At 36.5% G+C, this 72,089-nt stretch overlaps 2 protein-coding genes and 1 long non-coding RNA gene across 3 annotated transcripts in view; 1 reads left to right on the top strand and 2 right to left on the bottom strand.

The window, feature by feature from the left end:
• Positions 1 to 8,002, top strand: part of LOC129273481 (nucleolar protein 56-like) — a 12,226-nt gene extending 4,224 nt beyond the window's left edge. The window contains exons 6-9 of the mRNA XM_054910522.2: positions 466 to 566; positions 1,320 to 1,468; positions 4,057 to 4,178; positions 6,039 to 8,002. Of these exons, the coding sequence (XP_054766497.2) occupies positions 466 to 566; positions 1,320 to 1,468; positions 4,057 to 4,178; positions 6,039 to 6,434 (768 nt within the window). The 3' untranslated portion in view covers positions 6,435 to 8,002. The remainder of the gene's footprint in view (positions 1 to 465; positions 567 to 1,319; positions 1,469 to 4,056; positions 4,179 to 6,038) is intronic.
• A 23,259-nt stretch (positions 8,003 to 31,261) lies between these two features.
• Positions 31,262 to 42,201, bottom strand: LOC129273268 (polycomb group RING finger protein 3-like). Its single transcript, XM_064107860.1, has 6 exons — positions 42,170 to 42,201; positions 40,883 to 40,938; positions 38,385 to 38,450; positions 32,600 to 32,799; positions 31,906 to 31,986; positions 31,262 to 31,291 (listed from the first exon to the last, which is right to left on the bottom strand). Exons 1-6 carry the CDS (start codon positions 42,199 to 42,201, stop codon positions 31,262 to 31,264), a joined length of 465 nt encoding a protein of 154 aa, XP_063963930.1.
• Positions 42,202 to 53,382: 11,181 nt separating this feature from the next.
• LOC135156128 (uncharacterized) lies at positions 53,383 to 62,515 on the bottom strand. Its single transcript, XR_010295272.1, has 2 exons — positions 62,409 to 62,515; positions 53,383 to 53,424 (listed from the first exon to the last, which is right to left on the bottom strand). It is a non-coding gene; the product is annotated as an uncharacterized LOC135156128 (long non-coding RNA).
• Between the last annotated feature and the right edge of the window lie 9,574 nt (positions 62,516 to 72,089).

Raw genomic sequence — 72,089 nt, 5'->3', positions numbered from 1 at the left:
ATCTAAAGATTGCTTCTACTTTATTAGGCAAATATTTGATGTATGGAAGGTTGGTTCTATGTCATTCGCTCCCCTCTTAATTTCACACACTAATCGAATGACCAACTTCAACCCTGGGTTTAACACTATACCCTACCCTAAACCTAACATAAAACCCTATTGCAACCCTAACCCTAACCCTACATCTTAGACAAAATAAAGCCCAGAGCAATTGTCGCCAGAGCAAATGTCGTGCAACTGGAAGGTCAACCTATGCAAGTTATCTGTATCTTATTTGGTACCAGGTTTGTACGAAGTTGCATATTCTGTTACCATTAGCTGGAATAGGATCATTGTTAGAAATAAGTCACAATTCATAAAGATCAAATTTTCACCATCATCATTGTTGTATCACTATCTATATTTGTCATTGTTAAAATCAGATCAAGTGTATAATAAGTGTATTTGTGTCTTTTTTTCCTGTAGGTTGGGGCTCGTCTAATTTCCCATGCTGGTAGTCTGACCAATCTAGCCAAGTACCCAGCTTCAACTGTACAGATTCTTGGAGCCGAGAAGGCACTCTTCAGGTAACCATCAATCGCACCACAACAAAAACCCTTTCCTATATTATAGTATCTCGTACCCTTTTGTGTCATGATCAGCCCCAACTTTTCAAAAAAAATTCCAGGAGATGCAAGAATGAAGTTCTCACTCCCCAAACCAATGGAATCGACTCTGACAGGCAAATGAAAAGGTTGTTATTGACTTGAAGAATGGGGAAAATTTTACATGCAAAATAAAAAATAAGGTCATCAAATTTTTTCATAGATAGGGTGATTGAGGTATTTGATGGTTTGAGATCGAAAAGTATTAGATTTTTATGCAGGTGTCATGTCATGCCTTGGAAGATAACACCTTTTCAAATAATTTCAATGAAGCTAACAGGGAAGATGGATCTGTTGACTATTAATTTCCTTGAACTGTCATTCTGTTGGTAAGAGTTACAAAAATTAAATGAAATAAGACTGAAACCTGAGGCTTTGAGGTGAAATAGATAAAAGTAAAAGAAGTTAGCTAGTTAAATAATACAGCCTTTTAATAAAGGAGTCAGGATGAGTATGGACAGGATTGTATATGAGCAAGTATGATCTTGGATTGTTACCATTATCATGTATTTTATATGATTTCAGAGTTTAAAATGAATACTACGGTACTTGTAGATAGGGTTTTTCTTTTCAGGAAGTTTTTTAAATCTTTATTTTAGCAGAAGGTTGTTATACAGTGGTAACATTCTTTATCAGTATTTTGTAATGAAGTTTTTGTTTCTTTTCTCTTTCCAGAGCTCTGAAGACCCGTGGCAACACCCCCAAGTATGGTCTCATCTTCCATTCTACATTCATTGGCAGGGCGGGGCAGAAGAACAAAGGTCGCATCTCTCGCTACCTTGCCAACAAGTGCTCCATGGCCTCGAGAATAGACTGTTTCTCAGGTATGCTCACAAGCTAATGATGCAAATTGTCAATGATTTTCCCAAAATGATCGTTCTTAAAGGGGAAGTTCACCCTGAAGAAAACTTTGTTGTTAAAATAGCAGAAAAAATAGTAAAAAATATTGGTGAAGGTTTGAGGAAAATCCGTTAAAGAGTAAGAAAGTTATTAGAGTTCAAAGTTTTGGATTTGTGACGTCATAAACGAGCAGCTGCCCCATGTGTTATGTAATATAAAATGCATGAATTTCAAATTTTGTATGGTTCCTGATGACTTAATTTTGTTTTCTATTCATGATCGGGTGTGAAATGATTTGTCTATTGATATACAAAAGGTACAGTGAAAACCATTTTCAATTTTCTGAGAAAATGACATTTCATCGATTTTTTACCATTCGCTATGTAGGAATGCTGCTCGTATATGATGTCACAAATAAAATAATTGAAATTCTAATAACTTTTTAATTATTTGATGAATTTTTCTCAAACCTTCGGCAATATTTTTTGTTATTTTTTCTGCTATTTTTACAATAAAATTTTTGTCAGGGTGAACTTCCCCTTTAATGTAGGAATCCTAGTAATTGAGTTTGGAATCTCGTGTCCGAATGCTTCCCAGGGAGTCGAAAAAGTGCATAAATTGTGTGCTTGCAAGCTTTGCTTACTTGCTTAAGGCGGCTTCTACCGGGATCTCACATGGGTCCTCCACACATCCTTGTCCCCCATCAAGGTCGCCAGCTCGCTGGTGCTTGTCACTCCCGTGTCCCTCTTCAGCACGTCCACGTAGGTCGTGTGTGGGCCTTCCTCTACCTCTTGTTCCGTGGGTTGGTTCCCATAGTAAGAGCTTCTGCGTGCTCAGCTCCGGGTGTCGGAAACAGTGGCCGGCTAGATGGAGCCTCTGGGCAGCAATGTCGTCCGCTACTTTGGGGAGATCACCGTAGAGTTGCTCATTGGGGTTGTGAGAGCTCCAGTGAATCTTCATAACTTTCCGCAGCATGCATGTGTAGGTGCCATTGAGTGCCTTCTCCATGGACACAGTTAGAGCCCAGCACTCGCATCCATAGAGCAGGATGGCCTTAACTGTAGAAACAAAGAACCACTTATTGAGACCTGGGTCATACTTGACTTTCATATCCTGTCCATGCCATTGAGGGTTTTCCAGGCGAGCTCGAGCAAGCCTGAATCAACTGACCTGGGTAATAGCGATCAGATATGTCGTTACAGCAGCACTGAGGGAAAATATAGCTTCGGAGGGGAGTTGAAATTTAATTTATAAAACAGATAGACCAATCAATATAATTCATATATTACATATTTTATGTAGATTCACCATGAGTCTTCATGATGTGGCTTTATGATAAACTCAAAATACATGCTGCAGCCCAGGGCCCTGTCTTACAAAGAGTTACGATTGATCCAATCAATTATAACTCTGGAAATCCATCAGTGTCATAATTTTTTCATCAGGAAATTTGCACAGTGTCCTTTGTAAACAAAGAGAAGCACAATGAATTTTTAAGAAAAGAATAAATGCATGATTATACATCATAGTTGGAAAATATTTTGAACAAACATGAATGATATATGTTGACGTTGCTGGCCGTCCATAGTTGTGATTGATCGGATCAATCGCATTTCTTTGTAAAAATTTCTTTGTAAGACGGGGCCCTGATCCATCTTATGTGATTTATGTCATAATTAAATAATGCAGCAAGTGCATGCTTTGTGAAATAGACGTGTACACACTAGCGCGTACACCAAGTAAACTACCTGATTGTCCAACTTATGAGCAGCGAGTGACGTCATCTTAGTAAATACAACGCTGCAGTTTACAATACAACACAATTATATTCACTAAGTGGATTTCAAAACCTAGAATATTACAAATGTGATCCTTGTAGAATTGGTCACATAGTGGTGTATTGACTTATCACTAAGTCTACATAACCTATGTAATATATGTATTTATTAACCAAAGAGAGATGTAGATGATAAGTCTTGATTAACTCCATCAAGGCACCTAGCAAGCAAGCAAGGCAACCCAAAATCAAAAAAGAAAATCAAATTTCTACCACATATACAAAATATTTGCATCACATTTCACCAGCCATGTGCAAGTCTGAAACAGATGAAAGCAAACCAGAGTTCAGAAAACAGGTCAGGTAAGTTCCATTGTATGCGCTACCATATCTGGTTTACCTTCATTTAGTCTAATGCCATTCTGTCCATCAACATTTCATCTAACAACCATTTGGTCCAATCATCAATTCGTCTAATCACCATTTCATCTCATAACCAATTGGTCTAATATCCATTTCAATTTTAGTCATTTTGCACAATTATCACTTAATCCAATTAGACCAAATGGTATATGGACTAAATGGCTATTAGACCAACTGATCATTAGACGAAATGGTGAGTGGTCGAATTAGTAATTAGACCATGTGGATACTGGATAGTGGACGAACTGATGTCAGACCAAATGATAGTAGACGAGTTGGCAATTTGACGAAATGGCATTAAACGAATTGGAAATACACCATATTTGCTTGGCTGATTAGTTATTTTTCATTCCTCATTCTTTCTCTTTGCAGACATACCCAATTCTGTATTTGGTGAGAAATTAAAGGACCAAGTGGAAGAGAGGCTGTCATTCTACGAGACTGGAACAGCTCCACGGAAGAACATTGATGTCATGCAGGAAGCTCTCTCTCAAGTGAGTTTGGTTTAATATAGATCAATATTTTTTAAGGGTAAGAAATAATATACAGGTAACTCTGCCATATTTGAATATTTTAGGACCACATAAACTGTTGACTTTGGAGAATTTTGCCGTACAGAAAGTTAATAATACATTTTTGGCATAATCTAGTAAAAAGGTTGCTTCCACTTAGGCAATTATTTTGCTTATGGTCATCTTATCCAGAGTTACCTGTACTTTTGTTAAATCACATCAAAGCTGAAAACTAGTTTTTGATTGGAGGCAAAAGTACTGCTTTTCTGATGGCAACATGTCAAGTATAACTTTATGGGAAAGTCCACCCCAACAAAAACTCTATTTAAATGAAAGGAGAATAATTGATCGAATGACAGTTCTGACATAATTGTCAAAGCAAACTTCCTGTGACATATATGTATACTGGCCTTGCTCGCTCGACTGCTCACAATCTAGGCCTAGGTGAACCTCCCTTATATACCTGTGTAGGGTATAGTTTGTTTTTCTCTTGGTTAGTAAAAGTTGATCACGTTATTTCAGGCTTGTCATCAGACTGAATATTGATTAGTTATTTAATTGGGATATAACCCTTGACCTGTCAGGCCCTATTCTTCATGCTTACATGCATATCAGATTCTTGTCAGTCAGAAAGCTTGTATGGTGAATTGAATACCCTTTTACTTGGTCCACTAGAAAGAACCAAAATTGGGATAACTCTTTAGGTTATTTATCACAGGTGGAATACCCATTTACAAGGTCCACTAAAGAAACGTCCATAAATTGAAATAGTTGAGTAGGCTAGTTTTTTCATGTGACCTGTTACATTTACATCACTATGGATGAAAGTTGTATATGTACACCAGTGTACTGACAAGGGCTGAGTCATTACAGATTTTTTTTTCAAATCAAATAGGTCAAAGAAAACATTCAGTTATGATTTCCATGTTGATTTATCCAATAAGACATTAATGAATTGGAATGGTGACATTCACACATGGGGTATTTTGACATTTTAATGCATTATTCAGGTCAGCTAAACCTGAATATGTTTATCAAAAATATCAGGTATTGGTTATATGTATGAGTATAGTTACTTCTAATCAATTAAATTAGCCTGTGTGAGATGGTTTGCTTATCATGACTATCGACCATTATGTGAGTAAACTTTTAGGTCATTGGATAATGGCTAGATCCAGTCATATATTATTAGATCAAATTTCAGGCCTGAGCCCGAACTGGGCTTGTCACTTTGTGTCATAAGTGAAAATAGAGGAAAATATTTTGATGCCCCAACTTTGGAAACCATATTGTCTGGGTTCAGAAACCTTTTGATTCAATATCATATTTTTTCTTGTCTCGCCCACATAGCAGAGTGACATTGAATCCTTCAAGGTTAATTTTTAATTTTTGATATGTCATAATAACTTGTATGTATGGACCTATTTAATGAAACTTGACATAAGGGTAATCAAGTAGTTGCAAGTTAACATGATCAAGGTCAATGAACTAAGTAGAATGCCCATTATTTTTCTGACTTAATTGAATACCAACTCTGTAACAAAACAACCTGCAAGACCAGAGTCAGACACAGCATCCTTATCGTAGTGGTGCTAGTTGCAGGGTTCAATTTTGCTTTACAACTTTGAAAAGCATATTGGTCATAAGAGAAAAGCTCTCAACTAAGTAATGTACAGTCGTATGTAAAAATATGCTATACAACAGACTTTATGCATAGCAGTCTTTCAAAAATGTGGAGCAAATTGCGATGCGATACCAGGAAAATTATTCCCTGCAGTTGTGAAACTTACCTTTTGCATTTGATCCTATTATCATTAAATGATATGTTTCCTTTCATGACAGGTCAAAGAAGTTGAGGCAGAATTGGCACGCAAGAAGAAGAAAGAGAAAAAGAAGAAGAGGAAAGCGTCAGAGGTTCAAGAACCACCTCCTGAAGAAGAGGAGGAGGTTGAAGAGGAACAACCAAAAAAGAAGAAGAAAAAGACGAAGGTCGAAGCTGAGCCAGAGCCAGAACAAATGGAGACAGAAACACCCAAAAAGAAGAAGAAAAAGAAGGAGCAAGCAGAGGAAGAGGCGGAGGAGGAAAAAGAAGAGGTGGAAGATACCCCAAAGAAGAAGAAGAAAAAGAAGAGTCTTGGCGGAGAGGAACAGATTGTGAATGTAGAACCTGAAGAGGATGAGGTGACAGAGACAGTTGTCAAAAAGAAGAAAAAGAAGAAGAAGAGTCTTCCAGAATAACTTCACGTTTCAATTCATTAGTCTGTACGCTATTGCATTTTACTTTTTAAGATTTGACAGAGAGTACTCAAGCGCTTGATATCATATATATGTATATTATAAACTTACTTCTTGTAATTCTGACCCCCAACGAATGTTTAATTTGAAACAAGCTTTTAATTTTGCCCTTCTTCTCTCCTTAAAAGATTGGTTACTAGCTGCAAGTGTCCTCATGGGGTACCAAAATCAATGATAGTAATTTGATTTCATCTGCAGCTCCTTGTAATGGGATATCCCCTTATTATTGGCAGGTAATATTGATTTATTTGGGGCTTTGCATTTATTATTCAGTTGCTTGAAAGTGGATCAATTTGATGTTCAATCTGAGTTCATCAAATATTTTCATCTTTAATGTACATTTCCTATATGTCCCCATTGTATGATTTGTAGCATCATGTTTTTCTAATCATTATATTGTTATGTTTTTAAGGGTCTGTTTTCCTCTTTTATTTTGTGACCTTTTCTTATATGATGTAAATAGATCAAATATTTTTGTCGACACAAAGATTGATTAACCCTTTACTACTAAACTGATTGAGATAAATTATGGCAGTCTAATTCATTGTAGCAGATAATTTAATGAAAGGAATTCTGATGTTCTTTTTCATAATTATGCACATGTATTGAGTGCATACTTATTTTAATACTTGATCGCATGAGCTTGGGGCAGCTTCATAAACAGATAAGTGACAAAGCTGCCCTTATAAGGGGAATGAAACCCTTGGAGCAAGTTAGCTTGTGTGAATGCAGAAAAAATCAAATAGGATCAGAAATAAGAAATGTCATGATCACAAATGTTATGCAGATCCTCCATTTGCAATGTTAGCCAGATCTGTGATGTCACACCTGTACAACAACCCCCTTTAGCCTAAAACATCTTATTTTTGTGCTTGTTTTCATAAGATGACAAACAATTCATCTATGATATGTTGGTTCATCTCTCTTACAGGCTCCTATAAATAAGAACATCTAAACTTGTGATAGACTAAAGTGAAATATGTACGAATGTAATTGGGAAGTTGTATGTGTATGACATTACAGCTTTTGGTTGCATTGCCATTGAGAGGATCTGCACAGCACGAGTGATCTCAATGGTAAAATCGTCCTCAAATTTTCATTGATTTTTCTCTATATCAACTAAACTTCTTTCATTCTCCTTTAAAATTGTTTAGTTCTGTGTGTGTTGCGATACAACACATGACCGCACTACGTATATTATTTTACATCAATCTTGATTGGTCATTTCTACTCTTTCTCACCATCTCCAGCTCACATTGTCTCTCAGAATGTTCTGTTCCATGTAACTGTTTTGTTGGTTCTTTCTTGATTGGCAACGGGTTTGCTCTGGTCATCATCAGGACGACTCTTGAACTAGTCACATGATTTTTTACCAATGACCAAGTCGATCTTGTCCAAGCTGATGATCAGAGCTACTAATCAAGAATGATTATACCATGAGTGGTGTAGACCATAAACATACCTATTATGTTCAGTCTGTATATACCAGGAATAAAACATACCAAGACCAAGATGTAATAGTATTTTTACTGTTTATTATCTCCTACCATTCCTTCACGCACATAAACATAGTGCCCACAAATGAAACACTATCCCATAACATAAGAATAATTTCATTAATTGGAAACGGAATCAAACAAATGCCTTAAAGATAAGAGAATCATATCCAATTCATCTCTTATGCAAAGTGGAAACTTGGTATACAAAGATATTTGTAAATTCACATATAGCTGTTCATAACTGACAGTTTTCTGAATGGGATAACTTTAAAGGCATGATAAAAAAAAACCAAATTCAGGAGGACATTAACTCTCTATACTGTTCCTATATTGTTTAAGCCTCACACACAAAAAAAAATGGTTTGGGGGTTTAAACAACATTTCAAATAATTTCTGATTTTAAAACAATGCCTAATAATTAAAAATAAAGATGGAAGGGCTAAAATTTGGCCTGAAAATGACAGATATTTTCAGAATTAAACATGTATTGAAATCTCTTGCAGTTGCTTGAACCATGGACCTACTAGGTCCATGCTTGAACAGTACCCAATAGCTTGCTATCATAGATTTGAAGATTACAATACACATTTCTTTTAATGCCCCACAAAATGTCATTTTCTGTTAGTATACCCTGATTGCAAATGTGGGTACAGCTTGATAAAACGGCTCTAAAATCTTTGGATACTAAGATTCCACTTTTTTGTCATCCTAAAAAGACAGAAAGGCAATTCAAATATTCAACATAAATCTCTGACCTTGGCCAAGACAATGTTACATAAATGACCAATATTAGCACAATTCAATTCATACATTTCATGGATGACGTCATAAACTTTGCAAGACAAATAAAGAGACATGCTAAAATGTGGTTGGTACAAATTTCAATATCACACAAAAAACAGACAAATATGTATCAAAATCATTTTTTGTAAATGGCAGAAAGGTAATTTAAATAATTAATATAAAAGATTTCATATTGTTGATCATTTCTACAACAAAGCAAAGAGTAGTGTACATTATAAAACCCAAGTATGTCTGTCTCTTGAGTGATACAAAAGTAGAAACAAAAAGCAACTATGCTTCAGTTACACTATACAATAGTAAATTATTACATCTTGCGATTTAATTAATTGGGGTTAGTTTAAAGATAGTTATCTACATGTACATGTAAGTGAATAACATTCACATTCATATAATCAAGTAAAGAATTGGAAAAGACCCATGTAGTTTTGGATGGTTTTTACTAAAACTTAAGTTAAACTGCATTTCCTTACATATTAATGGGTGTGTTTCAGTATACAATTATTTCTAGAGAGAAAAAAAAAGATGTGTGGAAAAAATAATTAGGACAAACAGCAGAATTTCAACCAAATATTAATTACTACTATTTTTTTTTCCAACTACATGTACATGTACATGTAGAACTGTGCCATCCAAACAAACCTTCCCTTGTTGCATTTTGAGCTGAATGCTATTTTATGAAAAAGTCTTCCCATCCATACTTTTGTCTTTCACATCTACAGTATAAAGGGTCACATTTAAGCATACTGCCTCACCCTTTTTTCAGCCCCCCCCCCCCAAAAAAAAGTACTAGATTAGAGTTTTAAAAAAAATGTATGCTGGAATAAGCATACCGTCCATAAACATGAAATTAAAAGAAAAAAATATAACACTTGTACAAAACATAGCTTCGATGCTTTACACGGCACAATCCGCATAACTTTTGTCTAAGGAGATGAGTGTACAGGGAATGAAAACAAGTAGTTAATTACATGAAGAAATAAAATGATAGTGAGGAAAGTTTAGCACCACTGTCAAAGATTGCTGAATATACAACATGAAATGAAATCATACCTACAACAAGTGTAAGTCATAACATGGAGCTATTAATAGCTCCATGGTCATAAGTACACAGAACACTTTCACTTGTTCTGATATTACATATCACATTACGAATAAGAATGCAAATGGAAATCCAATCTTCATACAACCTACTACGCATAACCCGAGACCTGGGGCTCGTAACACAAAGTATAGTAATCATCGTAGAACATTTTACAATTGATTGCATTGAATAGTACAATGTACCATTAATTGCGAAAATTAAGCATACGATTAATCGCTAACCTTGTGTTACGGGACCCTGGTCCCAATGATATAAAAGATACATTTGAATGTAACTGGAATTTTGTGGCAAAGCATGCAGTTGTGCTCCTAAGTTAGTTAACCCCACCACAAAATGCACTTTTTCGTGCCGAGTATTGAATGTAGACGACTCTAAAAAAATTTAGCGATAGAATGTAATATTCTATCGCCTGACTTCACAATTAAATATCTGAAACATGGAACACATTAAATATCATTTTCTGATGGGGCTCACTAGCTTTTGAGCACCACTGTATACTCAACAAATGTAAAAATCAATTGTATCTCTTTACTTGTTACAACCCATTGGCCTAGACCCTGCAACTAACAGATGCAATAAATTGTACAATTAATCATACACTATTTATTGTACATGTATCTATTTAGTGTAAAGCCCTGGGCCCTGTCTTACAAAGAGTTACAATTGATCCGATCAATCGCAATTATGGACGGCCAGCAACGCCAACACCTATTATGCATGTTTGTTCAAAATAATTTCTAGCTATGTGTATTCATGCACTCACTGTTTTCTTGAAAATTCACTGCGCTTCTCTGCATACAATTACATTGTGCAAATTTTTTGTAGAAAAAAATTATGACACTGATGGATTTCCAGAGTTATGATTGATCGGATCAATTGTAATTCTTTGTAAGATGGGGCCCTGATGCAAACTGACTTGTAAGGGTGTGCAGAGAACAAAAGAAAAGCAAAATGCCAAGAAAGTGATAACCAATATTCAATGCAGGTCCTATTACATGTACTGTTGATTTAGTTTTTCATTTCATAATGACAAACTGAAACTGAAAAACAATTTTTCAGAGACAATTTTCAACAATCGGTAGAGGTATCCAACATGCAGACACACATTTATGTGTATATGTTCCAAAGACATTCAACTGCTTATCTTGTACCTAAAATAGACACAAGTCACATAAGAATCAGGACATTGTCTACATGTTCTGAATTGTTTGAACTTCATATGTGCAAGCCAGATTGAAAATTCTAGTAGAATAGAGAAGTGGAGGTTAATATTCCCATGTTTCAAGTGTATTGCCGAGATCCATCAACTCATGAAAATCCCAAACAGAGTATGTTCTGTTGTGAAAAGTAACATTTCTAGGCACAAAACCGACGATAGGGGGGAGGTTCACACACCTAAGAAACATGATTTAAAAATCATATTTTTTATAATGTATCATACTGGTAAACTTAAATTAAATTCATTATATCCTTCTAATCCACATATATATCATCCTCATTCGTCTTTCTTCAGACAATATTCAAAGATAACATTTCAATAATGTAGACCTTATCATGCCCCTTTGTCAGGGTACATTTCCCTGTTCAGGGATTGATGTATCTCCTCCGCATCCTAGTATGAATATATTACTTCAGTTTCAATTACATTCCCGATGATCAAGACAGACTAAATTGAACTCATTTCATGCTACCAGTATTTCCAATTGGATTATTTTTCATGATTTTTTTTTCATCTCTTTGTCTTGGTTTCATATCACCATTTTTCTCCAATTTCACATACATATTTTCTTTGCTCTTTTTGTATGTAGATGATCAATACTTTGCTTATCTAGGCCGACATTACTCACTTGATACAATTTCAAATTTAATATTTTTTTGCTCTCTTTTTTAAATGAATATTTTACTTCCTGCTATGACATTACTCACTTGATCCAATTTCAAATGTATATTTTTTTGCTCTTTTTTTAATGATCAATATTTTGCTTCCTATTATGACATTACTTGCTTGATCCAATTTCATATAAATGTTCCTTTGCTATCTTTTTTTTTATTTTTATTTTAATAATCAAAGTTTTGATTTCTTACCAATTTCAAATCAATATTTGTTTTTCATTTTTTCACATGATCAAAATTTTGCTTTGTTGCCCAAACGGTGTCATCATCCACTAATTTCAAATGAATTTGCTTGGATCCAGATATTAGTTTATTGATCAATTCATAAAATTATACTTGATAAATACAAGTAGAAAACAGATGAAGAGGTAGACTAAAGAAATTTTGATAGAAAGAAGCAGAAGAAAGACAGATGGATTAACAAATTTATGGATGGATAGAAAGAAAGATAATTAGATGGAAAGAAACAGAAAAGTGGCAGGCGTATGGAGAGAAAAATACAAAAAGTCTGACAAATTATTGATAGATTTAAAGATTCATGCATACATAAATAGAAAGATATGATATATAAAATATATTGATATATAAATGGAAATATTATCAAAGAGAAAGAGAGAAAAATTAAAATGGATCAAAGCAAATCTTCTTTTTTCCTTCATCCACTTAATCACCTAACCTAAACAGTATACAGTTTGTGTTCATATCAAACTCTAAAATTTGCCATAAAAAAGTTGTATCAGGCTTGTTCAGACAAAAAAGACAAATCCTTGTGACAAGCACAAGAAGCCCCTGCTTCATTCCTCATATTCAGCTTCGGTATCACAATCCACCCCACTGATGTTAATATGAATATGCATTCAAAAGTTAAAGTGAGAAGCATGTATACGGATCACATTATACTTGTGAGTAAAAACTCTTGACAATTCACACTCATGAAGCGTTTGACTGGTCCACAGCTTTGGCATTTTATCCCCCCCCCCCCTCCATCTTCTGAGGGAGGAAGGGGGGGCTGTTACCTCACATCCAGTGACTATGTACACTGATGTACACTAGATTGTTGCAGGTGTCATGCAAGCTCAAACAAGTCTTTAACTCTTTTTTTTCTTCAAACACATGTATACCACTAACAAGACATGAAAGGTCAAGATCCCATATCATCACTTTTCCATAATGATCCACAACAAATCACCAATTCATATAATATGTCTGCTGCAGGGGTGCGAGAGTTCAGATTTTTATCTGATTTCAGATTTTTTTCGTTTTGATTTTCAGCTTAATTTCAGCTTATTTTTGGCTTTCCTCTGTACAAAAAGTATAGGAGCTCTTTCTATTTCAGACTTTTTCTACAAGTTTTAGCTTTTTTCAGATCTTTTTATTTGTGACCACTCACACCCCTGCTGCTGTACAATACACCACCATTGCAGACCGATTGCGCAATTACCAGTTCTTTTCTTCTCATCAAGATATACATACATACAAACATGTACATTACATATAAGTCAATTATGATAAATACCTTAATACATGTATGTAGTCTGTACAATACAATTTCATTATGTCCATGATATTTCAAGTCTGATCATTCTCTTTCAACATGATTATTATACCAATTCTTTCTTCATCATACCTTACTTATGAATGAAATTATGTTCTAAATTATGACACATGATTTTATAAAGAAGCACTTTTATGCAACTCGTCCATTTAAACATAATAAAGTAGGTGGAGAATTCTACATATTTCCAAAACAGATTAAGTTTGTTATTTAAATTTTATTGAATTATGACCAAACATTTGCAAACATCAATAACTCTATACATGTATGTCGTCCGATTTCTTTCAAACTTTCACTGATCCATTTTTCTTTTTTTTCTGTTTGCATGAAATTATTCTATTACTAAGATTGGAATCCCCTTATACATGTAATCTAATATCAAATATGATATCCATCATTAATCTTCAATTTGTCAGTAACCATTAATCACTTTACGAGGTTGATTGATTTAACATGATCCTAATACCTAATAAATAACCATTATTATGGATACAAATATTGTAGATTTTTATTTTCAGGGATACTTGAAGAAAATTCCCTGTTCCCTATCAGAAGTATTTGATGTATAAAAAAAAACTCGTCAAATCCTGCAATGATAAGGAAGTCTTGATCTCAAGAATATGACAAGCTGAGAAGAAATAAGAGGATGGTGCAAGTAATTGCTAGAACATAAACAATATCTCTATTATAAGCCGTTGGGAGGAAGTATCATTTACAATGTAAATACTTGAGGGAAACAATTTGGATTACCCCCAAAGATCATGATAAGATGGCATGAAATAATACAAAAGCAAGATGAACTCTTCTCAAACTATTACAGCTTTAGGGGGATTGATTTTAAAGTTGTCTTTCCATTGCAATTACATCTTAATGCATGACAAATATTACCTTTGTCAATATTTTCCATTTTCTAGAAACCCTCACCAGACTACTGATACCAATTGAGCATCATACAGTGACATTTTAGAGTCTTACAAGTAGTTATGAACTTTTGGGAGATTAGTACAAAATGGCAAAAAAACATAAAAATATCCATTATGTATTAACATTTTATATAGAGGAAGTAAAACAGAGGACACGCCACTGAATTTGGTAGAGGTGGATATCCTCAAGCATATTACTATTAAAGGAGTGGCAGTGAGCTGGCATTTGGGAAGTGGATGCGGGTGGATGGATCTGCTTATCAACCAGTATGAACCAGTTTCAACCCGGGGGGGGGGGGGGGGGGGAGGGGATCACTCAGTATAATGTATGATACGTATGTGCCGCGGTTGAGACCCCCATTTTCAGCCTAAATTTCCATTTCAGAGCATCACCAATTTAGAAAGCCATAGAAATTACAATTTTTTTTCCCATTCAGAAGACCCTCAAATTTTTGTTTTTTAGGCCGGTGCCCACTCGTCAGCGCAGCACAGTAGCAAATTGCCATTGACTGCGTTAAATGACAGCGAAAGCTCTGCAGAGCGATTCAGAGGCCGCTGATTGGTTCATCGAGCAGAAACGTCATGACCAATTTCATGCAACGCTCCAAAACTTAGAATTTATGCCATTCCAGAGCATTGTATTTCAAGCAATCACTGATACTAGAGCAGTTCCGGAGACCCTCATTTTAAGACCAAAGTTTAGTTCAAGAGCCCCCGATTTTTGGTGCAGCACAAAGGTATCATTTCATAATTAAAGTACCCCCACCCCCCGGGCTTTCAACCGATTTCAACTGAATTTAAATGGTTAGCAGTTAAAAGTACACATAGTAGGCCTACATGTACATAAATGTTTCACCTTGGCTATGCAGGCAAGTCAATTTTTTAAAAGTTCCTGAGGTTAAGATTGTGCTGTGAAGGCACCGCCTCCTGGGAAAGGAGCATCTACGCTTTGCTTTTGCTGTGCAGGTGAAAAAGTTTGTAAAATGATGCATTAGTTTGAAAAGAATCTGCATCCATTATTATTGGTGGACATATTTATCTCATAACATAAAGCATAACACCAGATTACTAGATAACTATACAAACAAAAATGTTTTGGGAGTAAGATCAAAATGAAGTTCTCTGTTAATGTGTTGCAGCATCAAGGAATCAAAAACAGGAACATCAATTTGGAATGAGAAGGTAGTTGTTTGGGAACCAAGAATTGTCTTTGTTAGTCAGACTTACAAGGGTTCTTCATCAAAGTGCTCCAAGATTGCAAGACTCCTGGTTCTCTGTAATTCTCTGAAGATCATGAATGGGGCGAATGCTGCTGGATACTGAACAAACTATGTTGCAGATTACACAGGAATCTAATACAGGTCGCAGGACTGGATATCAAGTACAGGCTGCGCAGCTTTCCTCACACAGAAACATAAATCAGTCAAACGGCATGACAAGTCTGGCTCTTCAGTAGTCGGCAAAGGGAAGAGGAATCCTTGGGTCCGGGGAAGCAACATGATAATCACATAAAAAACACAGGGTCCTCCGACAACCAATGTTCGGAGCGTGACCATCTCCAACACCTTCCGTAATCCAATTAATATATTCATATATACATATACACACAAGATGGCAGGTTTTCGGCTATTTGATAGTTGTATTCTCAAGATTTCATAAAAATAGTCATTGTTCATCCTCTCAGGATAGTCCATCATGTCCATTATCCTAATCTGAAAGAAGTCCATAGTGCATTTGTCTTTCCAATCCCAAATTGGTCTAGTTCTTGCAGCAATTGAGTCTCGTCTTTGGGAAAGACAATGGCTTGCTGTCATACATGAAGCTCTTGTCTTGATCTATACTGCAGCATTAATGGAAAACTCTGTAAATAGATGAGAAAAGATAGGGGGAAGAGTGAGAATCAATCATAAGAGACAAAAATGGTATACTGTTTTATTTTCTATGATTGGTGTTCGACCACCAGCTGGTCAAGTATCTATCCCCCCTCTATTTAGCTCTCCCAATGCATTCAATGTGTTTCAAATGCTGCTAGAATGTTGTGAGAATACTTGAATGCATTCAGGATCCCGTAACACAGAGGTTTGCGATTAATTGTTAATTTGAAAGAAACTTTCTGATCGGTTCCTGGTCAGTCTACTGAGCAAAATGTGCATGCAACACTGATCTTAATAGGCCATTTCATTTAGCAATTAATCGCAAACCTTTGTGTTACGGGGCCCAGAATGTACTGCACACACCATTCAATATTCTTTCCACTTTGAATGTACAGTACCTTGAAAATTGGGTACCTGACCAAAACATTCGAGACGGAATTGGCACAAATATTCTGCATGCACTCAGAATGCAATCAGATTTTTAGAAAGTCCCTCAAAATTCCAAGAACGTAGCACTAATTTTCAATCTGACTCCATTGAAGCACATTTTGCCTGTAGAGAGACGCATGTTTGATGAGTTACCTGGTCAATTTACCATATAAAACTTAACTTTGGTGAATTATAATAACCCTCCCCCTCTTCAATTTTCCTGATTTTTTTTTTTCATTCCAACTGATTCTGCTCTCCAGATTCGTGCTGATCCAGAATAAGAGTGGAGCCTTACAAGAAGTGTAAAGCATCCCTTTGATTCCCAATTGATATAATTCAATATTTATTCTTTTGTTTCCAAAAGTAATAAAATCAGGTTTAACAGTCACTTTTTTCCTCAATTCATAAAAAATGTCCACTCTTTATTCATATTTTCCCCTGACAAAAGCATTTATCTTTCCAGTCAATCATACTTTTGCAATGGTCATTAAAACCATGTTTGAATTGTTTCAACACTCAGTTAAAGATGATGATTTGAAGTTTTGATTCGCTTTGAATAATATTTATACAATTATAGAAGGCTGTTGTACTGCTCTATGGCTACACTGTCAACTGAACGTATAAATGCCAACCAAGGATTTTTTTCTGCCTAAAACTGGTCACTTTTACATAAATTTACATTCAATTCAAACCTATTCGAGGCAATGTCAACTCTCTCTCTCACATCACTATCATCATTTCATAAAGATTCCACCTTGAATGGGAGAGAGAATCACTTCAAATTATAAACATCAGGTATTCATTCTGCCTGTGATAGAATTCACAGAAAGAATCAATCTGGGTCGGCTTTTGTGATTAAAAAATCTGATGTTGGCGGGAAATCAAGTCTGATAGAAGATGACAGAGTTTAAAAAGTGGATTTAACCATATTCATAGCAGTATAATGTATCTTTATATAAAGACATTGCCTATTGGATTTGGATGGTCTCTGCACAAAAGCCCATGGGAATGACAGATTTCACCAGACAAGGGGTTATCATGGGAAATTATTCACTTCAATCTTTCTCTTTCAATTTTCTCATTGCGATTTCTTTCAAGATTCCCTTGAATATTTAAGATTATCTGTTATCAACATTTTATTATATGTCTGCCCCCATCCCCCCCCCCCTTGACCTTTCTAAAGGCAATTCATATTTTCTTCCTCCACAATTTTGCCTTCTTCTATCTTTCCTATCAGTCTTTTTCACTCAGCCTTTAGAAGTTGACTGAAAAGAGTAAATTTCCTTTATTCCCTAATACTCTATTTTTCAAAATTTTCCTCTCTTCATATTGATTCACACATCCCATATATCGTCCATGATTTTATGACCTGGCTCAAAACCTCGGCTGGACTTCAAAACATGATTTCGAGAAAATCACGTTCAAAGTTTGGATGTTTTTCAGACGCTCGCACTTTGAAAGAAACAAGATCAGTTATTTATACTAATCTTTTGTAATATACTATAATTTTTCGGCAATTCGTATTCATTCTTTCAATATTTTAAAATGAAGCTGCTAACTTTTACTCAAATCAGGGGGATTTAGCCAGTTTGTAAAATCATGCGCAGCATGCGCACTGTTTTTTTAGCGGCACAAACCCTGTGCAAACCATGGTTTGAGCCAGTTCGTAAAATCATTCATGCGATGCACATTTTTTTTAGAGGCACAAACCCCATATGCGCAGTATTTAGGTCAGGTCTTTGACCTTGGCGCACCATTCCAGAGACTTTATAGTATACAAAAAATGGTTTGAGTCAGTTTGTAAAATCAAAGTAGGGGGTTGAGCCGGTTTGTAAAAAAATTAAATATGCTCTTATTCTTTAAATGATACAAATTTTAATCTGAAATTTGGCAAAAAAGTAGAGTGAATCATGAGCTTTCAGAATATGCAAAATATTAAATTTCGAAAATTTGACAGAAAATTAGGTTTGAGCCGCTTCGTAAAATCACTGACGATGTATATCACTGCTTATTCCTTGTAAATCTATATTCTTCCCCTCCCCCATCCTTCCTCTATACAACACCCACTCAGTCTCTTCACACACCATTTACACACCAATCTTGAATGATTTAATAAAAAAACTGTTAAGCCCCCATCACACTTATTAGGAATCAGCAGGAATCAAGCAGAATCAGGGGGAATGAATAAAGATAAAAAAATCTAGAAAAATTATGGGTTGGGGTCCGAATTCACCAAACTGGAGTTCTAATAAGGTAAATATACCAGGAAACTCATCATACACTAGTCACACTAGTCACACTAGAGTCGAAATGAGCCTCAATGGAGTCAGGTTTAAAATTTGTGCTGCGTTCTTGGATATTCGAGGGGCATTCTAAAAATTCTGACTGTTTTATATTTGCATTCGGAATATTCGGGCCAGTTCTTATGGGCACTAAAAACGTTTAGGTCATGTTCAAAATTTTTGAGGTGCGTTCGAAGTGGAAAGAATAGCGAACGGTGTTCAAAGTACATTCTTAGTGCATTCTGAATGCATTCTATGTATTTTAATTTTTTTCTATAACTTGACCAGTTTGTGGTCGAACAATAGTCATTTAATTCCAGCTGATTCTGCTTGATTCGGAATAAGTGTGATGGGGGCTTTAAAGATATGCAGAGTTTATTGCTGCATGTGCTATGGTCACAAATTTCCTGTATATACTTTACCTAAACCCTGCCCAATAATGTTCTATACTAGATTCCTTAGTGAGTTCATTTCAGAGTAATGCTATGACCCCAATTTATCAAAATTACAGATAAATACTGTTTTTGTTCTTTTATTTGTTTCTGATTAAGAGCATTTACCGGTAGCATCATTGTTTGCAATTGATTATGTCATTTGCCCTTTTACTTGCTGAAACACGAGTTTGGGTTGGCATTTGATTCAGAAACATAAACCTATTTACAGTTACAGGAACGCTTTAATAAGACCTTACAAGAGATTTTGGGAGGTTGGTTCAAATTATCAAAAAATAGCCTGTTGACATTTTCTTCTCCAAAAATCTGACAAGTTAAAAGAAAAAAAAAAAGAAATTGTGAAAAGAAAAAAAAACTCTTTTAACCATTTTTTTTTTATAACTAGGGTCACCCTGGCTATGGTATACCATTTGCTATGGTATACCAGTAGCCATACCGTTTTAGAATCAAATTGTTGTGTCTGAACACATCTCCACATGTCTGCTGTCAGCCTGCTATGTTTGTTTATAAAATCTATAACGTAAGTCTATATATTAAACTAATCAAGAGAAATACAGTTCACTCCCACTTTCAATAAACATTGAAACTCAATGCAATAGTATTAAATTACACCATATCTGTATACATGTAGTATAAAAATATAGAAATTTCTAAAACTTTCCCCAAAAGTGAAACTGAGAATGCATATTAATTAGATCTGAAAATCTGAATTTTGAATACTGTGCAAGGATCTGTATATAGTTTCAGAAAAACATGATTTTCAATGTTTCACAAGAGTTAAATTTTTCTGGTATCTAAATGTTTATACTTTATACGTACACAATCTATTCATTCATATATGTTTTGTGAAAAATTACAAATATGCCTACAATTGTTTTGAAACTATCCATCATTTAGTTTTCTTTTACAGGTTGGTGCAATCAATTAAGACTGTAAAAACGTAATAACCAAACAGAATGGCTATCAAAATACCAGTATTTATATCTATCAAATTGTCCGGTCCAATTCAAACCCTAATCTCAACCTGACTCACATGACCTGTATTCTAGTATAATCCAAATGAGGTCGACATCGCAGATACAATTCATAATTAGATTTCAACATACCCTGGATGGCAATACGGTTTCACATTTCAGAGATGAAACCCCAGCCAATTCTTTAATTTCACAAATATTGGAATGATGAATAATGCCATTTTTGTAAGAAGACCTCACAGAGAGAGAAGAAATTTCACAACTCGGGATCAAGTTACCCGTTTCAAGCATTCCTAACTTATTCCCCCAATCTTATTTGATTTGATGGGCAACTGGCTAGCGGTGGTGTTGGAATTGCACTACTTGTACTCATGAGGTTAATCAAATGAGATGAATTAGAAAACATTGTACGCAGGAGTCTCATTTTCTGGTAACATGATTCAAATAATGGAGAAGTTTAGAGATCTATAAATCATAGATCTTTCTGTGCAAACTTGGATGCTTACTAAGAACCAAATTTTGTAAATTATCCCATTTATACAACCATTACGTTTTCAGTACACACTTGATAAGATGTCCATATTACTATTTTTTGTTTTGTTTTTCATTTTAAAATTGGGTAGCAGTATATATGCAAATGCTTGGCATGACATGGTTTTATTAAAGCAGGAGTGTAGAGTAAATCACTTACCACCATAATTACTTTCATATACGATATTGTCAGATAAATTGTGATGGAAAAAAGCATTTGCTTGAAGGATGATGATGGTCAGGCCTACTGAAGGGGGTGGGTTTCTATGGGGGAGGGGTGATATTCTCTGCTTCATTTCAAATCAACTTGAATTGTTTTGAAGCTCATGGTAATTTTCAGCATTTTTGGGGGTCAAACTGCCTTCTACCCTTGGGAATTGTAAACTGGTAATATGGTTTACAAATCATCCAAACATCACCTATTAGTCCCTTTGTCAACAACAAGGTCTAGTAAACAGACTAGCTGACATCTCTGATAAGGGTGCCCCTGGGTGCTAAACGAAGCAATGGGGTTCAGCGATACTATTACATCAGTCGCTTGTCATCCCTCTCGCTCCTGACGACCTGGTAAGCTCTACTCTTTCACAACTAATGCTTCCTAAAACCTGTTCCAGTGATCTACCTTGAAAATTCATCCTAGCTATTCAATACCCATCTATAGATAATCCAATGGGAATCGCCAAATTAACAGGTTTAGAGTCAAGGATAATGACAATTCACTGTTTAATGGGCTATTACCATCTATCATCCATTGTCATGAATGTATTTGGAATCTTTGAAATCTAATGCCCCCCCCCCCCCCCCCACAAACCTTTCATCATCTCTCCCTTGAAAACTCACCTTGGTTTTCATCACAACTGGCATCATCTTTTTGATCTTGAATCAAGGATAAACGTGACGAGAAAATTCCTATCTCCCATCATTACATCCATACAATATGTAATTCCCTGACAACTAATGCCCTTCTACTCCTGAAACATCACTCTGTATTAGTCTCTTCATCATACATTAGGGTCGAATCACCAAATTGTCAGGATTTTAATCAAGGATAATGAACCCTTTCCCATCATCACGTTCATGAATTCTTGGATTTAGAAAATTTCTATTCTTTGACACCTACTATATAAGTAATGCCTCCTAAATCTTTTTGATGATGTCCATCCGTGACAAAAATGTTTTGAGCTCTCTAGCAATGATTCTTGTACAAAATGAGTACAACTTTACAATTTCAAACAGAAAAGATGTCATATTACAAAATAATGAAATATATTGTCAGGAATAAGATAACATTTTTATTCAGGTGACTTTTATCAAAAGCAAACCTTGATTATCCAATCCCAAATATCTACAATCATCAGGATTAACAAGAGTAACCCCGAAGCAAATGAAGAGGAAAGAGAGCATTTTAGTAAAGTGCCATGAAGTTGATGTTTGAGAACGATCCAAACATGTTTTCTTTTAAAGCCTGGCTTCTGCGCTTGAGCTTGCCTCACAACCCCTGGGGTCATGCAAAATACTCTATCGGGAAATCCTACTCTGTCCAGACCGGGGTAAATATGCTCGCCTAACAAAAACATTTGGCCTGGGTGTTCTCAACTAAACTATTCACCACATAATTTAGCAAAGCGATTTTGTAGCCAAGTGCTCTGAACCTGACCTGAAAGTGTGCCTGATATTTTTAGTAGTGTATGGCTTTTGACAATTTAAACTTAGGGCATGTTTATGCTTCCACTTTCAGGCCAGAATCAGCGTTTTCATAGATGATTAGTCCAAAACACTGTTGCATCCATGCTTACTTTCATTTCAACGATGTCTCAGAACGCCGATCGTAAACTTACAAAAAGGTGCGTTTCTAAATGTCATTTGTCCAGAATCAGGGTTTCTGGGGAAGTATAAACAGAACCAAGATCGTAAACGTGTTTAAATGATGTCATTTGGTACATGCTTCCGGTGAGATGAAAATCCGCAGGCAAATACAGTTGCATGGTTCTAACAGGGACTTTACCTGAGCCACGGAATTACCTCTCATCTCCTTCGTACTAATCATGACCAATGTACATCATTGTGTGAATATTATTATTAAGTTAAGCAGGGTTCTTTGATTTAAATCATGTCGATTTAAATCATGATTTAAATCGCGATTTAAATCACTTGATTTTTTTCAAAAAAATCACTGATTTAAATCAACTTTTATGAAAAAAAATTAGTTTTCTCTATTTTCTCTTCTTCTTAACAGATACTTTCAATGTAATCATTTTCATTTCTGTTCCACATGCTTTAGAGATACTTTAAAAGAATGATACACCCTCATGGAGTCTGATTAACACCACTGTTTTATTTTCAATTGTAAAACAAGCAAAACTGATGAAAACAACAAGTTTCTAACAAAGTAATGATAAATAACTCTCTGTATGTACACCAAACTGTTAAATCTTCAATAAAATAATATATAAAATCTACAAAGGTGCTCAAAGTCCACAACTTGGATACTTTTACAAAACAGCTGAACTACTTGTATGTACCTCCTTCTTGTTACTATTAATACCCATTCTTTCAATTACTTAAGTTGCAAAACCCTTTGTTTATTAGCTATTACCAGCTGTTAGTTGGGAAGTCCCCCATGTGATAGTTCTAGGAAATATTCCTAGCTAAAATCCCCCATGTGATAATTCTAGGAAATATTCCCAGCTAGAATTCCCAAGGGCAGTATAGGAACCCTAACAGGCCTTTAATAATGTCAATTTTGTTGGAAATTCTCAAGTTCTTTGAGTACTTCATGCATTGGAGTAACACTTCGGATGTTTTGAACTGACTTTTTGAAATTTCAAGAGTTTAAATGTATACATAATACATAACATTACTTGGGCTTCCATAAAATGTCCCTCTCTATAGTGCAAATAAATAAAAAAAAAATAAAAAAAATTACCTGTATGTATATAAGTGGATTATTGTGTCAAATAGTACAATACACAATGTTCAAAAGACTACTTGACCACTATTATTGGTGTAAAACAGTTTAAATATAGTTTAAAACTTGTTAAGTGTGACCATTGTGACAGCAACTCTACCAGCCTGTCTCACCAAATCAAGGGCAACATCACATGTACCACCACTAATGTTGTATATCTCATCACTTGCAGAGTTTGTAGGGTACAATACATAGGGGAAACCAAGACCACACTCAAGAAACGATTCTACGGGCACAGATCCACCGCCAACACAGCAAAGCTGGACACTCCAGTTGGCCGCCATTTTAACCTCCCCAACCACTCCATCACTGACATGATGCTACAGGGCATCGAATCTTTAGGTACCCGTCCTGACTCAGTCCGTACTAGCAGGGAGAAGCTCTGGATGAGACGACTTCGCACCACCCAACCTCATGGCCTGAACATCCAAGAGGGGAACGACTGATTTTTCTTTCCTATCCACTTTCAATTTATATATACATATAATTTTTCCCCTCAGCTCTTTTGAATAGTTACATTATAGTTTCTTACTCTACTTTCCTCCCATATCTCATACAAGCTCAGCTCCAATTTTTCCTTCCTTATTCAGGCGATATAATAATTATTATATATATATATATATTGTTACGGCCCAGAGTTTGTGTTTCATGACTTAGTTATTAAGCAGCTGTTATTCGCCCCATCTTATTGAAGTGTAAAGTCTGTTTGTTATTCCCAAGGGGTTTTAGTTCATGTAATATTATTAATGTTAGTAATATGGGAATGACCACTGAGTCAATGCTCCCTTCCTGCTTAACAGGTTTACTCCAGCATTTGTTTGCATTTCCCATGGACTGTTCAGTTGTCTCCTCTCTTTCATGTATTCTGCTCTTTTGTACACTCCATGTGATTATCCTTTGTTTACTACTTAATTCTTGTTAAGCTTTCTGTTTTCAAGGGATTGCAATTGGGTGTATTGTTCCTTATATAAACTGTTACAATTGTAGTCCCTGTGAGATCAGATCTGCTGGTACATGTAGGTTCAATACTAGATGATGGTGATTTGGACATATTGAGTGAGTCTTGATTTTGAAGTGAACAGGAGAACATCTTAACTTGTACCACGCTACCCTCGTAAAATAAAGCAGATGAAATCGTGAACTATATTGTGAAGAGTCTTTTGTGCGTCAAAACAAGTTAACCCAAAGAAAACGTAACATTTGGTGACCAGCGGTGCGATCAGGACTTGCACACGTACATTGATATTTTTATTGTCAGATATTTCTTTGGAAAATTGTGTAACATCATTATGCCGAACACAAGAAGAAAGCGACAAGAGGAGATGTGCGTTCCTTCTTAGGACTTTGCTCTTGCTATCGAAAGTTCATTAAGGGTTTTTCAACAATCGCGCGTCCATTAACCCGACTGCTTGAGAAGCTAGGCGTACAATTTGAGTGGAGCGATGACTGTGGGAAAGCTTTGATGAACTGAAAAAGGCCCTGACTGGTGACAATCTGATGGCGTATCCCAGCAATTCTGGCAGATTCATCTTGGATACCGACGCGTCTGCATTTGGAATTGGTGCAACGCTGTCACAAATCCAATTCAATCATGTGAGTGGGAGGATGGAAGAACGTCCCATTGCTTACGCCAGCAAAACTCTGACAAAAACCCAGCGGCGATATTGTGTGACGCGGAGAGAACTCCTAGCCGTCGTCACATTGTCCATCATTTTCGTCATTATCTGCTGGGACACAAGTTTACCATCCGCACCGACCATTCGTCACTTAGGCGGATCATGTCTTTCCGAGAGCCGACGGATCAGATGGCCCGTTGGCTCGAGATCCTTGCCCAATTCAATTTTGTCATGGAGCATCGATCAGGAAAGAGTCACGCCAATGCCTATGCACTGTCACGAATCCAGTGCAGCCCGGAATCATGCAGCTGTTATGACTTCGAACCTATTTTGGATGCTTTGCCGTGTGGCGGCTGTACAGCTTGCAAGAGGAAGCACCTGGCATGGTCCAGCTTCATTGACTATGAAGATGTTGTGCCACTTATAAATATGCGACGAGTACAAGCAACAAAATCGACCTCAACTGACACTGAAGTCCAATTTCAAGAACCCGATGAAGAGAGTAAGATGTATTGTTCAGAACTAAGACTGCTGATCTGGTATGTTTTAATGATTATACATCTTGCTCTCTCTTTCTTTTCTAAGAATATGCGATCCTTCTATCATTCAGTCAAATGTGTTTGTGTAAAAATGTGTAGCAGTACTAGTTGTCAATATGTTAGGCAAGTAACCACAAGAGGAAGGGCAAGAAATACTGCAAGCTCGAATGAATCGAACAAACCAAGTAATGGAAGACCAATTCTAGATAATTTAGGGGTGACTGCATCAAGCCTGTCAACAATTCAAAGGCAAGATAAAGATATTGGTGTTGTTTGGGTTTGGATGAAAGAATCAAATGTGAGACCTAATCGTGAAAAGATACAGGACAAGAGTCCAATAATCAGAAATCTGTGGTTATTGTGGGACCAGCTTGTATTAATTGATGATGTATTATACAAGCGGTATGATGAAGGTCCATCCAAATCACACTTGACACTCGTCACACCTAAATCATTGATAAAGTTGATTTTGGAAAACAACCACGATAATGTGATGTCAGGCCATTTGGGCATGAAGAAATCTTTGAGTCGAATCAGACATCACTATTACTGGTATAAGATGAAAGAACAAGTTTTATCAGGCAAGAACAGGACAACAAAGTCACGTACTGTCCAAACAATGTTTTAGTTGGTATTTATGAGTATATGTTTTGTGTTGAGAAAGGGCTTGATCTTTTCTTCATTTTCTTTTTCTCTTCATTTTATTCTTATCCCTTGTTTTCTTCACTGGCTAACTTTCATCGAATATATGAATTATGTTTCCTTCCTGAATCCCCCCCCACTGCACAACCACCTCTTCCACTGATAATCGTTAAAGATTGTTTATTATTTTGACTGAAGTGAGAATAGACACCAAAATCCTAATTTGGGTTCATATTGCTTATAGTTTAGTAACTGTTACTTATATTATATAGAGAACAAAGAAGTGTATCGGGGAATCAAGTGATCTCAATCTAACGTTGTGTTAATTACGACACCAAGTAATTTGATGTGTATTGACGAGGTGATGGTTGTTTGTGATTTGGGATACAATAATGATGGAAGTCGCCAATTTGATGATGCCCTGCACCTACACAAAGGTGCCTGAGCTGGTGTTTCCAGGCCGTTTGATTCAAATTGTGCTGATTTATGTATATAACTAGCAACAATAAGTGTTGACTATTAGGATTGGGTATATCCCTGCATGTTGGTTTCTACTGTTATCTATAATATATTTCCAGTTTATGAGTTGGTTAATCTTATGACTGACCCTAACCCCCCCCTTTCTCCCGTGAACAAAAAAACACTTTCCTTCCCACATCTTATTTTCATTATTTTTTTTTTTTTCACCTTTTCTATCTCTATCCTTCTTACCTCCAGCCTTAATGAATGTATACATATGTACATGTATATAGTTTTTTTTCCTTGCTTTCTTGTTCAAAATATATTTGTTCAGGAATAATGCTTTATGTTGTTACTCTGAAGATGATGTAAAAGAAATTGTTCTGAGAATGTTGTACACTCATTGACTAATTTGGGTAAATGTTGGTTCATATCTGATTCTGTCAGTTTCCTTCTCAAATTCATGTATCCGCAGTCTATCTCTGCCTTTTTTTTTCTATATTGTAGTCTTTCCTATTAGATCTAGAACTTACTCATGAAATACATATCAATTATATTCACCTTTCTTTGATTTCAGCTTCAAGATAAAATGTTCTATTAGTTAAACAGTTGTTTTTATCAATGATTATAAAAAGTTTTATTTATTCATTTTTTGTTTTTCACTCTCTTCTGTTCTGGGTAGAAGTATATTGGTATGCATATTACGTAAGCAGTACAAGCACTGATTTCATAATTTACATTATTATTTGTCTTAAGTGTTGTTGTAATCATATTGGGTGTTTGGTTTTGATAGTTATGTAAATGCTTTTGTTGATGTTGTGGTTTTAATTCGATAGGTGAATTAATCCTCAGCTACATTCAATGCCTTTTATTAATTGAAATAAATTCAGCAACCTCTTTTCCATAGTCTTGAGTATTGAACAATACTTCTTATAACATAAATACTTGTGATATTTGATTTGGTATTTCATTAGTTTATCACTTAAATACTCAATATCCAATGCAATGTATCAACCATCAATCATCTGTATATATGATAAGTTCCTAATTATTTTGTATTGGGTTTTGTCATTACTCGCATCTAAGGACATTGTATCTTAATTTACTATCTTTGTACATTCACATTTCCCTTTATCTTTTCTTTTTTCTTTCTCACGCTTTCAAACTGCTGTAAAAACTATATTATAAGATGTGTGTATTGTTGTTACTGTTATTGTTTCAAACCTATACTACATAACATGTATATATAGCTATTGTTTTGGGGTTTTTTTTTTGGTTTTTATTTTTGGAATGCCACTATGTTTGTATTGAGGGCAATACATTTTTATTGGAGGGGGAGCAGTGTTACGGCCCAGAGTTTGTGTTTCATGACTTAGTTATTAAGCAGCTGTTATTCGCCCCATCTTATTGAAGTGTAAAGTCTGTTTGTTATTCCCAAGGGGTTTTAGTTCATGTAATATTATTAATGTTAGTAATATGGGAATGACCACTGAGTCAATGCTCCCTTCCTGCTTAACAGGTTTACTCCAGCATTTGTTTGCATTTCCCATGGACTGTTCAGTTGTCTCCTCTCTTTCATGTATTCTGCTCTTTTGTACACTCCATGTGATTATCCTTTGTTTACTACTTAATTCTTGTTAAGCTTTCTGTTTTCAAGGGATTGCAATTGGGTGTATTGTTCCTTATATAAACTGTTACAATTGTAGTCCCTGTGAGATCAGATCTGCTGGTACATGTAGGTTCAATACTAGATGATGGTGATTTGGACATATTGAGTGAGTCTTGATTTTGAAGTGAACAGGAGAACATCTTAACTTGTACCACGCTACCCTCGTAAAATAAAGCAGATGAAATCGTGAACTATATTGTGAAGAGTCTTTTGTGCGTCAAAACAAGTTAACCCAAAGAAAACGTAACAATATATATATTTGTTTTTTCTCCACTCACCTCTTTTAGATTTACCACATTTGCTTATTTACATGTATACTATGGTTTCCTCATAATACACCCCCTCTCTTCTATATTTGCTTTTACCTTTTTAGGCAATTTGCTTCCTCTTTTTCACATATACAGTTTTTTTTTTCCTTCTATGTAGTCTTATGTTTTTTCCCGTCACACCTAGCGGATTACAATATCAGTTACACCATATGTGTATTTATATTTTTTTTCATATACATTTCTTTTTTGGATATATTTATATACATATCACTTATAGATACATATTTACACTTACCTTCTTCTCTTAGTTTGTTTAATGCTTTATCATATATACTTATATGTCTTTTGCACGTTATCAGTTGTTCCCCATTCTTTTTCTTTTTTTCCCCCACTCTTATGCACCAGTTTATTAAGCCTTTCTTTGTAACCTGTTTGACCCACCTCTCACTAATTCTCTTGTTTTTCATCCCATTATCACTGTTTTGTTCCAGATCCTGTTTGATGTTGCCTGCCTCATTATTTTAATCCCTCTTGGCTTGAGGTCTTTTACTGGCCTTACTCACACTAACTTCCCTTTGTGTCTGCCTACTCCTTTTCTTTCATCCCCTTCACTAACCTGATTGGTCTTCTCTACTCACTAATGCCCCTTTTGTCTCCTTGTTTCTAGTGTTGCTGTAGCTTGTTTGTGGTCTATATTATGGTTGTTCCACTTTATATGTTTGTCATTTTGCCTCCGACGAAGATTCTGCTAGGATCGAAAGCTTAGGCCCCTTTTTGACTTTCTACCATTATTTTTTGTTGGGAAAAAATTAAAAAAATCTGATTTAAATCATAATTTTTTTTTTTTTAAACAAAAAAAATCAACAACCCTGAAGTTAAGTACTATCACTATTACTACTCATCTAATTTGTCACCACGATGTATGTTGAGGGATTTACATAAAACCTGGAACATGAGTTATGGTGAGGAGACATTGTTGAGCAAGAAGCATGTACAAATAGATGTCTTATTATTTTCTTACGTGTACGTATACTTTAATATTCTTTATTTTGTATTATTATTATCCTCACCATGGTGGAAATTGTATGGCAATGTCAAGTAGCTCCATGCAATTACTAAAAGATCAGAAATTGTTCGAAGTTTGAATAATAATTGACCATATAACACTCGGAGAAAAAAAACTTTCGAAAAATGGCACGCCCAATTTGACCTTGCTTTCCTGCTAAACGAAAATTACAATGCGAAGCCAGCTGCAAATCGCTATTTCGCCTCTGAAAAATGAAGCATAATCAGCACTCCCAGAACCGAGTTTGCGATAGGCGATCTGAAACGATGTTTGAAAACGCTGAATCTCTCTCCGCAATGGAAGCATAAACACAACCTAAATGTAATTCCTAAGGGAGAATGTCTGATGTTTAAGAAACTACTGTAAACAAAATAGTAGGATTCTTTTTTTGTATTCATATGTTTTATTGGGTCAACCAGACCAAGTTAAACAATTAATACAAGAATCCTTCTATTTTCAAATAGAAGGATGCTTGTTGTCAAAGATTTGATGAAATGGGTACAGTATATGCAGATTCGAACAGACTCTGGACATGTGGTGTGTATTCATTGAACGTAAGTTCAGCATTATCTTGATGTAAATGTACATACAAGCAATGTGAAAGTACACTTTACATCACATATATTCTTTAATATCTCCCCTTTCCTCTCACTCTCCCTCCTTCCCCGTTATCTGTTTCTAATCCTCCCCGAATTGACCATCTTTCTTCATTTTCATTTTCTTTTTCCCACTCCCAATCAATTAACTCTTTTTCTTCAATAAAACCCATCAATTGGATCATTCGTCTATGAACGTAATTACATGATTTTACGAATGAGAGATATACAGTGCTAAGTCCTGAACCCCACACTTCTCTAGATATTTCAACAAATCATTTAAATTGTAGGAAAACACACTTTGCCCAGAAAATGAATGTTAACATTCAGAATGTCAATCAACATCTGTAGATTCTAACTATTTTTTTCGATGCAATAACCATCTGCCATTCTTACCTTACAAACAGCTTATTAAAACACCCCAAGTGATATTTTCCCTAGCCCTGCCCATTTCTCATATCCCCCCTCATCTCATTCATTCTTCCTCATGCTATTTCAACACAGTGTAACTATACTCCAAAATCATTCACATAAGTGCATGCCTTGGGAAGCCCGGCTCTAACATTACATCCCGGCTGACTTTGGAAGACGAAAAAGATCGCCATTCCACGTCCATTATCTCAAACTCTCATCCGATACCGAAGAGACAATGCTCTCTCTGAATAATAAAAAGCACATTTTCTAGAGTGACCCAGAAATGGGAATTCTTGGTCGTGACCTTATAAGTGTTAACTTGAATACAGATGGGGCTAACACGAACCCATCTATAGAAACAAGTACATTGCATTGTCCTCGTCTTGAGCCATTTAAACAAAGTTTCCATCTCAGTTGAAGTATGGATCAAAATGTTGTAAGAAAATATTTGCAATCAACTGCAACAATCAAAAGATCAGTTTTAGCTGTAGCAAATCAGTTAAACTCCTTCAGAAGCAGACAAGCAATCAATTGCAAATTAATTTGTAATCAATTGCAAGAGACATGATTGATTTTGGTTCCTCAAATAGATTTGAGATTGATCGCAAGTTTCTTGTTACACCCCAATAGAGCCCTGATGCACACACGACACGGCTTCAGATTTGAAAAAGCCCGACCAGGCTCTACACCCGCAATTTGAAGCCGTCTTGAGACGATTTAAACCCCTGTGACACATAACTTGGGGCCAGCAAATTTTGCTATTAAACCCGCTTGTAGTGCTCTCCCTCTCTCCCCTCTATCAAATTTCCACCTCAAATTTGCATAAATTAGGAATAAAATCATCATAAAGCTACTCACCCTTGCTCGCCATCTTGTAACACAGACAAACTTTAACGTGTGGTCTTTGCCTAAGATCTCTTCATTGCATAGGATATCAAGCTGATTGGAAAAAAAAAAAAAAGTGTAGGTAATGCCATGGGCAATCATGAAAATTTTTGAAACATAGGTGCATATAATGACTTCTATGCATTGTAATAAGTGTATATTTCATAAAATAGAAAGAGCACTCATTCAAAACAATTCAACACAATCCCTTGATATATTCTTAGTTTGTCATTGTAGCAATACTTCCCAAGAGGATCAAAAAGACTAATAAATCAATCTTTGGAGTTAAATAAATTCTATGATTACTTTGATTGAATTAATTCCTGTGATAATTTTCATCAGATGCTGATTCTTCCTAGTTATCTTTCTTGCCATTATCAACCAGGGACTTTCTTCTTGAAGAGGGTCAAAAAGCATATGAAATTTAACCAGTGTAACAACTAAATTCTTATATTTTTATCAATGTAAACAGCATATCACATTAAAATGTATTGATTGGTTCCATATATTACCGAAAAAGAAGTGCCCCAACAGAGCATGAAAATTAGGAAATGCCTTTCACAAACATATTTCTCTCACAATGTGAATAAAACAAATGATCATACACAGCATTTACTCATATTTCATTTATAACCTGCTAACTGATGATATTTTATATCATACTAACCTCATTAAATTTATCTAATTGTAATTTCTTGGCAACAAATTTCTTGATGTGATTGATGGTGGCCTGGGAAGAGATACGGATGAACTTTTTCCGGAGTGGACCCAGCTTGTTGGTGGAACATTCTAGGACGATCTTGACTTGCTCATCGTTCCGGTGGTAATCATCGTCCCCGTCTTTGGTGATGTCATTTTGTAATTCATCTGTATGGTGAAAATAATAAAAAAAGAAAATGGTGATTCAAAGTGATCTTATCATGGCAATGAAATTGAGACTTTTAGATCCGCAAAGTACATGTACATGTAAAATGAAAGGTCACAGACATGTGTCAGGAAACTGAGAAAAATAAATAATCTTTTTTTTTCTTGGATTAATGCTAATTTTGTGTCTTGCAATCAAATAATCCAAGATAAACTTATATTCATATCAAACAAAATATAGTGATTTTAAAGCACCAACTATCAAGAACAATTTATATCAAATATAACTCTTGATTTTTGCATAAAAATAAAAATAAAATTTCCATTTTGTCTTGATATAATCTGGAAAAGTTAGTGATTGTAAAACAACTAGAATCGCCGAGTAGTGAGCATTGAATTGGTAACCCACATGTGTACACTCTAAATTTTCACGATTCAAAATAAATCCAGATCGGTTGTAAATAGTGACAAATACTAGATTTAGTTTTAAACCTATATTAATCTAAAAGATTTGAATTTAAATCTTTTGAGATTTGAAAGTTAATCCTAAAGGTTTAAAATAAATCCAACATTCGGCTGGTCACTATCCAAAGCCGATTTAGATTTATTTTAAATGCTTGGAATTTAGAGTGTAGCTCTTCCAGGTATGCCCTGAAAAATGAAATGGTACATATTCCCTTTTGCATTTCACAAACTATCTATCTACATGTAGCTAACCACATAAAATAACTCGCAGTGTACAATGTATATTAGGGAAGGGAAGAAAACGGCACCTAAAAATAGGCAGACAACCTGCTACCCTTCTACATAAATCACACTAATGATAAGGCTCTCTAAATGTCAAAGATTCAAATAAATCCCAAGACACTTGATGTGCATACATTTTACTATTCATGAATTATAAATCTGCTTGTACAGATATAAAAATAGCACTAAAGACAGACATACTCTCTTTGGAATTTGAATACTGCTATTCTTGATACAGTGTAGAGTAGAATGATATTTTTGTAATTTACCATGAATGGATGTCATCATTTAGAAATCAAGTAGGCCTACACACAAACATCAGGGTGATAAGAATGAATTGAGAAAGTCAAAGAAGTCTTAATTATTACTAAGTCTGATACTGACATTTTGGTCAAAATTGATTGAAACAAATGTCTATTAAATGGAGGATACATTTTTTATAACTTGTGTTGTCAATAGAGCCAGGGCCTCACTGCATTAAACTTATATGGTATTTTTGCCATCCAATGGTGACTACCATGAAATCCTTGATTTTGATTGGCTGTTGAGCAATGTTACCATGGTAGTTACTATTGGATGGCAGAGTTATAATAGTAGTCACTTTTGTGCAATGAGTATCCCAAGCTTGCACAAACTCATGTAGCTTATAATCTAGGCGGAGGCTGCAGTTATTGTCTTTGCTGTTTATGCTGAACCTAAGCGATACGTCTGATCTGGCTAAGAATACGCATTGTGGCTTCGTTAGCATCCACCACCTATACACTACCATCTTGATTTGGATGTTGTTTTTTATTATCGACAATGAAATGACGCCAATTTTTTTAACGAAAAATTCTCATGCATATGTATGAGAAGAAATAAATCAGACCAATCAAAATACGTTGGTTAGAAGAAAGGTAATGCATATCTAATATAAAAATCATGTGACATGATGTCACTTTCTTCATCCAAAATGGAAAGTACGAATAAACGCGGGAATCTTATGCAAGAAAGTTTGAATTCTGTTGCCGATATACTCGGCATTTCTAGTGGAAAATTCTGAGACCTTCAAGAATCTGCCATTCGTAGCGTTATTGATAACGGGAGGGATATATTTCTTGCTTTACCAACAGGATATGGAAAAGCACAATCTACCAGGCAATCCCTATGTGTTACAATTACCTTCGTGATCACGGCTTTTATGAAAATAACTCCGACATTTTGAATAAACATGAATATTGATTAATATGCAGACGGGAGTTATAGGCGGTAGATGCTTTGCATCCACAATTCGTAGTCTTTGCCACATCAGACATATCGCTTGCGTTCAGCATAACAGCAAAGGCAATAAACTGCAGCCTCCGCCTAGATTATAGGCTAAAACTCATGCTGATGAAAACACACTGGGAGAGATAATATAGAAGTGATTGATGTCTTAAATTAAGAGTAACTGATACTGCTTGTCACAGCCAGCTCTCAAGAAACCCTTTGTTCAGACTGACAGCATTCAGCTACATACAGTATACACATGGTTTAACACAGTCAGTTTGAAGTGTGAACAGGGTAAATGAAAGCAGTAAGACACATGTGTCTGAACATCAGGCCGTATGAAGCATGGCAATAGAGAATCAACATGAACATAATATCACTCAGGTTCACACAAAACTTAGTAAGAATATTAAATGTACAGGCAAATTTCTAAGTCTTATATGTAAGGCAATGTTTGTGAATTCTTTTGTCAGCAATATTTCTTGATATGTTACATGTTCACCTACAGCCTTGTCCATGTCAAGAATTGGAAAATTGCAATTCTTGAAATCACATTAATAAATCTGCACTGTAAAGAACAGCTGACAGTAGACATCTCCACAGATAAATAAAACTATATAGCTGCAGGCTTTTGCTATACGGAAAGCCTAGTAGCCTACATACATGTACAGTGACTAACTGACAACCAAGATTTCTGCTAGAGCTCGGTATCAATTTTCTCTAATCTAAACAGGGTCTGAGCTAGCTGTCAGTGCCATGTCACACGCGATACACCAGACTGCATTCAAGGTGTGATCTCGCATTCATTCCTACTACAGATGAGGCATTGAGCCCTCGTGTGTTCAAGCTTCTTTGGCTCTGATCCTCTGATGCATCGATTCACTCCGTTCAAGTGACATTATTTTACGGTGACACGATATTTGCTCCAGTGACAATTGCTCCAGGCTTCGTTTTGTCTACAGATATAGGGTTAGGTTTAGGATAGGCTATAAGCGTTGAATCCAGGGTTGAAGTTGGTCATTCCATTAATGTGTGGAATTTGCAGCAGAGCAATTGTTGCCAGAGCAAATGTCATGGAACCAATACATTCTACACTGCTCCTGCCTGCATTCTTTCAATGATTGTTGCTTTGATATAGTTTTAAGACAAGCAACTAAATATGTTGGATGCCCAACTCTCTCATAAAAATTGCTTGAATATTAGCCTTGCCTGAGGCATACCTGGACATGGTTAGCACAATACACTAGTGTATTTAATCGTATTTGACTATAGGCCCTATACATGTATAACACACAAAACTCATTAATCAAAAAGCAGAAAAGCTGCCTAAAAACAGGAAAGAAGCAGTTCCAAATGTGTGACATTGAAGCATATATTATTTATTTACTCTAATAGGCCTATATGATTTTATTACCCAAGGCTGTGGATGCCCTGGCATCAATGCCTATCTCATTGGCTTTAAAATACTTTTGTGCTACTACTGATAAGACAAAATGGGTTTATTTTTCATTTCTGTTACTGATGGATGTATGATTTATCAAATAAATCATTCCATTTATTGTGTTATTGAAAATAGAAGTACTGACTTAAAATCAATCATTGACAGTAAAATCAGCCATTGTGATGTAAATGAAAAGGTTCACATGAAACAGATTAGCTGACTGAGCTATTCCAAATCTTGAAGGCTTCTTTCCAGTTGATCTACATATACATGTACAATTGTACATCGATTCACCTGTCATCAGTGAATAGGCCATAAAACAAGCTTTCATCAATATTCATAGCCTCATGATGATACCCACAGGATGTGATCAAATAAACCTTGAACAAAACCATCTAAACTCTTGACCAGAATTTCACCCAGGCCAAGGTTGTGGGCAATGGAGCGAGCAAGGCTGGTATACAGTGACACATGTATAACAAACATGGGGAGCATCGTGGCCGAGTGGTAGAGACTCTCGTCTTTCAATCTGAGGGACTTGGGTTTAAACCCAACCATGGCGTGTTTTCCTTCAGCAAGAAATTTACACCCATTCTGCTGCACTCAACCCAGGTGAGGCAAATGGGTACCAGCAGGAAGTAATTCCTCAAAAAGCTATGAGCACCATGATCGGTAGACAATCTTTAATAGCCAGGGTAATATTGGAGCGCCTTGAGCTATTATCATTCTTATTCTATTTTTATATTAAACATCATGACATCACCATCCAGCCTTATACACTGTACATACTACATGCCTATTAACACATTTATATGTTAGGCATATAGTATGTACAGTGTATGGCTGTATGGTGATGTCATGATGTTTAATATCAAAATAGAATAATGTTTAATATCAAAATAGAATAATGTTTTATATCAAAATAACAAGGACCGCCATATAGTGAAAATGTTAAAACATTTTCACTATATGCCTTGTCTTGCCAGCATGGATTTGCAATGCTTGTGGGGCTGCATTTTCAACTCATTAATCATTTTACATCATAATTCTTCAGAGGGTAAAAAAAAGCTATAATAATTTTTGTTTAGTGTTGCTTGGCAGCAGCCACAAAGTATATCAATCATTTTCATTTCAACAAGGTTCAATCTCCTTGATATCATTGATAGAGCTCTAGTATGAACACAACACACACTCTCATGTAATATATGTCTGATTTTCATCAGTGTCCTGATTGATATCTCTTCGTCTCAACGCATTTGTAATCCTCTCAGCGCCCCAAATTTATATAAAAAGCACTTTGTTGATGCCTTCTGTCGTCAACCTAAACAAGCGAGTGGGAGACTCACTGCATGAATCTGAACGGAGCGATGGAGTCTTGTGATAACACCCTTATGGCTGATGTTTGAGTTCAAACATGATTTTGGATGATACTGATCCGATATAAATGTGATTGCCTTTTAGAAACAAATGAGCTTTAACACCTGCCTAGTCAGTAACAATACCTATTAATTTCTGATTGGGTAGTTTATCCAGATTAGCAAAAAGAGGGGTTTTTTGCAAGTGAAAATGGGCATATGTGTTAATTCATGATTAAGTATTTCATCTAGATCAGAAAAGGATTTTTTGCCAAGCACTTACATGTATGCGCAAAATGTATTACCAATCATTTTGATGTATTACCAATCATTTTGAGACCCGATTATTTTCTTGTATACTGGTATTTTAATGACCATGCAAGTGTCAATACATCTAGTAATGGAAATCGAAAGGGGTTTACAAGAATATGGCAAGCCAAAAATACAACATTTGCTTACACACATGATATAGTTAGAAATTTGATATACACAGGTTCATGGATAATTGCCACCAAATCCAAACAAATGAAATATCAATACATTTGAATATTTTCAAAGTAAACTTGGCAAAGGAAGTTAAACAAACTAGTGAATTTTCTTTTTAATCTACAAAATATTTGGTCTACTTTCTAAGCAATGTTCACAAAAAATTATCAGAATATGTGGGGGAAAAAGAGAGTAACAGGAAGAAAGATGAAACAGAGATAAAGATTGAGACTGAGTCTGAGACAGATATGGAGGATAAAAAGTATGGTAAAATAGAACCTTCTGTAAATAAAACAATACAATACACTGACCTGTTTTTTCTTCTGGCTCCGTTTTACCAAAAGATTCATAAAACTCCTTTTCTCTCCTTTCCTCACCTGAAAAATAAATGTGAACAAATCAAAATTTTCAAGTTCAATACAAAAAGTGAAACACTGATTTTTATTTCAACTCAGTCAATTAACAAATTCCTATCTATCAAATAAACAACATATATTCTGTATAAAATTGCACTTGGAGTCATAATAACAGCATTCACCTATAGAGTACAAATGTATACAGATTTAGAAACGATTCTCGGGTGAATTTGATTGATTGGTTGGGATTTTTTTTACCTGATTGCTAAGAAAGCATGAATGCTTGTAAGCAAGCAACCAGAGGACCGACGGCTTAAGGTCCTCTCCGAAGGACCTGGTAATGAGGATTAATGCCTTACCAAAGGGCAATAGCGCACCAAGTGTGAATCGAACCCGGGTCACCGGAATACGAATCCCCCGCTCTACCGACTGAGCTATCGCGCCTCCTATTGAATGTATATTGTATGTAAAAGCAATATCCTTGAAAGTAAAGTGGTGTACAGATAGGGTTTTTTTCCATGGACAAGACCAAAAAAAAGAGAGAGAGAGAAAAGGAAAGAAAAGGAAAGAGAAAAGGGTGAAATATGATATTTGCTGAATATCATGTCAAACTCTATCACACAATTGTAATAAAAATGTCAAAATTTTGACCGATATGCCATATCTGGCCCTCTCAAAAGTTTGTTCTCATTACACCATTGTAGGCCTACACTGAATAGCAAAGACTAAATAATGGTTAGATATTTTCTTTTTACTTTATGATAGACATACATTTATTAAATACCTGTTATCATTTTTTTTTAATGGATGGATAATGTTACACTGTACATGTACATAAAAAAGCAATAGGAAGAAGTACTTCAAGAGAATAAAAACATGACCAAGTACGTCATATTCCTCCATCCTGTTTTATAATAAAGGAAGTTTTATAACAAACACATATACACATTGGTATTTGACAACCAAGAGATTTCCTCCACCTCCGCTCTAAATCCATAGTTCCTTACTTTCATAAACATATTTGTAAGGAATATAAACATAAATAATACTCAAATGATGATGAATTTCCTCTTAAATATAGCTGAAGGCATCATTATTATAATAGATAAGGGGGAGTAGCAGGGAATTTTGACAGTGATATGAAGAAAGAAATTCTAAAAGAGATATTTCTATTTCTGTGTAATACTCGATGCAGACCCCCCCCCCCCCCACCCCCGTATACTTTTTGTTCTTCTTTCTTCCTTTCTATTTTATTTCTCCTTTTTTCAATACTTGAGAACTCAATTCGTCAGTGATTTTACGAACTGGCTCAAACCTCGGCTGGCCTCCAAAACATGACTTCAAGATAATCACGTTTAAAGTTTGAATGTTTTTCAGACCCTTATAACTTCGCACTTTCAAAGAAACCAGATCAATTATTTATAACAATTTAAAGCACACAATCTATTCTTTTATAATATACAAAAATTTGTCCGCAATTCATATTCATTTTCTCAATATTTGAAATGAAGTGCATGTATGCATTTCAGAAGCTGTTAATTTTTACCCAAACAAAGGGTTTGAGTCACTTCGTAAAATCATGCACATTGCGCACTGTTCTTTAGCAACACAAACCACGCTCTGAGCCAGTTCGTAGAATCATTGATGCCACGCACATGATTTTTAGAGGCACAAATCCTGCGCCAACCACATACGTGCTGCATACGCGCAGCATCTGGTTGGGTCTTTGACCTGTGCGCACCATTCCAGAGACTTTATAGAACACAAAGAATGGTTTGAGCCAGTTCTTAAAATCAAAGGAGGGGGGTTGAGTCGGTTCGTAAAAAAAGTCAAATATGCTATTATTCTTCAAATAATACGAATTTTGATCTGAAATTTGTCAAGTCAATAGAGTGAATCACAGGCTTTCGGAATATGTAAAAAAAAAATTGAAAAGTTGACCGAATATTAAAGCCGGTTCGTTAAATAACTGAAGAATTATGAAAGGTTGCCTGTCTGCCCCCAGTACCATGAGTTGTGGGAAATAAGAAATTAGAGGGCATATTCCTTTATACAAAGCACAAATGTCAATTACTTTCAGAAAATAAAACATTCCATTTCAAAAGATTAAAAATTGTTTTATACCATAAAATAATGGTTTTTATATTGGTATTGGTAATGACATATCTAATCAATTATCAAGGATAAAACATGTAATACTGTGTCAGCAGTCTTTATTTTAATTGTGGAGGTGAATATCTTTGAAATTTACAATTTAATCTTTTGTTCAATAGATAAAAAATCAGTATATATATACAGTAAAACCAGCATAACTTGCAAAAAATGCAAAGATGCAGAGCAGACATAGTGTACTGCCTGTTGACTTGAGAAAATAACAAGCTATCATATTTCATAATAACTGGAAATAAATAGCCACAAGACTTTCCTGTAAGAATATAGATGCATATACTTACTTTTAAGTAGATTTGGAACTAATTTGTAGACAATGTCCTGCATCGTCCGGTCGAATCTGAAAGTGGAAGAAATGAAACAAAATTGTTTTTAATAGCAGGGCTCCACACTAACCCTTTGTTTCTACTGGTCCAACCTGTTCATGTTGAACCAGTAGTTTTTTTCATTTTTTACTGGTCCAAACCTAAAATTTACTTACTTGAGCTTTTGCTCTCTTCTATTGCTTTCACCCCCCTTCCTTCAGCCAGAAATTTACCCACATTGTGCTAAATGTGCTGCACACAACCCAGGTGAGGTGAATGGGTATCTCGTAGGAAGAAATTCCTTTCATGCTTGAATGCCTAGGTGTCCAAGCCAAAGCTGGGGTAATAGTTTTCAGAACTGAAGTAGCTACCCCTGGGTCATTGATGTGACAGTAATTATTGTTTTATACAGGTAGTTTGTTATGTGATGTTTTGTTCATCACCATTCAGATGCAGATATCACTAGGTGGTTTCAAACCGCCTAGATCATAAGAATCCCCGTTAAAGTACGAGAACTTTTTTAGGCTAAAAAATACCCATTATATATTCCTGCATTCACACCGCCCCGAAGCATACCCTTCGGGATAAGTTCCTGAAGTTATGAGCATGCGCAGTATGGTCTGTATGAGCATGCGCAGTATGGTCTGTATAAGCAGGCAAGGCACGAGAATCAAAATCACTAGCCCAGCAGCCACCCACGGCGCCCGCGCCCAACGACACGCTGGGCTAAAAGTTCCCGTAAATTGCTTTCACATTGCCAAAATACCTGCGACCTTGGAAAAATCCCCGCGAGAGTTCTCGTAATTTCGCCAAGTACCTACTATTTAGCGGGTTTTTTCTTTCGGGGAAATTACGCGCAGTTTGCTTTCACATTACCAAAATACCTGGTATTTTCTGATCGGGGTAAATTTCCCAATCAGAGAATACCTGGAACTGACGAACTTCGAGGCGGTCTGAAACCACCTACTGTTTACCTACTGTACACTGTTTTAGCATGTACATTCTTGAATACAAGTTTTGTTTGTCTGAACACAGGTTTAATCACCAGACTGAAAGACATCAAGATTGATTGGATAAGGATATGACCACATGTAACATCTCTGTTCCTCTGATTAACAGCAGACGACCTTGAGACAGTTTTCTTTATACATGCACTACATATATGAAATGGAATGAATTCAGACTGCTACATGTAGGTATTTGTAGGCCTATACATGTACAGTACATATGTAGGCCTTTATATACTGTATATACATATATACATACATTGTAAACTCCTGAAGAAGACGGACGACCATTGAAAATTCGAGTGAACAATAAAACATTTATTGGCAATCAAAGCATTATCTTCAGCATTATTTTGTTACCTTACAGAAGCCAATACGTGAAACTTTACGATGTTTATACATACATGTATGATGTATGTACATGTATACATGTACAAGGTTGCCAGTTATACCATACCCCCAGTATATAATGTCAAAATGGTGAGAATATTTCAATAAATTTTCATGGTAAAATTTAAAGTGATCATTAATGGTCATTATTGCAAACAGGATTCTGTTATTTCAAGGTATGCTTTGACCCTCTTGGAGTCTAACATTATCCTTGGCAAAATTATGGAAGAAACTAAGCATGAACATAATTTTCAGTCTTGAAAAGGATAAATTTTATAGGGATTTATAAATACACCAATGGGTGTCTGGAAAACGTAGACCGAAGACCGAAGACCGGGGACTCATATCACACTCGTGTGAAAGCGTTTGTAGTTCACGCCCGAAGTGTGCAGTCAGTCCGCAAGCCCCTGTGTTAATGAGCAAATGAGCAAGATTTATCCAAGTCCTCTCGTGGCTGAATTCATGTCCCTGCAAAATCTCGTGAATTGTGAGACTTTCTTTCTCAAAGAATTTAACCACTTTCTCCTTGAGTAATATTGATTATTTTTGTACCATGGGCAAGAGTAAATGTTACCCTTTTATATTGGTCACTTCTTTTGAATGAAATATTTTGATAAATAAGTGAATTTTTTACCTGAAAAGATGCATCAAACAGAATTTTCTTCCTCTGTTTTCACATGCAAATTGTGCAACATTTTGTGTTTTAGGCACCAACATTATTTATATTATCAAAAAGCTCAAACTCTATACTTTCTTACAATGTCACTCTTGATATGTGGCATCTTTTAGATGGGTCAGCAGCCAGTTATTTCCATCAAGATGCAAGACGAGATTTCTGAAATTTCTGAGTAACATAAAATCCAGAGTTCTGATTGGCTGAATACTGTTTTCAAAACAAACAGGCGCGGGTAATTTGAAGAGATTACCACATGGTGAGTGTGACCTTGCAGAGGCCCAGTGTGGGGAACATTGGAATTTGCGTGGGTGTGTGGTCTATGACCAATCAGAGCGCAGTATTCTTGTTTTTGAGCTGCAAAATGTACTTGGTCTATGAAAAGCTGGCTGCTGACCCATCTAAAATACATCTTCTTATAAAGATTATATCATATTAAAGCTTAGATCTTCAGCTTTATCATGATTTAAAAATCATTTGTGCCCAAACAGAAATTAAGTGTGAAAACAACAACTTTCGTTGCATTAAAAAAATATTTTGTTTCATGTTTTAGATCAAAAGTTTTTCCTATATTACAACATTCTTTTAAAAATCCAAACACATGACCTAAAAGAATGATTCTTCTTCTTTACAAAGATACCAAAAACATGAGATTTGGTCAATATTTAGAGCAGCAATGGCCGAATAAAAAGAGGTGTTTTGGTTCGCACCAAGCTCATTAACTATGCAAAAACCCTCTTGTCATGAATATCACTTGGATAAAAGAAGCTACTTTTTCAGGGCTTGCGGACTGACTGTGTGTACAAAGCAGTGCAAAGTGTGTACAAAACACGTGCGCGGGTTAGAATGGACTTTGGACCTTGCCCCGACACATGTTCTCCCATTGACAATGCACGGGTCCCCGGTCTTCGATCTTCGTTTTCCAAACCCGTTGTTGGGTGTCTGGAAAACGAAGACCGAAGACCGGGGATCGCATTCGTTTAGCTAAGATACCACTTATAAATGTCATTATGAAGGCCTCTATTATTCAGCTCAAATTCAAAAATATTCTGATCTAGAATACATTAATGTCATTAATTGGCTGATAATGAAGTCATGTTAATTGCTTGTGTCAACAATTAGTATAGTTGGACCAGTTGAAGCGGGATAGGTCTCCCAGTTTACACCATTATTCCACTGAGACAAGTAACAAACTCCAGTAATCAATCAGACCAGTTTCAAATTTCCAGTTAAAGGTTAACTCTAGACCAGTAATTTCAGACCAGTTTAATTCTTAACTGGTCAAGTAAAGTGAACTCGACCAGTTAGACCAGTATGCCGTTTTTCCATTTTCCAGAATTACATTCTGTGAACTGGTTTTTCCTTCTTAATTGGCTGACATTAATTTGCAATTTTACTACCATTGACATAACGCATGTCCCCGGTCTTCGGTCTTCGTTTTCCAAACCTGTTGTTGGGTGTCTGGAAAACGAAGACAGAAGACCGGGGATCGCGTCAATTCGTCTAGCTAAGATAGGCCTATAATATTCAGCACCAGTTCAAGAATATTCTGATCTTGGATACGTCATCAGCTATGATTGGCTGCGGATAAGTTATGGTTATTTGTGTGAATATCGTTATCAGCTAGGGCATGATATTAAGGATAGCGTACATATTTCACCCACGTATTCAGCCATTGCAATTCTGAAAACTGTCATAAAACTGAAAACTTGCATACAATACACCCCATACTGCGCAATCACGTACAAGCAGACTCAACTCAACTGGCGTTTGCAACTATTTTACTACCATTGACACTCCGCATGTCCCCGGTCTTCGGTCTTCGTTTTCCAAACCTGTTGTTGGGTGTCTGGAAAACGAAGACAGAAGACCGGGGATTGCGTTTTCGTCTAGCTAAGATAGGCCTATAATATTCAGCACCAGTTCAAGAATATTCTGATCTTGGATACGTCATCAGCTATGATTGGCTGTGGATAAGTTATGGTTATTTGTGTGAATATCGTTATCAGCTAGGGCATGATATTAAGGATAACGTACATATTTCACCCACGGAATTCAGCCATTGCAATTCTGAAAACTGTCATAAAACTGAAAACTTGCATACAATACACCCCATACTGCGCAATCACGTACAAGCAGACTCAACTCAACTGGCGTTTGCAACTATTTTACTACCATTGACATTACGCATGTCCCCAGTCTTCGGTCTTCGTTTTCCAGACACCCAACAACAGGTTTGGAAAACGAAGACCGAAGACCGGGGACATGCGTAAACTGGGAGACCTATCCCGCTTCAACTGGTCTAACGATACTATTTATTGACACAAGCAATTAACATGACTTCATTATCAGCCAATTAGTGACATTAATGTATTCTAGATCAGAATATTCTTGAATTTGAGCTGAATAATAGAGGCCTTCATAATGACATTTATAAGTGGTATCTTAGCTAAACGAATGCGATCCCCGGTCTTCGGTCTTCGTTTTCCAGACACCCAACAACGGGTTTGGAAAACGAAGATCGAAGACCGGGGACCCGTGCATTGTCAATGGGAGAACATGTGTCGGGGCAAGGTCCGAAGTCCATTCTAACCCGCGCACGTGTTTTGTACACACTTTGCACTGCTTTGTACACACTGGGCGTGAACTACAAACGCTTTCACACGAGTGTGATATGAGTCCCCGGTCTTCGTTTTCCAGACACCCTACACCAATAGAAGAATTTGAAAATAATGATTTTTTTTACAACAGTCATGATGAGGACCATTTTTATGATTGTCAGATAATTGAAAATACACACATAGATGGAGGCCTACAGGTCCCGGGGGGGGGGGGGGGCACTTCCATTGACGAGTGGATACCATGCACGACCATGGGGTCTCGAAAAGCACCCTAAACACGTATTTTCTATATTCTGAAAATGCACCCCTTAACAAGTATTGGCGTGTGAAACCCTACCCTTAACAAGTATTGGAAACAAAACGATACTCTTGGCAAGTATTCCCTGAATTGAACCCCTAAACAAGTTTACAGCGATATTTTAATTGTTATGTCACAGACATCAGTCGTCGGTTTTACCTTTACCTACACTCTGACCTACACACCTTGCGCAAATCGTACTCTAAACACGTAGTGTTGACTGTTGGGGCAAAAAGTATATCCTTTATAAAACATTTTAGTCTTAATTTTTTATACCCTCGCAAATTTTACCCTAAAAACGTAGCTTTCTTAGCGAAAATAGATACCCTCTTTTCATTATTTTAGTGTTTTTGACACCCTTATTACGTTACGTACGTAACGTGCCCTATCTTGAAAAAGACATCCTTTTACGAATTTTTTGGTCGTGCATGGTATCCACTCGTCAATGTAAGTGCCCCCGCGGGCTACAGGTAGTATAATTTTTAACCATCCAGCATAGTTTTGGATCCAGACTTAGCATACATGTACATGTAATCAGATTTTTCTCCCTGGTCAGTGGTCACATTATTGTAACATATTGTGATGCATAAATGATCATCCAAAATAGTAAGCAATAACATATGTACTGTAGTACTGCATGCACACTTCTACTAATACTACAAAACACTTCAAAATCTGGTTCTGTTTACATATAAGATCATTTTATGGTCCATTAGTTTCAGATTTTATCCTGCTTTTATGGACCAGTGGGTGTTTAAAATGCCACATGATGATTTCAGCTCTATAGTTTATGGATATCTCCCATCTTCTGTCAGATAATACATGAATAACATGATTTATTGGAACATAAATATACATGTACAGTACTGACTCACTGTGTGTTTTCTATTGCACCTCCCCCCCCCCCCCCCTTCTCTCTCTCTTTCTCTTTCTCTATACCTTATCTACATATCTTTAATATCCTAAAGTGGAAATGTTCTGATTTATATGCTCACAAAGTTTATATAAGCCTACTGTATTGTCTTTAATTTTTCAATCCTCTACAGAGTGGGCTTACATTGTACATGAAATGGCCAGTATAATACAAAGATATTGTAATTCTTGATTTATGTTCAGAGTAAGGTCAGCAGAGAGCTTTCCCAATTTGAGTTGCCTGTTGGCTCATGATATTCAAGTGAGTACCGGTATATATTTTACTAAGGACTGGTCATCATATTCCTCTCAAATAGCATAATAATGCATGTGACGATGCCTGTGATATTTCAAATCTACATGTCTTCGATCAACTATAAATAAATATAAAATGTACTGCTTTAGGATTTCATAGAATTTTATAGGAAATTCACACTAAATTTTAAGACCCTGTTCCATCTACTTTTCTGAACTACTTTCATGAAAAAAATCAATCCTGTTATCCGACAGGCACCATAGTAACAGTGCCTCTCAGCCAATCAGAATCAATGAAAGATGTCAGATATGACAACTTGTCGGACAAAAATGTTGATGAAACGCTCCCCAGGAAACCAGTTTTAAAGATATGTAGCATCATGAACATTCTCATCCCCCCCCCCCCCCGATCTCCTATAAACTAATTTATACCTCTTACCTTTACAAAGACTGCATGAACGATTCTATACCATTTATTGCTATTAAAGTAAATCGTTTGTATGGCCTTTGTGAAGGTATTTGTGACCGTAGCATTATGAAAACAGTTCACGTAAAGCAATCTTGTTGCTAAGTCAGGGAAAAAATTACATGGGGTTTCGTGTGAATTCACCCCTAAAATGCCCTACACGGCTACAGAGCCCTGAAACTCCCACATACAGGGTCTATTCAAATATAAACTGTAGAAATTTGGCTAGTGAGCTACATGTACATGAAAAAAAATATTACGTTTTTCACGTTATGGGAATATTTTCAGTGGGGTCAAATGATTAGTGGGAAATTTAAAACCATAGCACAGGCATAATGACTTGATGGCTAACGCAACCCATGACAACATGTCAGCGAACCTTATAATTACACTGTCTTGGCTGTAAGAATAGGGAGGAGTATGAATGTACATGTATAGAGTAAAGTTGAATGATGAGAAAACCCTTTCTAGTACTCCTCCAGAAGAATATCACGCCTGGGGTGATGGACTGCATCATCATTTTCCCATTCCCTCCTTGCAACCCGATGTTGCTCTCTCTCACAAGACAAAAGGCAAAGGGAAAGAGCCACTACAGCTTTTCGCTCAATGTGTTCAGGGTTGTTAGCTAAATGAGCTTCTGCCGGGTTGGTGGCGTGAGCCCGTTAGGCGGTGGAATATTCCTTCCTTCCTCCCTCCCTCTCTAATTCCTCCTCCTTCTCTTCTTCGGTCTCCTCCTTCATTTTAATGTTGGGGTACTGGACATTCATTTCATGACAGGTTCTCTTTTTTCAATATCAAAGATTGAATCACAACAGAACAGTGCCTACTCATGACTACTTAAGTCACTGTTTGCTAAATACATGTACAGTGTACAGTGTACAGATATTTCTACAATATACTCAAAAATATTTTCTTGTTCCTGTCTAAATTTTAATAGAACAGAAAATGTGTGTAATATAATGTGCTCACTAAAATTCTCCAAACAAAATCTGTATTCTAAACAAGCTCACAGCTGATTGAATGGATCCACTTGCTTCTCTGGTACATGAAGACAATACTTTTATCTACTCTACATGCATGTGCAAGTAAATTGAATACTGTATGTACATGTACATGTACCTCCCCCCCCCCCCCCCAAAAAAAGGGGGGATTTATATCATTCGCATAATTTTCTATCATAACTACAATCATAAATGGAGCCCCTTCCTTGGCTTGGCTGAGTTTCTGTTCTCACAAATCAGAAAACCCGGACTTGCATGCCTTCCACCATGATTGCTTGACAAGTGTTAACCTGCTAATTTGCAGGGCCAGATAGTCCCGTACTATGTACGTAATTAATGTTTGAATCACCACAGGTGAGGTAATAGCCCACTTTGCAAAAACATTGTGAGATTTTAAAAAAGAAAATGGACTAAACTTTACCCCAGAGGTCCAGACTAAACATGGGGCTAGCTTAATACCACTTTAATAGCCCCACTGATGTACATGTACAGGGTTTTTAAAAATTGCCTTTGAGAAAATTAGTAAATCATAGTATCCGAGCAATTGCCTGTAGTTTGCGACAATGTCTTTTGTATTGTGTTCTCCATTTACATGTACATTGCACAAGCACTTATCTTTGATAAAAGTCTTATAATGCTGGATACTTTATCCACTAGTGTGCTCAAGAGCTTGAGTAGAAAATGAGCTCCTTACTTCAAGAACACAATATGCATGTGTGTAGAATCACTCCGTTTCATGCTAGGGATTCTCTCAGCCAAAAGAACATTCACAAAAGAAGTAAGCCTATTTACTTGTAAGGATTCTGTAAAAGTCATCATATATCTGCTTGCTAATGGGTGTGCTCACTCACACACACCCCTTCCATACCCCCTCCCTACCATGTGACCAGTCATGAGCATACATGTACACTATGGGACGCCAAGTGTCCGATGCTAAATTCCGTCCAATTCACGCCATTCCATACACAAAATATGTTTTTATTCAGACGAAAATCATTTCATCATGACACAGTTTTATTTCATGTACAAAATTTATGTTTTGTCACCGAAATGAATTTCGTCAAAACGAAATGTAATTGCGCCTTCAAAATTCATTTCGTACCATGCGAAATGTAATTTCATGTACGAAATAAGCGCGCCAAGTGTCCCTTTACGCCATTCGGTACACAAAATTTGTTACTCATACAAAAAAACATTTCATTATTACGCAGTGTAATAAGTCAACAAAATTTATTTTGTACGGATATGAAATGACTTTTGCTATAACGAAATTGATTGCGACGACGAAATGAACTTCCTGTGGTACGAAAAGTTTGTCATTGCGATACGAAGATCTATTCTGTAAAACAAAATGAATTTTCCATTGGACACTTGGCGCGCCAAGTGTCCAAAAAATTTATTTTGTGTCCGAAACGGCATTTACACACGCTCTGTCAAGTGGGGGAATACATGTAAGAAGGCGATGATTGGCTGCCTTGCTCAAGCCGTTATGGTAGTGTCATTTGTGCGAGAGGCAAAGCGATGAGACACATGTAGTGGAATATTCAATATCGCTTTGAAATGTCATTTCATGTTTCCTTTTTTTTTACTTTTTTGTCCTTGGTTCTTTAATCGTCATATTTCTCTGTCTCTCTTTATCACTTCTTTTTGTCTCTCTTTCTTTTTAATCTTCCCCTCTTCTATTTCCATTTTGTTTGTATCATTTTGTGTGACCATACAAAATGAATTTCGTTAACGTTATTACACTGCGTAATGACAAAATGTTTTTCGTATGAGTAAAAGCAAATTTTGTGTATAGAATGGAGTACAATGGACAGAATTTTCCATTGACTACTTGGTGCTCCTATTTTGTACATTTCGTTATAGCAAAATTCATTTTGTATGGTACCAAATGAATTTTGTAGATGCAATTACATTTCATCTCGATGAAATTCATTTCGTATGGTATATTATTCATTTTGTACACACAATTACATTTCGTCTCAACGAAATTCATTTTGTGTGAAGAAAAAAATAAATTTTGTATACGAAATGAAACTGCATCATGACGAAATGATTTTCATCTGAATAAAAACATATTTTGTGTACGAAATGGCGTGAATTGGACGGAATTTAGCACGGACACTTGGCGCCCCATTATACACAGGGCTCCGCACTTACCCTTTTTTTCTACCGGTCCAACCTACATGTATTCATGTCGAACCAGTAGATACCCAGTTTTTAAAATATGCTTGGAACTCAATAAAAACAGAAACACACAAAACTATTACAGTTCCAGTTGCTTGTTATTTTTTCTTAATACATAACCTATATTGAATGTACTGTAGAAAAAATACAATAACTTTATGAATGAAGTGTAGATCATTTAGATTTCAACACTTAATTTCCTGTCTATTCTGCCTTGCACCGCCTTCACAGGAAAACAAAACAAGAGAAAATGACGTCATATCTAGAAAACAAAATAGTATCATTTTCACGGCATAGTATCATTTTCATAGTAATGGCGTGCTATGAAACTCGGTGGGTACACAAATATACTAATTGCTTTAGTATACTACAGTAATTGATTTAGTATACAAGTACATTTTCTGTGTTTTTCTTTATAGAGCCAATCGGAACAAATCCATCAAAAATCCTAACGATTACTTCTAAATCTCAAAGGATTTGAATGAAAATAAATCTCCAGTTTCAATTCAGATCTTTGAGCTTTAAATCTAATTCAATTTTTTTGGGCTGGTCCTCATTCAAAAATGATCTGGACATTACATGTAGACTGAACATGTAGACCCCCTACATGTACATGTACAGTATCATCATTAAATTTTTATCGAAAATGGCAATTTATTTTTTCTTACACATGAATTATATAAAGTGCACAAAATATGATAGAGCAGCTCTTGTGTGGCATTTAAGAAAAAAATAATGACAACATTAAAAGTAGATATTACATTTTGATGGGTTTGAATCAAATTTGATTTTCTGCTATTATTAGAACCAACTCGCCCCATAGAGTTGGGCTTTCTCTTTAAAGGCATGCAGCGTTGTTCACGTTGGCGGATACAAGAATAGACAACTTTTGATGAAGTATGAAAGTGCTTGAGAGCATTTCCCTGTAAAAATATAGTCCTGAATCAATTAATATTTTTGCGGGATGGGTGACATTGAACTACCCTTTGTTATCTTGCATGTACATGTATATGTTTTGTAATTGTGTTTTGAATCATGATTTATGTTGCTGTTTAAATTTTGCCTCCGACAAAGATTCTGCTAGGATCTAAACCTTAGGCCCCTTTTTGACTTTCTAATTTACTCCATTGGCTCTCTTTTATTAGATAAGCAGTTTTCAGCAGCTTCTTTTTGCCATTGCGTTTAAATTTGATAACAGTGGAATACACCCATAAAGTGAATTAAACAATTTACAACTAAAAGTTTAATAGAAGAAAACAAAAGCAAACATACAGTGTAAATTAGCTTTATTATTGTACTATATCACAGTAAATACATGTACATGTTCTGAATAATTTTTAAATCTCTTCACAAGTTCTTACACGTGTGACAACTTCTTATTCGTATATTTTGCTCAAACTTTGACAAATCTGTTTATCAAAATAATTAATATAGTTACTCTATATTTAAAAAAAAAAATCATAATCAAACACAAAAACTTTTTTTTTCATACTTCAATCAATATGAAAAGGAATAGAAATTAAAGGTCCAAAACATGCCCCCCTCCCCCCCCCCCCCCCACAATTGCAAATGTTTGACTTCCTTCCACACAAACTTCAAGTGAAGCTAACTGGAAGTGATATCTGATTGAACAGGACATCCACCATCCCACACTTGTAATATTTGTTTGGAACTAATTATCTACTAAGAACTAAACAGGGGAGGAGTTGACTCCATTTTAAGGGCCGTCTGCACCAGCCCGAGATTTCAAATTAGCACGCTATTTCTGATCCGGCAAATTATCCCAATCTTGAACAATCTTGAGATTATTTGTAATGGAGACGCAATTATCGCGCTAGTTCGTAGGATTAATCTCGAGATTGCAATCCCAAGTCAACTTGGGATTATTTGCAAAATAGCGCGCTATTTTATACATTATCCCGCTAATTCGCAGGTGCAGACGCACTAGAGATTTATTCACGGCGTCAGACTATAATGCATCGATGCCTTGCTCGAGTAGGAATCGCTCTTCTTGCGATGGTGAAGACGGGGTTACTTGAATCTCGAAATTAATCGCGAAGAGGGCCGATCGCGCTAAAATCTCGAGATTGAGCAAACTCGGGCTGGTGCAGCACCGCCTTTAGCTATTCTTTGATAGAAACATTTATCAAGACTCCCCTATGTAGTTCCTCTATTCAAGGAAAATCATCTTAAAACAGAATAGCTTCATATATGGAAAATGCAAACAAAAAAGAGCATGGTGAATGTATTTGTCTAAAATTGAGACAAAGAAATTAAATTACATTATTGTATAACAATATTGTTTTGGTCTATCACATGCTACAGCAAACAATCACTCTACCTGGCCAGAATACTCCCTAGGGAGTGGAGATTGTGCACTTTACATGTGTGGAGCAGCGATTAAATTTCTGCTGGAGGATTACACATCTCAACATTTAAATCATGGAGGAAAGGAGTATGGTTAAATACACACATGGAGGCCTACATCAGTATATAAACACATAGCATGTTTTAGCTTTGATTATATAGAAAAAATAGTTTAAAAAATAAGACTTTTTGAATCCATTTGACTAGTCTTCAAAGGGGATATAGGATTGACAATTTATTTACTTACCCTACGTATGTAAGTGGATGGCTTTGATGTATAAGTATTCTGCATGTTGGACAAGTATTATTCTCCTCCAGATATTTCACAAGACAACTTTTACAAACTGAAATGAAATACAAAAAAAAGGAAAGAAATATTAGATCAATGATTACAAGGACCCCAAGACAGAAAAAAATTACATATTTGTACGACACACTAAATTCGTAATTCTACTTTCATCAATATCTCATAATCAATTCTTTTTATCTTGAATTTCCATTTCTCTCTCTTTTTCTTTCTTTCTTCTCTCCCTCCCTCTTTCACTATCTTTTCTGCTTCTTTCTTTCCCTCTCCTTTCTCCTTTCCTTATTCACACAGCTTCCACTGTATTTCTTCTTTTCTTTCTACTTCTCTTGACTTCTTTTCTTGCTTTTCTACCTTCCTCTATACATCCATTTTGTGTGTCCTCCTTCTTTCCTCATTCATCCCTTCCTTATTCTTTCCCTCTATACTTCCTGATGCATCTCTCCTCTATTCTGTTTATCTCTCAATTATCCCCTCCAACTCATTATGGAGGTGGGGATCTTAAAATCCGAGAGAACACACCATGAATAATTCAAGACATTGATGAGGAGCCCGAGTCAGAGAACAGATGAGACCTTCTGTTCTCATTTGTCATCATCCTGGTTGCCATGACAACAAGTCTAGGATGTGGAGCTGGAATCGGGCATCGTCGGCATATTGCCCGTATTTGAAGATTAGGTTGCCTCTGTTGCTCGAAACATGGATCGATCTTTTATAATTGAAAGCTACATGTAGTCTCTAGCTATCTCAAGCTAGGTAGGAATATTCATAGTGACACAAATGAGAAAACTTCTCTTCCAGTTCCATGTAAAAAAAAAGAAGATATTACATGTACAAAATTAAAAAAAGAGATGTACATGTGCACTTCCATGGGCAGCCACTGACCTAACGATTTTTCAAGTAGTGCTGAAAAAAGGGAAAGAAGAGGAAAAAGAGAGAATTTAAAGGAAGGAAGAGATCTTGGTCTTGTTTATCACTATAATGGAATTGAGAATACATACTGTATGACATATATACATGAAGGTTATTTTCACACCCCTACAAACAAAATATTCTGGTGCCACCCCTGTATACTCCTTCACAGCAATTTCTTTGAAATGTTCAGTGTCTGTTTTAACTTTCGGCAAGAGGATTCACGCTATATTTTTTTTTAAATGGGATTCTCAACTTTGTGTAAAGTTCAACCATAATGAAATACCGAACATGCATGTAAAGAAATGACAAAAGAAATGGAATGAGAAATTGATCATGTATGATGGTCATTTTGTCATTTTCCCATTTTGGTGATTTCTTTTAACTTGTGTTTTCTTCACAGCTGTTTTCCATTTCTGTTCTGTCTAGAATTTAGTTCATTTGTGTTTCTTTTCAGCACTGGCCTTGTAGTCTAAACTTAAGTTATTTAAGTTTAATGATATTCATTTGTCATTCATTCATTCATTCTACTCTGAATGCCTTTCCTCTGATTCTCTTTTGTCATCTTCATTCCTTCTCTATTATCTCTTCAGGTGTTCCACTCATTCCATCCCTCACCTGTCTCCTTAGTTTCTACTTCCATTATTACATAATCACAAGACATCTTCGTCATCTTCATGTTCTTATTGGTTTATCTTATGAATTAGACTCTTTTATTTTAGCTCGACCCTTCCATTCTTTTTATTTTAGCTCGACCCTTCCATTCTTTTTATTTTGATTGGTTGACTTTACTTTATTCAAATATATATGTAAATTGCACTTTGAACATGAGTTTAGGCAAGGCAAAGTAGCCCAAAGATTAAATCAGTGCACTACCAGACTTCTTTGGTTTCTGTTCAATTCATTTTGCATCTCCACTTCATTTTCACTTATTTCCCTTCTGGTTTGATGGCTGATGATTGAGTTTGCTGCTTTGAACTTAGATTATTTTCTAACCCTAATAAAAATTTTCAACCTTACAATCATATTCCAAAGGTCCTTGGCAGCTGAGGATGTAATCCCTCCATACTCCATAGGAGAGTTCAATGGATCTTCTCTAAAGTGAGAATCACATATTAAAAGTGAAACTGAAATTATAAAAAAAACACTGATATCGAGTACAAGCCAGAATAATTTCTTTTTTTATCAAACCTGATTTTCCCTTGTTTGAAGCCCATTCAATGTGGAGTTTGACCAAGAGGTAAGCCTTTATGTATACTGTACATGTAGGTCACCCTGGACACCGTTCTCACTACCTTCCTAAAACCAGTTTAGTGGAAACTAGTTTATAAACGTGTAGTAAGAACGGTCGAAGTGAATCTTGGAAGTGATCTTCCAAACCGGTTCAGAAAACCACCTCGCGATGTAGTTTTCAAGATCGCTTTGCCTCGTTAAAACTGGTTCTAGTGTAAGCGAGGACACAACCGTTCTTCGGGAAGCGATCTTCGCACATTTCCACACGACAGGTGTAGAATGCCTACATGTACGCTGCGGTTTTCGAATTTCACGCGAAACCTGTCAACCCACTGAGAGCGTTTCCATAGCAACAAGATCGCTTTACGTGAAGTGATTTTGAAAACCACTTTCGTGAGATCAAGTGGGAAAGCTAGCAAAGCGATCTTCCAAACTGGTTTCCTGAATCGGTTTCCAGTAGAAAGCGTACAGTGAGAACGGCCTCCTGGATTGTGCAAAATGCTGTACACTCTATCAGAACCAGGAGGCCTGCTGTGGAATCATGAATGACATTTACTCCACAGCAGAATTTTTTCAGTCTTTCATGATAATGTTATGACCAAAGAAAAATCACTTGAATATGGCCAGAGTATGATTCTAGATAAGAAAGTCACTTGAACCAAGGAGCTTCCAGCAAGGGTGTGTTAATCCTTTCATTAGGGAGACAGAATCAGCGTTTCAGATCGCAAATCATTCTTGGGGTGTGTTTATGCTTCCATCGCGAGGACAGGATCAGTGTTTTCAAACGTCGATTCAAAACGCCGATCGTAAACTTGGTTCTGGGAGTGCTGTTTATGCTTAACTTTTCAGAGGCGAAATCACAATCTCCAGCTGGCTTCGCATCATAATTTTCGTTGAGCAGGAAAGCAAGGTCAAATTGGGCGCGCCCTTTTTCGAAAGTTTTTTTTCCGAGTGTTGTTAGGGGGAAGGTACGTCGACTGTTATATAAACATCGAACAATTTCCGATATATTAGTCATTGCATGGAGCTTCTTGATATAGCCATATAATTTCCACCATGGTGAGGATAATAATTAGAAAAAATAAAGAATATTAAGTATACAAAATAATAAAATATCAATTTGTTTATAAATGCTACTGGGGCATCTGGCAATGTCTCCTCATTATAACTCATGTTCCAGGTTTTTTTTGTGTAAATCCCTCAACGTTCATCGTGATGACAAATTGGAAGAGTAATACTATAGTAATAGTACTACACACGCAAAACAAGGGAGATGAGAGGTAATTCCGTGGAGGTAACATGCGACCATGGAGCAATGCGACGGTATTTGCCCGAGAATTTTCATCTCACCGGAAGCATGTACCAAATGATCCACGTCATTTAAACACGTTTACGATCGTGGTTCTGTTTATACTTCCCCAGAAAGCCTGATTCTGGTCAAATGACGTTTACAAACGCACCTTTTTATGAGTTTACGATCAGCGTTTTGGAACAGCGTTTAAATTACAGTTAGCATGGACGCAACCGTGTTTTGGACTTATCACGTTTGGAAACGCTGATTCTGGCCTGAAAAGTGGAAGCATAAACATGGCCTTGGAGTGCTGTTTATGCTTCGTTTTTCAGAGACGAAATAGTGATTTGCAGCTGGCTTCGCATCATAATTTCGTTGAGCCGGAAAGCGAGGTTAAATTAGGCGCGCCATTTTTCGAAAGCTTTTTTCCCCCAAATGTTTTTAAATGGTCGACTATTATTTAAACTTCAAACAATTTCCGATCTTTAAGTAATTGCATGGAGCTACTTGACATAGCCATATAATTTCCACCATGGTGAGGATAATAAGACAAAATAAAGAATATTAAATCATACGTAAGAATATAATAAGACATCTATTTGTTCATGCTCCTGGGGCTCCTGGCTCAGCGATGTCTCCTCACCATATAACTCATGTTCGGGGTTTTGTAAATACCTCAACATACATCGTGATGACAAATTAGATGAGTAGTAAATCACACATGCAAATGTACATTGGCCATGATTTAAACCAAGGAGATGAGAGGTAATTCCGTGGAGGTATCAGTCCGTTAGAATTTGCCCGCGGATTTTCATCTCGCCGGAAGCATGTACCAAATTACATCAGTTAAACACGTTAACGATCGTGGTTCTGTTTGTACTTCCCCAGAAACCCTGATTCTGGTCAAACAATGTTTTTAAACATACCCTTTTGTGAGTTTATGATCAGCGTTCTGAAACGTCATTTGAATGAAAGTAAGCATGGACGCACCCATGTTTTGGACTAATCACGTATGAAAACGCTGATTCTGGCCTGAAAAGTGGAAGTATAAACACGCCCCAAGTGAAATCAGCTGGGCATTAGATGCAATACCAGGAAGGGTTTGTTGAGCATGCTATGCAGCCGACAATGTATGTACACATGTACAGGGAATTGTTGCATTCTGTTTCGGTATCAAACGATCATCTAGGCCCTTTAATTGAAGTGTGCTAAATATGGCATATCCTGCCCTAAGCCATTTCTACAGCTCGGTCCTAACCCCTGTCAACAAGCCAAAAGTCAGAGAACACAGGTCTACATGTTTACACACATATTATCTCGGCTTTACTCCTTCCATTGGGTTCAACAAGGCTGCACAAATACTTGAAGATAGAGAGATTTTGAGGTGTATTCAGACTAACTCGATCACCAGAATAGCTGTAAATTTGAGAAATTGTTCAGGCCTTTAAAAAATACTTTATTTCCACATTCATGATAATTCATATCGATACAAAACAGACCCAATCAGTTACAATTATGCACAGTACGGTCTGACGGAAGGCAAGGTACACGATTCCGAATCGTTAGCTCAGCATTACATGTATGGTGCCCATGCCCAACTACTCCCTGGGTTGAGAAAGTAATATGCTTTGACACTGCGAGAATATCTGCAATCTGCATACGTTCTCAGAATTTTGAAAAGTAGGTCTACCTAATTCATGTATTTAGCGGGTATTTTCTCTCAGGAATATTTCCAAGTATTTTGCTTTCATGTTGGCAAAAACATCTGGTATAATCGGGGTAGATCATCTTAAATTTTTTGATCAGATAATATCTGGTATTCTCAAACTTTTGAGTTGGTCTGAATGACAATAAAGAATTTTTTTTTTCATGAATGTGATGACCATTTTTAGTAGAAAGGTAAATTTAATAGGGGGTTGAAAAACATGACATTTTTGGAGTGATGACCCATTCTTTAAAAAAAAAGCATAGTAAAGAACTACATGTACATGTAAATCTTTGAAAAGGGTAACCCTTTAATATTACGTACAAAAATCTTGAATATACTTTGAAAAGTGTAAAACTGCAAACACAAGAATGTGGAAGGCTGGTTTTGAAATAAGGGATAATCTGCCTCTATGTTAGAAAAATATTGAACGCTAACCCTCATTTGGCTAGGAACTTGCATTTTGATTTGTGATTTCATGTTTGTGTGTACACTGTACTTTATACGGTAAGTAAATCAATAATTGAACACGCCCAATTTCATGTGATACTAAAATGTACATGTAGTCAAAATACTTCTTGTGATGATAAACTTGAATTGATGCCAACATTAGTCTTGATCATGGTAATTATAAACACCTGTCAATGTTAACAATCCCCTTATGTTATTCATATTTCATTCATGCATTATGTTCTGCATGTTTCCATATTTCACAGCAATCAGGATTCACTTGAGAGATCAGTTTCAAACAACTGTGATCACAGATGATCTGTGTTTATCATTAGTCTGCAAACACAGACCCTTTATTGGAAATACATGTAGGCGTGATTGTTTACCTTTGTTTGCAAAGTATGCATGCTAATTTTAATATGTTACTATTTTAGAAATCATTTCTTTTGTCAATCAACGAGCAGATCTTTGAAAATAAAACCAATGACTCTAAGAAATTCGTTCAATATTTGTTTGCAGCAGAGGTGCAGGAGTGTGGAAAAAAAACACTCACTGTACAAAGAGTGGCGACCAGAGATTTAGACTCCATAACGCATTAAATGTCACAAAACAAATAACTTGTAGGTACATTGGCTTGTTAGTTGTTACCCATACTTTAGACTGCATTTTCTCTATAAAATACATTAACTAGGGTGATAACACAACTTTTTGTGTAATTTACTGTCAGCATTCAGCCCGGGGGGGGGGGGGGGCAGTCAAATATATTGCTGTACACACGCGTGACCAAGGAATTTCCAAACACCTCCTAAACGAGTTTTTCTCTGTGTGCAAAATAACCCCCTAAAAAAGTTTTTCGTGGGCTTTATTTACACATTTTTGCCCCTAAATAAGTTGTTGCCAAAATATCATATGACCCCGGGGAAAAAGCTTGGGGAAAAAAATACCCTAAACACGTTTGGCTAGTCTTAAAAATAAAGCTTTGGGGGAAAAAACATACCCTAAATACGTTTGACCCCGCGATTGACCATTGACCAGTCTTTCAAAACCATCCTTTTTCTTGAAAATCAGTGTTTTTGATGACCTTAACGAGTCCACGCGCGGACCGCGTCCAAAACTGAAAAAACACCCCTTTAAACACGTTTTTTTGGTCACGCGTGTTTACAGCAATATATTTGACTGGCCCCCCCGGGCACTCAGATGGTGTTTTTACAAAGATGAGAAACTTAGTTTTGTAGAAAGAACAAAGATATTAATGTTTGACCTTGATTTTTTTCTTCAGTTTTTAGTTTTCCTGTGCACATTTGTACATGTATAGTAGGGTCCTACATGTACATGTGTGCAAGAGATACTGTACGCATAGAATTCCCCTTGTGTGAACAATCCCAGAGAGATGCTATTTCGGTCCAGGATAGGATACAGATGATTTATCAAGATGCTCTGATCCAGACAGGATTTAAAATTATTAGCTTTAGTGCAAGAGGCTCACATGTATATTAAGCCTATATATCTGAAATGAGAGTTTATTTTCAAGTGAACAAATGAACAATTTCTTGAAACACAAAATGTGTACATGGAGCGTTGTGGCCCAGTGGATTAGTCTCTGGACTTTGAAACAGAGGGTCGTGGGTTCAAATCCCAGCCATGGCGTAGTTTCCTTCAGCAAGTAATTCATCCACAGTCTGCTGCACTCGACCGAGGTGAGGTAAATGGGTACTGGCAGAAAGTAATTCCTCAAAGAGCTGTGTGCACCTGAATAGGTAGCCTAGCTTAGCCAGGGTAATTAATACATATAGCAGGGCCCGCTGGGAGAACAGTTTTCGGAACTGAAGTGGCTACCCTAGGTAAACATACCGTTATTACAGTGTATTATTATTACATGTACATGTAGTATTAACATGTATTTGTCTATTTGTGTTCTTTCTTTTCTCTTCTTTCTTTTAAAGAATTACAGTCCTTAACTACAATGTACAGTAGTTTACTACACCATTAATTGTTCTTAATCAGTTAGATTTTCAAAAAAAATATAAAGGTATGACTGCGACAATATCCTGAAAGCACTGACTGAAAACATCACAAAGTAATTTATCTATTTCTTTATAAATATGAAACATATTTTAAATGGCTGAAGACTCATAATGGGACACCCAATTTTCATTCAGTTCGCAATTCCCTTCAAGGTAATACAAACAAATGCTGTATTTCCAGCTGATTTCTGTTATTCTAAATATTCAATGATAAAGGGAGCATGGTATTTCACACCTAATTGAATGTGATCATGACAACAAAAATACACAACTGAGGTGCGTTCAAGCAATTTTCAAAACTTCATAGAGAATCACTACTCAGAACTCTGACACGATGCTAACACAACCCATGGTCCAGGAAAATGAAATTTCATCAATGCTTTCATCCAAAACTATGACAGGACTGTTGTAACCAATATCAGTTGACCTGGGAACTTGGAGTTGATGCTGTTGACGAACTGCCGAAGGGAAGTTTGCCAACTTCCAAACTGAACCCAACAAAAAGCTGTGGTTTGGATGTACGTATAATCAATGTAAAAAATTGTGTTCATGAATTCTGAAATAGTCTTCAGTCTTCACTATTTTGTATGATTGTAGCAGCGAGGGAATAATATGGGTTATCATCATGCAGAAGTTCAATTTGATTGAATTGTTTGCATATGTAATGCCACATGGTTTTAGTGCCATGGCACACAGGAAATTGACCTTATTAATGTCTACATGTTCACTATATGTATTTTAGAAATTAACTCCAAGATGAGATTGAGTTGAATAGCAGTACTCAAAAAGTCTGAAATATTCTGATCTTTGACCTTTATAAACAGTGCATACTCAGGGTGTGTTCAATGTCGATTGATGATTGAAAACTCAATTCCAACACCTAACGCAAACAAGATCAGCGGTGTAACGTTCAGTGTCGAAAATATAAAGCCGTTATTATGTTGATCGTCTTTAAATTTCCCGCTCTCATTAGCGCAGCTTTGGTGCTCAGTTTGACCCTCTGGAACCTGTTTGTGTAGGTTTCCACTGCGAGAGCAAATTCAAAGACGTTTCAAAATGCAATTGTGTTCAATGTCGCATTCATGATATGCTCAAGATCGTAAATTTGAGCTGATCACATTTACAAACGCATCTTTTTCGAATGGTGATTTGAAAGACGTATACTTTTACGAACAGGAATAGTGGACATTGAACACACCCTTTGTTTCTCATTATATCTGCGTTTTGTAATCACGTTTTCAATCATGATCCATGTTGCCGTTTAAATTTGGAAACCGACATACATGTAGAACACACCCTCAGTATGCATCCAGGAAGACTACTTTTAAACCAAACACTGTACCTGAAAGAAACCCCAATGACCCATCATGACCGTTTTCATGTCAAAATAGAGAAGTCCTGATACTTACAGGTATGTAAACATTCTGTTATGGTGGTGGCATCGATGAGGTATCCCTTACATAGCTTGCAGGTGATATTCTCGTTGATCTCATAGAGAAACACCTGCCTGTCATACTGCAAAAATAAAAAAAGATAAGAAATACAAAATATATGTTTGGTTTTAAAGTAATGTATAGTATTAAAGAATTAAAACAAATTATCTTACAACAACTTAGCATTAGCTGGTTGAGTTGGGCTCAATTCTATCCCTTTTTTCAAACTAATCAGTAGTCAAGCTCTTTGCATCATTAGAGGGAACAAAGAGAATAATTCTGAGAGAATTAATGAGTCCACTCTTCAAACCAATGGATTCATGAAAATAGCATGCTCAACAATGGCAAAAGGCATTAATTTGGCACACTGAGACAAAAGCACATCAGCATTGGACATTCAATACATCTATAGTAACTTAAAGGGGAAGTTCACCCTGACGAAAACTATGTTTTCAAAACAGCAGAAAAAATGATTAAGAAATATTCATGAAGGTTTGAGGAAAATCTTTAAAGTTAAAGAAAGTTATTAGAATTTAAAGTTTTTGATTTGTGGCGTCATAAACGAGCAGCTGCCACGTACAGTACGTTATTTAATATAAAATGCATAATTTTTTTTCAATCGATGACTTATCTTTTATTTTATTTTATTTTTAGTAGTGGGTGTGAAATGATTTGTGTATTGACATACTGAAGGTACAATAAAAGCCTGTTCAATTTTCTGAGAAAATTACATTTTATTGATTTTTACCTATGATGTTTAGGAAAGCTGCTCGCATATAACTAAAATTCTAATAATTTTTTATTCTTTGATGGATATTCTTCAAACCTTCACCAATATTTTAAATATTTTTCTGCATTTTTTTACAATAAACTTTTAGTCAGGGTGAACTTCCATTGAAGCGTAATTCATATATGAAGTCTGCATAAAACATGGGTTCAACCAATGGTTTTCAAAACCACCGATGTTTGGGCCTTAAGAAGAGGGTTAAATGATTTCCAATTTGCACTAGAAATATATTATTCATTTAGGCCTATTGAAATGGATACAATTACTTTTTTAGTCACCTAATGTACAGGTAGAGTAACTTGTATATTGAGGGTTTTAACACAATCTGGTTGAACTTTGCATCACAGCTCTGGTTTCCATATTTCCAGTAGAGAAAATGGGAGGGAGGATGCTTGCTTCCGCCAGCAATTGTAAACAACTACACATGTTGCTGGTCCTTGACCCCTTGTAAATATGCCTACATACATGTACAATGTATCTCAATTCTGTTGTTTATTTCTTTGGTTTAAAAAAAAACATAATCGACTTGTCTAACCTCTCAATAGGCGGTGCTGCACCATCCCGAGTTTGCTCAATCTCGAGATTTTAGCCCGATCAGCCCTCTTCGCGATTAATCTCGAGATTCAAGAAACCCCGTCTGCACCATCCCACGAGGAGCTATATCTGCTCGAGCGAGGCAACAAGCCCGATATTCCGGGCATGCGCACTTTCGGATCTTGGAGTTTCAACGGCCCGCGCTTTTGAATAACTTCCCGCGATATGCAAGCAATGAACTCCTTTCACTAGTACTTTCGCCGAATTCAACCGGTGTTATGCAACAATCCTTTCAGCTCAGCGAGTGAAGAAGTGATGTATTCTTCGTGAAATATGATGGCGGAGTAGGAGGCAACGACAGAGAGAGAGAGAGAGGGGGAGAAGGAGGAAAGAAATGCTATTTGCTCACATTTTGCGAAGGAATAAGACAACACTGCTGTCAGTGTTGTTATTGAATATGACCATCGTTGATGCGATGAGCGCCTCCCCCTTCGGTCTGGTCTCTCCCGGGGTCTCTCCCAAAATCCATTCACTGGTGGGGACACCATCGTTGCTTATGAACGCTATTCGCATGTATAAAGTTGACTTTCGCACGTGTTTATGTTTTGACCAAGGCGGAAGTGGAACGCGAATTGCATTATGGACTGACGTCATGAATAAATTACCCCGAGTCCAATCTCGAGTGCGTCTGCACCGACGAATTAGCGGGATAATTCGTAAAATAGCGCGCTATTTTGCAAATAAACCCGAGTTGACTTGGGATTGCAATCTCGAGATTAATCCTACGAACTAGCGCGATAATTGCGTCTGCACCGCCAACTATCTCGAGATTTTTCAGATCGGGATAATTTGCCGGATCAGAAATAGCGCGCTAATTTGAAACTTCGGGATGGTGCAGACGGCCCTTAAGTCAGACAAGTACATGCAGATACAAAGTTTTTTTTCTTTTCAGGGGGGGAGAGAGAGCCAGCCTAACAATAAGAAATACCCTTTTTACACACGCTAAAATTTCCTTAACCCCGTACTATAGGTGGGGCTAAATTGCCATTTAGCCCCACCTATAGTACGGGGTTAAGCTTAGCCCACTTTCTTTTTACACAGCATTTTTGCAAAGTGGGCTAACCCCACCTTTAGTACGGGATTATTTGGCCCTGCAAAAAAGCAGGGTTATCCCAGCAATTGCGGTGCTAAGAGCGATAGTACGGGGTTAAGATCGCTAGTGTAAAACGAAAGTGGGCTAAGCTTAACCCTGTACTATAGGTGGGGCTAAATGGCAATTTAGGGGCTAAATGGCAATTTAGCCCCACCTATAGTACGGGGTTAAGGAAATTTTAGCGTGTGTAAAAAGGTACGAGTGAAGTACTTGTACTACGAATGATCGACAAAAACCACTAGTCCGGGGTTAGCGAGTTTCGTGTGTGAAAAGCAAGCATTCCTTATCCGGGGTTAGCGATAACAATTTGGCATGTGTGAAAAGGAAAAAAAATAGTACGGGGTTAAGGATAGTACAGGGTTAGCGATAGTCCGGGGTTAAGAAAATCCTGTGTAAAAAGGGTAAAAGTAACTTGATGCTTATTTTCACAACACAATAGGGCCTACATGTACATGTATACCCCTTTCATACTGGCCTCTTCCTTTCTCCCCAGCGAAGTTCTACAGCATGCATTCCTCACTTTCCTGGCGAAGAGAAAAATGTGCCCTATCGTACTGATATCTCTTCCCCGATGAAAGTCAACAGGCAATTTTTTTTGGTGGAAGTATTAAGTGCAGACCGGAGTCAATTAAGGCATTTTTTTTTTCAATATCTATAGCTATATCATATGCCTAATAGAATTTCCAACATTATGGATCTCAGAATTGTGTTTACATTCTTGCCATTAATTTTGAGTTTGCTACGCACTCACAGTGTTATTTACAAAATTATACTTCTTTTAATAATCGATTCCAAAAAAGTAAAAAAGTTTAAATTACAACATATATTATAAAAAGATTACAATAAGCAAAAAAAAAAAAATCAGAGTATCTTAATATTTTCAGTGGAATTCTTTTTTCAAGGGTATACTTTACGGATTGATATCGCTAATACGCCTTATTTAGTGTGAGGAATCTCAGTTCAGCTTTCCGGTGGGGGGGGGATTATGACGAATGACCTCTGACGCCATAGAAGCGGAGATGTTCTCCAGTGAGGTTTCATACTTGCCTTTTCACCTTCTCATGTTTTAATAAATTATTCTGTAAATGAAGGTGTATTTTAGTTTTTAATTTTCCTTTTAATATTGATGTTTTTATTCTAAGTTACTGGTATGAGACTATAAATTACTTGGAAGCAAAGCGCATAGGGATTCTGTTTAATATTATACGCGATATAGCATCTACATGTATTATTATTATTGTTATTATTTTACATTCCATTTTGAAATTTTTAATTTTATGCTTGTTTCATTTTCTCTTGATTTATTAAAATCCTCATTTTCTTGGGGTGGACTTGCCCTTTGAAAAGTCCATCCCAGAAAAAAGTGGATAGAGAACATTCAAAGAAGCATCAAAATCGGATGTAAAATAAAAAAGGACATTTTAAAGTTTTGCTTACTTTTCACAAAACAGTAGGCCTATGTGAAATGTAAATGGGAGAGTTGATGATGTCCCTTATATTTCTTTATTGTTTGAATCATACAATATTTTCAATTTTATAGTATAAGGATCCTCATGTGTGGACCACCAAATATTAAAACAAATGCTAATTTAAAATTTTCAAAACTTTGTTTCACTTGAAAATGAGAAAATTAGAATATTTCATGTAGTTGGTGGATGATGTCATCGATCTCCTCCTTCGCGTACCAACCAGGATTGATATGAATACTGTTTTGTGAAAATTAAGTGAATCTTTAAATATGTCATAACTTTATTTTACATCTGATTTTGATGACATTTACAGTGTTATGCTTGTTTGATTTTTCTCTTTTTATGCAAACTAACTTCTCATTGGGGTTGATTGGCCCTTTAACCACCACCCAAGATGCCAGTGGGAACAGGCCCACAAGTGTTAATAAATAGCTAAGCATGTTTGGTATGTTTGTACTGTGTACTCAAAGAGCTAGGAGGTGTATGAACCATGGTTGTTGCAGACAAAAGGAACCCATTGCTACCATCAATAATCATTAGGCGGTGCTGCACCATCCCGAGTTTGCTCAATCTCGAGATTTTAGCCCGATCAGCCCTCTTCGCGATTAATCTCGAGATTCAAGAAACCCCGTCTGCACCATCCCACGAGGAGCTATATCTGCTCGAGCGAGGCAACAAGCCCGATATTCCGGGCATGCGCACTTTCGGATCTTGGAGTTTCAACGGCCCGCGCTTTTGAATAACTTCCCGCGATATGCAAGCAATGAACTCCTTTCACTAGTACTTTCGCCGAATTCAACCGGTGTTATGCAACAATCCTTTCAGCTCAGCGAGTGAAGAAGTGATGTATTCTTCGTGAAATATGATGGCGGAGTAGGAGGCAACGACAGAGAGAGAGAGAGAGAGGGAGAAGGAGGAAAGAAATGCTATTTGCTCACATTTTGCGAAGGAATAAGACAACACTGCTGTCAGTGTTGTTATTGAATGTGACCATCGTCGATGCGATGAGCGCCTCCCCCTTCGGTCTGGTCTCTCCCGGGGTCTCTCCCAAAATCCATTCACTGGTGGGGACACCATCGTTGCTTATGAACGCTATTCGCATGTATAAAGTTGACTTTCGCACGTGTTTATGTTTTGACCAAGGCGGAAGTGGAACGCGAATTGCATTATGGACTGACGTCATGAATAAATTACCCCGAGTCCAATCTCGAGTGCGTCTGCACCGACGAATTAGCGGGATAATTCGTAAAATAGCGCGCTATTTTGCAAATAAACCCGAGTTGACTTGGGATTGCAATCTCGAGATTAATCCTACGAACTAGCGCGATAATTGCGTCTGCACCGCCAACTATCTCGAGATTTTTCAGATCGGGATAATTTGCCGGATCAGAAATAGCGCGCTAATTTGAAACTTCGGGATGGTGCAGACGGCCCTATTGAGAGTTTCAGCTTGTGGTTTTTGAAAAGCTTGGCTTGGAATGGACCCATTCAAAGTTCTATTGGACCCCTTTAAATCTCCTTTCTTTTAGTGGTGATTGATTGCTCAAAAGTTAGTACTTGCACAGTAGGCCTACCTGTAGTGCTGTACAATCATTGCAGAACACACAAACATTCCAATCAAATTCCAAGGTATACATATTTTACTTTCATTTTGGAAATGGTCATTCTTGCTTCTTTGAAGGAAAGAATCATCAACTTCTAAACTTTTTTTCAATTTGCATATTTTTCTGATAGAGTACATGAAGGACCATCTCCTTTGCTACAGGTGTAGGCCCTACATGTAAATGCCAGCTTTGAAAAATCTACCTTGATATTAGAAATTTGCAGGGTTTTTTCAATTTAGAGTCGTATTAAGATGGATTCAAAGACCTACCTATGGGCATATAATGTACATACATGTATGTACTGCTATAACATGTAAATCATCGACTTTTGCATGTACCGGTAGTCTGATGAACTTTTAGCTGTAGGCAAATCTAACAGTGAAAATTTGTTCAGGTGTTTAGAGATACAGATCATCTCCATACAATTCAAAATTGTGGAGCATGAAAGAAATGTTTCTAATCCCCAATAACGTGTGTATTGATAATATCATTGCAGAGATAGAAAGGTCAGATCAACTTAATGTAGAATCTTAATAGCAGCTACATTCGCATTCGATCCCCAGCTGGAGCTACAGTATGTATACACAGTGCAAGGGCCTGGTTGCAAGATAGTAATGAGCCATACACCAGGCTCCGTACGTGCCCAATTCGTCATAAAATCTCCCTAAACTCACTAGGAATATTGATTTCAATTCCAAACGGGCAGCATTCGTCAGGCACTTGACTGCAAGGGCAGGCTTTCCTCATCTCTTTAAAGGGATGAATCACCCTGTGATGAATTCAATTAAGTTGCATCCAGGCAAGGGTACCTGATAATTGCTATCGTTAAAGGACAAGTCCACCCAAACAAAAACGTGATTTGAATAAAGAGAGAAAAATCAGACAAGCACAATGCTGAAAATTTCATCAAAATCGGATGTAAAATAAGAAAGTTATGACATTTCAAAGTTCCGCTTATTTCTAACAAAATAGTTATATGAACGAGCCAGTTACATCCAAATGAGAGAGTCGATGACATCACTCACTCACTATTTCTTTTGTATTTTATTATATGAAGTATGAAATATTTTTTATTTTCTCGTCATTGTCATGTGAAATGAAGTTTCATTCCTCCCTGAACACTTGGAATTCCATTATTTTAATATTTTGTGCTTCAGGCAAGGAGGTCCTAATCGTCAAATTCGTAAAAATTGATATATTGTATAATTCAAACAATAAAAAACAAAAGAAATAGTGAGTGAGTGACGTCATCGACTCTCTCATTTGGATGTAGCTGGCTCGTTCATATAACTGTTTTGTTCAAAATAAGCGGAACTTTGAAATGTCATAACTTTCTTATTTTACATCCGATTTTGATGAAATTTTCAGCATTGTGCTTGTCTGATTTTGCTCTATTGATTCAAATCAACATTTTTCTGAGGTGGACTTGACCTTTAATAATGTCTTGGGGACATTTTATGGGGGCGTTGCAAGAAACGTACAATCGATTGCAACATGCAAGTGGATCTTTGGTTACAAAACTGATCTTGCTTTGATTGGTACATTTTAGCAGATCTGCTCATTGCAAAAGGGAGTATTTTGCTACAGAACAAAAATGTAAGACTTCAAATGGGAGTGTTGTTTGACAGTCATATGTACCTCGTTTTCCCAACAATACAGTCCCCTTGGATATTGTCTCAAACGTTGCTCAATGCTAATCATCGTAAAAGTAGGAAATCCCCCCAAAAGGTGGTTGCTTGTCAAAATTGATAAAAACAGTATGATCAAAAGTGAGGTGTTCATCAGTGTTCAAAATCCCAGGCTACCTTCCATGATTCTGTATGAGAATTCTATCCAGTGATGCACTGCGAAAACAGAACTGTACAAATATTTAACCTCCAAAACACCCTCATATTTCTCACAATTCAATTTACAAAATTTAAACAAAAGAACATGTAGACCTACATGTACATTGTAATCATACTGGTACTCTCATTCACACGTTAAATTGTGCAGTTTTAGCTTTGTACAATAGTGATACTGGTTTTTGCTCAGAAATTCATGGCCATGGCATTAATTTCCTTCAGCAAGAAATGTTTCCACATTGTGCTGCACTCAACCCAAGTGAAGAGAATGAAAAACCAAAGGGACAATGGAAGTAGCAGCTTCAGCTACAATGTACATCTGGGCTCTGCAACACAAAGGTTTGCAATCAATCGCTAAATACCAATGACCAATCAAGATCATCGTTGCATGCACATTCTGTTTAAAATACTGACCGGGAGCCAATCAGTGCAGCTCTTTCATATTTGCAATTCATCACAAACCTTTGTGTGGACTCCTGGTGTAATCTCCAGATAGACGGCGCTTATCATTAAAGACATCAACTTTAACATCATTATGGTTCGGAATTAATAAAATTTAACTAGACAACTGGACTATCATTTCGTCAGTGATTTTACGAACTGGCTCAAACCTCGGCTGGTCTCCAAAACCTTATTTTGAGATAATTGCTAAGTTTGGATGTCTTTCAGACGCTCATAACTTTGCGCTTTGAGAAGAAACCAGATCAATTGTTTATATTGAAAACATATACATTCTATTCTTTTGCAATACCGTAAGTAACGGTCTATTAACCGCACCTTTTTCTCGTCGGGATAGAAGCAAAAGTCGGGGGTGCGGTTTATCCACGGTGACGGGTCTGAGCCAGCCCGCCGTAACCCCTCCCGAACATGTAAGACGTCTGCCAGTTCACAACACATCGAGTGGCCGGGCGTAGCCGCCCAGGGCAATGTCATTTAGAGGGGTATGAGCCGCAGGTAATGGGAAGCGATTATTACGATCTTAATCAAATATTGTCCATAACAAACGCACCCACCTTCATGACACTAATTTCGACTTTATTCTCGATTCAAAGCAGCGAAGTACCCTGGCTATAAAGTTCAAAGAGAAACCAAGCATACTCGGTAATATTTTGTCACAGCTGAGCGAGAGTTGAGCGAGCTGATACCCCTTTCATAAACCCAATAAAACCCAATTATGCGGCTAATAGCAGCATACTTTGGTCGTAAAATCAGAGGAGGACAAGAGTTATCCGCATTATTCTGATGCTGCTATTATCCGCATAATAGCGGCATCGGGACAAGATTTTGAGTTTATGAACGTATTTCCAAATAATGCGGATAATTGCCATGGTGCGGTCACAAGGTCACCCTTTTCCAACACAACCGCATCGGAGGGGGCGTGTCCAGTTGTCATGACGATTATCCGCCTTTTTCAGGACGGGCGCTCGTAAAAATAATGCGGATAATTTTCGGAGTTTGTGAACGCAATTTTTATTGAATTATCCGCATTACTCTTAGGCGGCTAATTGGAGGATAGGTTTTATTGGGTTTATGAAAGGGGTACGAGTCAGCCTGAGAGCTAGAGCTAGCTTGCGTTGTATTGTGGCTATATAGTGCGACTTAAGCTGGCGCTATTCATTTTAACCCCTCCCGGCCGCGAAAATCCTGTTTCGCGCCAGCTTATTTTTTCTTTCTCGTTTGCTTTTCATAAGATACCATGTACACCACGCAACGAGAGAGACGGCACAAAGCCGTAAAAACAATTGGAAAAAATGCCAATTTCTTTGTTTCTTAAACCTTCCTGTAATCCCGTATACAAAATTCATGCTAAGACATCGAATGCTAGACAAATTCTGTAAGTGATTGTGAGGTTGTGATGCAAGAAATGTGAATGTTTCTTCCTCCTACGCCGGGAAAGACACATCATAATTTGATAAGATGTACTGCTGGTACCGTATCGTAGTTTGCAATGTAAGAACAGCAGTGCTGTGTGTGTGTTCACTGTGACTGTGAGGTGAGTGAGTGTGTAAGTGGCCAATATTGTCGGGACTTTTCTTTCTTGCTAACATTTAGATGAATTGATCAAGAACAGCAGATTTCCGCATACCGGTAATCTCTCTGGATACCTTGAAATCTTTAACTGAGTTTTTGTTTCTTCGTACCTCCAATATGCATGTAAATGTGAGAAGGATTTTTTTTTTTTTAGTCCAAAGTTGGGGGTGCGGTTAATACACGGGTGCGGTTTATAGTCCGTTACTTACGGTATACAAAATTTTGTCTGCAATTC

Source organism: Lytechinus pictus, chromosome 12 (genome assembly GCF_037042905.1).
Source record: "Lytechinus pictus isolate F3 Inbred chromosome 12, Lp3.0, whole genome shotgun sequence".
In the NCBI taxonomy this organism is placed as follows: Eukaryota; Metazoa; Echinodermata; class Echinoidea; order Temnopleuroida; family Toxopneustidae; genus Lytechinus; species Lytechinus pictus.
Note: the sequence above shows the minus strand (reverse complement) of the source record. Positions and strands in the feature narration are given on the sequence as shown.

Bases quoted from the DNA above. Each gene is read 5' to 3' on its own strand.
- LOC129273268 (XM_064107860.1), bottom strand. From the start codon at position 42,201: ATGGTCGTCCGTCTTCTTCAGGAGTTTACAAT. The intron at 40,939-42,169 runs GTATGTATATAT...TTCCACTTTCAG, and splicing joins CTTCTTCAGGAGTTTACAAT to ATTCGACCGGACGATGCAGG. The intron at 38,451-40,882 runs GTAAGTATATGC...TTTATTTTTCAG, and splicing joins AGTTCCAAATCTACTTAAAA to GTGAGGAAAGGAGAGAAAAG.